The sequence below is a fragment of the Peromyscus californicus genome, unplaced genomic scaffold (genome assembly GCF_007827085.1).
Source record: "Peromyscus californicus insignis strain IS unplaced genomic scaffold, ASM782708v3 Scaffold_7__1_contigs__length_154581171, whole genome shotgun sequence".
Classification (NCBI taxonomy): domain Eukaryota; kingdom Metazoa; phylum Chordata; class Mammalia; order Rodentia; family Cricetidae; genus Peromyscus; species Peromyscus californicus.
In genome coordinates, this window is record NW_026294595.1 from 132,714,998 (window position 1) to 132,775,945 (window position 60,948).

Genomic DNA, 60,948 nt, shown 5'->3' on the forward strand with positions numbered 1-60,948 from the left:
AGGCACGTGGGGCACACACGCACGTGTATGGCCAAACACTCAAACACATAAAGTATATAAATCTTAAAATTTTTGAAGAGGTGACATCTTCTGAAGAGAGAATCAAAGGAAACAAGAAAGCTATGTGCTCTGGGGGAACGGGCACCAAGCTTGGTGTGTGTGGGTGTAAGCATAAAAGCCCAAGGCAGGCATGCACTGTGTGTGTGTGTGTGTGTGTCTGTCTGTCTGTCTGTCTTGAGTTAGACATCCTCAGGATTGCATGCCACAGTGCATTCTTTGAGACTAAGGTTTCCTACATAGCCCAGGCTAGCCTCACAGTTGTGCTCCTCCTATCTCAATCTCTTAAAGTCCTGGAATTGTGGGCATGTGTCATCATGTCCAAGGAGATTCTATACATGTGTGAGTGTGTGTGTGTGTGTGTGTGTGTGTGTGTGTGTGTGTGAGAGAGAGAGAGAGAGAGAGAGAGAGAGAGAGAGAGAGACAGAGACAGAGACACAGAGAGAGAGAGACCCAGAGAGAAACTCTAGCCCCCTTTGCCTCCCTCACATTCCCCTTCCTGACATCATCAAGATAAAGAGGGGGAAAATCACAGATGATTAGATGATTCTAAAGTGCAAGTAAAATAGCGCCTCAGTGAGCGCATTATGCAAATCAGTGAGCGCATTATGCAAACCTATGCAATTAACATCACAAATAAGGTGAGGCCTGGGGCCAAGCAGCTAACTTCTCCAGGGGCCTCAGACCCAATCTTGCTGGTCTCCCAGTGCTCGGGAGGGAAGGGACAGACGGGACTGGGCTTGGGTGTGACACAGACAGAGCTGTACATTTTTTTTCTATGGAGAAGGGTTGGACAAGGCTGCATTTCCTGAGCGAGGACGGAAGCATTGGTATGCCTGACCGTTTCGTGCACAGCTCTGGGTGGGACGCCCTCCCATGAAGTAGTCACGTTTTATTACTTAGGGTGGTTCAGTGAGCTCTGAGAGGTGCTTGGTCAGTCCTAAGTCAGGTGACTGGTCTTAAGGGCTCTGCTCTGCTACACGCTTATCCTGTGAAGGGCAGTTACTGTCACCTGTCTTTTACTAATTCTGTCTCCATGTTCTGTCAGCTGGGGCCACTTGAGGGGTGACGTGGTCACTGGACACAGGAGCCTCATCACTCTCGGGTCTGGCGGATGCTGACTGTCAGCTGGGAGCTTGGCCGTGGATCACGGGCCGGAGCACTTCCCTGTGGCTCTCAGGACGGCCTCTCTGTGTGGGGATTAGGTCAAGCTTCCTTATAGCTTGGTGGCCGGGCTCCAAGACAGCCAAGACAAAAATGCATTTTTATGGCCTCGCTTTGAAGTCACCCAGTGTCAAACTGCTGCCACACTCTTCTCAAAGCAGTCACAAAGGGAAGGGACACAGACCTCCACCTGAGCAGCCAGGGAGTCAATGTCAAAAGGCTGTGTGGAATGAGAGGTGCCCATTGCCACGGGCAGCTTCGGGCAATGTCATCCACTGTACCTAGAGTATGAGGGCCCTGAAGTGGGGTCTGAGTCAGGGTCTTGCTTCTGAGACTCCAGGCCACATTAGCTCTGTCAGAGGTTGCTCCTCACAGGCCTATGAGACCCTTTCCTGGGCCAACCCTGTCCAGCACAGCCTGGACTTTCTTGCAAAGAGAACTCAGAGATGTGCAGCAGCCCGGCCTTGGCCACTGGCCTTGCAAACAATGGAGTAAAAGCCCCCACCTACACAACTTCCTATGACCTAGCTGCAGGCACAGCCTTGACCAAGGAGATGAGGAAACAGTGAGACAACCAGCTGGGGAAGCCTCCCTGGCCAGAGGGTGTGACTATGATGAGGGCTGAAGGGTGGGTGGAGCAGGGACCCTTGGAGTACAACAAGGAAACAAGGCTTTTGGGAGATGCTGGGGTACACGGGTCAGTGCTGAGTCCTGAGATTCCAGCTGTTGGACCTCCAGGGAGATTTGAACCCCTGCCTGGGCCTGTGGTAAGTGGACTGGCGTTCCCTGTCGCAGCTCATTGCAGAGCTCTGGCTACAGATGGCTTGCCAGGGCCTGGTGATCTGAATGACCCTTGCCTGGGGGTGGGGGGTGGTGTGCTGGTGGGTGGATGGGGAGGGTGGTGTTGCTGGCCTGGGGGACCCAGCTGGCCTGGGGGAGTGGTGCTGGCCTGGTGGGTAGGGCTGACCCTGTGGGCGGGGCTGGCAGGAGGTGCTGGCCCGGTGGGGTTTGCCTTGGTTCTCACAGTAAGCAGGTGGTTGAGCAGGACATAAACCCACTGCACTAGTTCAGCAGAGGGTAGGGTTCCAAATCCTTTGGAAAGGGTTCTGTCGTGCTTCCTGCCTCTCCGAGCATCCTCCAAGTTGCCTTATCCAAGTCCAAGGCCATGATTTATAAGTCTCTTTTTTTCAGTGGAAGAAGTGTGACTTACAGAGAACACGGAAGGTTGAGCTGGATGGGAATCCCAAAGCTTGGCTGTCCCACTCAGGGGCATGTTTGTGGGAGGACCTCCCTCAGGGGTGCTGGAGTGCTGGGACGTTCCCAAACTTTGTTCAGCATGTTGGAGTTTCCAGGCCACTGAAAACTAGTGCTCCCAAGAGACCTGCCTGGATGTGGCTTTCTCGGCACTGAGTTGTGCTGGCACCACCCCCAGCCATCCTGGTCTGCCTAAATGCTCCTTTTAACAGATGGGTAAACTGAGGCTGAGAGGAAATCAGTTCCCCCTTAAGGGGGGGGGGGGGAGCTGCAGCTGGGATGTGTTGACTTCCTGCCCACAGCTCCTTCTCCGTAGTGGCTAGATGCGTGGGAACCTCAGAAAGCCAGGCCAGCCAGCAGCTGCTCTGAGGTCCCCGTGACTCATCTCACATCCCAGCGGCCCTATCCTCACCTCCCTATCCAGCCTTGTTCCTCAGGAATCAGAATGGCATCAGGCCTGTCCCCCTACTTCTCCCAAGAACCCAGGAAGATACTGTTCTCAGTACACACACCAGATGAGATGGGCATTTGCTGGCCAAACTGGAACACTTTCGGGAGTCACTGATAATTACACAGGGATTGTGCATGGCAAACAGTGTCTGCCGCTCTGCCAGGTAGTCATTGCTTAAGTCACATGTCAGAACTCAGGCCTCAGCCACAGAATAGAGCCGAGGAGCACAGGGGCAGAAGAGGGCTTGAGAATTCCTCACCCTGAGGGGAATCCAAGTCTGTAAGAGACTGTGGAGGACTGTGTGAGGTGAACCTGGGTTCACATCCTGCCTCTGCCACTTGTGGACTGTGTGAGCTCAAGAATGTTACTTAACCTCTCTGATCCTCGGTTTTCCCATTCATAATACTACCACAGGACAGTAATAGCCACTGTGAGATGGGATAACACAAATAAATTGACCACAGTAGCATGTACTTAGTAAATTAGAGGCCATTGTTATTTTGTGAGAATTTAAGATTATTGACTTTGGTGTGTGCTAAGAAAATGGAACATTAATATCTCAGCTACAGCCCTGCCCTGACTTATACACAGAATCATGGGAATGAAGGCCAGCTGAAGGAAGTTGGAGAGCTGGGCATGAAGGACAGAGGCTTACACACTATGATGTCCAGAGTGGACTTTCCCGTGGGGAAGGACATCAGGGTGGGATTCCAGAAGGAGGCAGCCTCTGGGCAGGAACACAGCCAGGCCTCTTTGGAATATTAAGCCACACGTCAAGAGGGACATCCATGTCATAATCCACAGAAGGAAAGCCCAATGCGTTCTTGTTGAAATGGAGTCTTGCTCTGCGACCCAGGCTGGCTTTGAACTCATGAGCCTCCAGAGTGCTTGGATTACAGGTAAGCACTGCCATGCTCTGGTGAAGTTCTGCTTTTTATCTCTATGGAAAACTTCAGTGCTGTGTCTGAAGATACGGCTCAGCCCATTAAGAGTACTTAGCGCTTGGGTTGGAGAGATGGCTCAGAGGTTAAGAGCACTGGCTCCTCTTCCAGAGGTCCTGAGTTCAATTTCCAGCAATCACATGGTGGCTCACAACCATCTATAGTGGGATCTAATGCCCTCTTCTGGCATAAGGTCATACATGCAGATAGAGCACTTATATACATAAAATAAATTAAAAATTCTTTTTAAAAAAGTCTTATTTAAAAAAAGAAAAAAGAGTACTTGGTGCTCTTGCAGAGGACCAGGGTTCCCAGAACCCACACGAAGGCTCACAACTGCCTGTAATTCCAGTTCCAGGGGTTGTGACGCCCTCTTCTGGTCTCTGTGGGCACTGCACGCGCATGGTGCCCAAATCCCAGTTGCACTGGCCTCTGCTTCTATCTGGCTTCCTTCCTCGGGAATGAGAATGGCACATGGCACTGGGCCATGCTGGCAAAACACTCACAATAAAATAAAAATCAATAAATCTTAACAGAAGACCACGGTGTTCTTTTTAAGATGTCAAATGCCAGTCTTTCCCCCCATTGGTTTTTCTTGGGGTCCTTGGGACCATATTCCTCCTGCACCTTGTTTAGTCCAGGTGTGAGAAGAATAGAAGGAGTTCAGATCGGGGTGGGGAATGGTGGAGCCTGGCAGGGATGGGGGGAGGTCTGCTTCCAGGCCTCTTAATCTTCCTCTGAGTCTGTTTCAGTCTCTCCTCAGTGAAGCCTGTTCTGCTGTCCATGAACACTAGGCCCTCTGGTCACATGCTTGGTTCAGAAATCACCCAATATCTTTGACCCCCCCCCCATCCCAATTAAAATCCTGTGATAGGAGTCTTTCTGGCTGCTTCAGCCCACCCCCGCCTCTCTCTCTCCAAGCATCAGTCTATGATGAAGAAGTCGAGGTACAGGCTAAGCAGAAGGCTAACTACAAATAGAGTTCAGTAAGAAAGAAGTCTGTGATAGATTAATGATGTCTGGCACAGGTGCTGGCTGGGTATAGGTAATACATGTGTTCCAAAGTTGAGAACATAGAACTGGATAGGGCCATGCTGAATGTACCCAGGGGTAGATACTGTTGTGACTCGAGACAGAGGAGGCTTCTAAGGGGCACAGCCTGGGCAGAGGCTTGGAAGTGGGAATCAATCGGGTCTCAGTGTGCAGAACTCTGGGTGGATCGGCTGGTATCAACTCTCCTCTGGCTGCTTGAAGGGCAGCTCCCCCAGTCACATCCCTGTCCCTGATGTCACAGCCCCAGCCAGGGGGAAGTCACAAGTGAGTCTGCTGCTGAGCTCAAGCTCAAACCCTATTTCCTTTTCCAGCCCAGCCTCTATGCTGTGGCAGAGGAGGGAGTAGGGGCAGAGAGCGAGGAGAATGAAATCAAGAAATAACAGGCTTCACAGGAGCAGTAATGACATTTTAACTTGAAAATTGCAAGAAGACGGGGCTGTGGAGGCATATGCAAATTTCACATAAACGAGATGCAAATGAACCTGTCTCTGCCTGCCTCTTGCACCTGGATGTGGCTCAATGACAAATCCTAATGGGCACAGCGTGGCTGTGTGATTGATTATCAAGGCCAGCTGGGATGACAACTGTGATCTTTTTCTGGGAGCCTGGGGCGCGGGGGGGGGGGGGGGGGAGGATGTAACTGTTCCTAGGTGGCCCTGAACACTCTCTGGAAGGGGACCCCAAGGCACAGCCTTATCAAGCCCAAGGTTAGCGAACTTAGGGTACATCTACTACCTATACTCCTGCCAGCACTTGTGACAGACATCATTAATCAATCATAGAGTTCTTACTGAGCTCTGGGCAGCCATTACTAATAGAAAAGAGTTGCTGTTAATATTCATTCATGTACCTGACCGCCATGAATTCCAAAGGACATAGAACAGGCAGGCTCAGTTCTTGCTTACACAAAACAGTTTAGGACAGGACATGAGTATTAATAAAATACTGCAAAATGACAATTTAGATCCATGATATCAGAGGAAAGTAGAGGTTTATGTAAGGGATATATGTGTGTAAATATGTACATATTGGCTGGGCGGCGGTGGCGCACACCTTTAATCCCAGCACTCGGGAGGCAGAGCCAGGTGGATCTCTGCAAGTTCGAGGCCAGCCTGGTCTATAGAGCGAGATCCAGGATAGGCACCAAAACTACACAGAGAAACCCTGTCTTGAAAAAAACCAACCAAAAAACCAACCAACCAATCAACCAAACAAAAAACAAAAACAAAAAACAAAACAAAACAACAACAAAACAAAACAAAAACCCAAAAAACAAAAAAACAAATATGTATATATTGTATTAGGGATCAAATCCAGGGATTTCCTCTACCATTGAACTACACCCCCTTCCTAAAAGGGGTTTTACACCTTCAAGGTGGCCAGGAAAAACTGATTCTGTCAATCAGAAGGCTAAGGAAGTCTTAAGAGGTAAAAGGAGGCGGAAAGAATTCTCTAAGTCCTGGAAAAAGAAAGCCTGGGTCAGATACTATCAGTATTTATCTAGATTCCCATGGTCACTTTTTTTTGCTTTTGGGTTTTTGTTGTTGTTACTCTTTGTTCATTTGTTTGTTTCTGTCCTCTCCTGTTTTGGCTTTTGTCTGTCTGTGTTTTGTGTGTATGTTTTAAGTAGCTTTAGAGAGATAAGGCTCATACCACAAAACCCGCCTACTTAAAGCATACAACACAATGTTTTTTTAAATATATTCACAGGCATATCCTGCCATTACCCCAGTTAATTTTAGAATGCTTTCATCTTAAGAAGGAGGAGGAGGAGGAGGAGGAGGGAGGAGGAGGGGGAGGAGGAGGAGGAGGAGGAGGAGGAGGAGGAGGAGGGGGGGGAGGAGGAGGAGGAGGAGGAGGAGGAGGGGGGGAGGAGGAGGAGGAGGAGGAGGAGGAGGAGGAGGAGGAGGAGGAGGAGATGGTGATATCTGGGCTGGAGAGATTGCTCAGCAGTTAGGAGCATTTGCTCTTGCTAAGGACCCAGGTTTGATTCCCAGCACCTCTATGGGGGTTCACAGGCATCCATAACTATAGTTCCAGGGGATCTGATGCCCCTTTCTGACCTCCACAGGCACCAAGCATGCACGTGGTGCACAGACATACATGCAGGCAAAATCCTCACTCATAAAATAAAATGAATGAATACAACAAGAGATCCACTGGGAAGGGGGTGTGGGGGGGGGGTTGGGGGGGGGTAAACGCTGTGTTCTGTAGACATCACCGCTAGACCTGATGCTTCCTTCTGCAGTCTCGGGCATCACCAAGTCTTCATTGTGTCCTGCATAAATGCCGTCACTGTAACCGCAGCCTCCCACGACTAATTTCTTTCACATAACATGAAGTCTGTAAGGCCATCTATGTTGCCACATGAACCACAATTTCTCTCCAAAAATTTTCACTGTGGGAAAATCTGCACAGTGTAACTTGGGCCATTTTAATTGCTTTCAGGTGCACACTTCGCTGGTCATCTCTGAAATGTGTGGGCACCAGCGCTGGCTGTTTCCAAACATTTTTCATACGTCCAAACAAAAATTCCCCACCCACTAACAATTCCCATCTCTGCACTTCCCAGCCCCACCTAACTTTTCACGTCTCCGTGAACCTCTGACCATTTCGCATGACGGAACCAGAAACGGTTCCTTCCGTGTCCGGGTTCATTCACTTAGCATAAGGTTTGCCCCGAGCTGCAGCCTGCACCAGAACTTGGCTCCCGTCTAAGTGGAATGCAGCTCAGTAGGGAGGGTGCTCACCTAGCATGCCCTGAAGAAGTTCTGGGTGTGGGGATGCATGCCTGTAATTCCAGGGAGGCAGGGGATCAGAGATGCTTGGCTACATATTAAGTTCAAGGCTAGCCTGGGATACTTGAGACCCAGTTTCAAAACAAACAAGGACATAATTCCTTTCACTATATGTGGATGTGTGTGTGTGTGTGTGTGTGTGTGTGTGTGTGTGTGTGTGTGTGTGTGTGTGTGTAATTTGTCCATTTATATTTTCTGGACATTTGTGTCTTTTTTGCCTTTAGCTTTTGTGAACAATGCTGCAGAGTTTGCCTAAAATATTTTTTTGTTTCTGTTTGTTTTTAGTTCCCGAGGTTTGCATCCAGGAGTGGTTTCATTGGGTTAACGTAAGCCATGGCGGCTGCACCATTATGTGTAGAAGAGTTCTGCTTCATGACCTCCCCGCAGGTGGTGTCTCTTGCATTGTTACTGTCGGGGTGAGAGGCAGCTCATGGTGTTTTTCATCTGGATTCCTTCATGGCAAAGGATGCATCTTTCCATGTGCTTCTTGGCCGTTCATGCATCCTCTCTAAAGATGCCTATTCTCGTTCTTTACCACTGTGTTAACTGGGCTGTTGGTCTTCTGTTGAGTCATTTCAGTCCTTGATGTAAAAGAACTGGCTTAAAAAAAAAGACACGTGTATGTGTGTGTGTGTGTGTGTGTGTGTGTGTGTGATGACACGGATGAGTAGACGTCAGAGTACAGCTTTGTAGAGTTGGTTCTCTCCTTCTGCCTTTACATGAGTTCCAGGAATCGAACTTAGGCTGCCAGGCTTGGGCACTAGGTGCTTTATCTCCAAGTGGGCCCCAGCTAAACGACTTATCAATGTGCTATCTCCAAATATTGTATCCTGTTCTACAGGCTGTCTTCTCACTTTCCTTTTTTGTTTGTTAGATTTTTTTTTAATGTGTGTGTGTTTTGTGGGCATACATGTATGTGTGTGTCTGGTGCTCATGGAGGTCAGAAATGGACATCAAATAGAGTTACTGAGAGTAGTGAACCACCACGTGGGAGCTAGGAACCAACCTGGGTCCTCTGCAAGAGCAACAGGTGATCTTATCCTCCCAGCCATCTGTCCACTCCCCCTTCTCACTTTCTGAATAAGGTCCTTTGATGCACAAAAGTTTTAAATTGGGGAGAACGTGTAGGCTTGCACGTCTAAGCCTCTTACCTTCACTTTCTGAAAGTTCGAATTAGAGGTGTGTGTCACCACACCAGCCTACCAGTTTTTAATTTTGATGAAGTCTAATTTATGTATTTTTACTTTTTTTTTTTTTTTTTGCTTGTGATTTAGGAGTCTGAGAATCCACTGTCAAATCCAAGCTCAGGCTTTCTTCTAAGCATTTCTTAGGTTTATTTAGGTCTGTGATCCATACACTCCAGAATATGGGATGAAGTAGGGGTCCGGCTTCATTCTTTGCATGTGGAAATCAGGCAGTCTCAGAGCCATTTGCTGAAGAGACAATACTATTTTTAAATTTTTGCTTTTTTTAGTATTGCTGTGTGTATATGATGTATGTGCTTGTGTGCCATAACAAGCACGTGGAGGTCAGAGGACAACTTTACAGCCTGGGATAGAATTCAGGTCACTGGACTCAGGCAGCAAGCACCTTTACCCATTGAGCCGTCTTGCTGGCCCTGAAGAGACAACTCTCTTCACTGATAGACTTGGCATCGTGGTCAAGTCAACTGGTCACAGACAGGTGATTTTCCTTCTGCCTCTCCACTCTGTTCCACTTGTCTACATATCTATCCTTCTGGCAATACAGCACTGTTTGGGTTTTTATAGTAAGCCTTTATATTTATAGTAAGATTTATAGTAAGCCTTTAAACTGGCAACTTGGAGTTCACAGCTTTTTTTTTTTCTTTTCCTCCAGGTTGTTTGGCTGGCTGCGGCTTTTTGAGGTTTGATGTAAACTTGAAGATTGGCTTCATTATTTGTGCAGGAGCGCCTGCAGGAATTGTGTGAGGCTTACCCTGAGTTTGCAGATTGCTTCTGCAAGACCTTTGCTCTTAGCAGTGTAGAGTCCTCTGCTATCGGAGTTTTCAGGCTCAAACTTGGGCCCCGGCAGCTCTAACAAGCTAGACTTGGCCACCTACCCTCAAGGGACCAATTGAAGAGACACGTGAGAAGCTGAGAAGGGAGATTTGTTCAGTGCAGCCACACTGGGAAGAAGAACAAAGGTCCAGTGCCACCCAAGTTTATTTGGGGGGTTCTGACATGAGGTTTAGGTTTAAATGGAGGGAGAGAGGTATGCATAACTAAGTGGTCCTGGTCCAGGTGTGGTTCTGCCTTTCAGTAATCCATCATTGTCTCTGTTCCAGTCTGTCCGGGGGAATTATCTGAAGTGTGTAGAATCTCTTCCCGGGAGATCATCTCATCTCTGACTGCACCAGGCACCAGCCCTTCCCTCCCTGAAGCATGGGGCTGCTGGGGAAACTTTAATTCTTTGGGGCTTATAACTTCAATATCTGACACTTTGCAAGTGCCCTTTAGGATACTGTCTCTCCTGCCAGGACTAATACAACCCCCTTATCTTTGCTTTCAGATTTCAGTCTGGAGGGACTTAAAGTAATTAATATGCTGGACTTGATGTGAACATTCCTGAAATATGCCTGTGTCTGGAACAAACATCATAAACAGAATACGAACAGCCACCTAGGCTAGAAGACATTCAGTTAGCGTCAGCTCATCATGAGTGAAAACTGTTCTCTCTTCTCTGCTCTAGAACTAGGAATAGCAGGAAGTTTCTTTTTACTGCTGGTTTGAGACAAGGTCTTGCTATGTAGCCTAGGCTAGCTATGTAGCCCAGTCTGGCCTCTAGCTCATGATTCTTCTGCTCCCATGTTAGGGAGCAGTGGTGAATGTCAGGTGTCAAGGAGTTGGTGTAAATAAACCCTTTCTGACAAGTTTTAAGCAAGTAAAGGGGTGTAGAAGGAGTAACTCTTAGATCAGGCCTAACTGGAATCTGTTCTTACATTTATTTTAATTTTTTGATAAATTCATTGTAGTTGGAGTTTTCTCCAGTCCTGCCCAGCCTCGTGGATGCCACAACCTCACTCAGAAGCTCATATTAATTAAACTGCTCGGCCATTAGCTCAGGCCTACCACTATCTAGCTCTTACACTTAAACTCAACCCTTTCTATTTATCTATACCTTGCCACGTGGCTCGTGGCTTACCAGTAATGTACATCTTGCTACTCATCGAGGTGGCAGGCAGCATCTCCTGACTCAGCCTTCTTCCACCCAGCATTCTCCTCTCTCTTTGTCCCGCCTACACTATCCTTCCTGCCTGGCTACTGGCCAATCAGTGTTTTATTTATCAACCAATCATAGCAACATATATTCACAGCATACAGGACATCCCACAGCACTTCATACATGAGTACACTGTATTTCCATCATTTCTATCCCTTCTGCTTCCCCATCAGCTCCTTTCATGTCCCTCCCACCCCCTTCTCTTCCATCCATGTTGCCACATCAGCTGGTACGGTCTTACACAGGCAGCCATATTGTTCAGAGTCCATGAGTGTGGCTTTCCTGTCATTCCCAGCAGACACCTTCTTGCAGTGATTATCTCCATCCTCTGGCTTTAACATTTCCGCCCTCTCTTTTGCAGTTCCCCAAGCCTTAGGTGTAGAGGTAATGTTGTAGATGTTCCGTTTGGGTCTAGGCACCCCACAATCACTTGTTCTATGCATTGTGGCCAATTGTGGAACTCTGCAATGGCTTCCATCTGCTGCAGAAAGCAGCTTCTTTGATGAGGGGGTGACAGCTGCGTTTACCTACAGGCGTAAGGATAAGTATTTAGAAGGCAGTTGGGAACCATATTATTTTAGCAAAATGGCAGTTGTAGATCTTAGGGCCTATGACCTCTCCAGCTGTAGGTTCTTGGCTTCGTTTCCAGTCCCAGGCATGAGTTCCCTCCTGTTGAGCAGGCTTTGAAGTCCAATCAGACAGCTGTTGGTTGTCCCCAGGATATCCATGCCACTATTTCACCACTGAGGCTGTCTTGGTGGGCCAGTTGTTGTAGTGGTTCACAGCCTTCACAGCTGGATAAACACGTTGATGAGCGTTCTCTCTTGGCAGTTTGCACAGCTCCTTCTGTCACTATGAGAGCCGGACCTCAGGGGTGAGGCTGCCAGATCAGTACCCTCCTGAGTTCTGCAAGTCCCATTACCAAAGTGTGCGGTGTCTTCAGTGATACGGTCTTCTGTCGAGTTCTGGCAGGCAACCGAGAGAATTAATTTTGTCTATTCTGTAGATGATGTCTTAGCATCGAGAGAGAGAGAGAGAGAGAGAGAGAGAGAGAGAGAGAGAGAGAGAGAGAGAGCAAACAAAAACCCAAATACTGCTTATGTAGTAAAAACTGCAGCTGTAATTCTGCAGACTGTTACCAGACAACAGTTACACAGTTTTACAAAAACATAACCAACAGGAGCAAATATTTAAGGAAAACTAGCTTGCAGATCAACTGCTTGTTGACAGAAGTATTCCCTAAGTGACCAGTGTCTAATACCTCTTAATTGCTGGGAAACAGCGCTTGGATTGCATAATGCCAGGGCCTGTCTAATTATCTTTGCTTCAAGAGAACAGTCATGATACAATTAGGGACACATGAGGAAAGGCCTGGGAAAGGTAAGCATGCTCACAATTCTCGTTTGGAGCACAGCAGCTTGGTAAAGTGTTCTCTCAGGCTTTGCCTCGCAGAAGGCTGAGACGACAAAAGAGGAGCAGACCTCCACTGAGCAGGTAGAGGAGCTAGCCACAGTTAATGTCACTGCACAGACAAACACCCAAACATTAGACCTCTTACAAGTGCAAGGGGCAGCACTAGTGACGACACACAGACCTGTCTTCTGCTGTGCAAGTGTACCCCATGGACACATTAGCAGAAGACGTTTAGTCCGGAGACATGGACCAGGGTTTAAATAGCAGGCCTGCCCACGTGGTGAGCTTGCCATCTGAACAGCACTGATTTAATGATGGCAGAAACACCACGAGGATTTTCTTGGCCATTTTACGTGTTAAAAACCCAGATATAAAACATACCATATAAAAGAGGGCACTTACTGGCCATTTTGCGCACATCAGATTTACATGCTTTCAGCTCTGTGAGCTTTTGTGTAATATATAGATAAAGGGCTGCCGACAGGGCTCAGAAAATAAAGGTACTTGCCGCCCAGCCTGATGACCCGAGTTTGATTCCTGGAGCCCACGTGGTGTAAGGAGAGAAGTGACTCCTGTAAGTTGTCCTCTGAGGTCCATACACGGGCTGTGACGTGCTCACATGCACAAGACCACGTGTGTGCACAAACACACACGATAAATAAATGTCATAAATTCAGACACAGCATTCCTTACATTTCTAACCACAAGTTATCTGAGGTTAAACGCACTAAAATCACCTTTAAATAGTTGTGTATGAAGCAGTAATTCAAAAGACTTTAACACAAATACATAGTTACATGAACCTTGACTTTATTGAGACTCAGTTTCCCAAGTAGTGAAAAACCTGGCAAAATCAGCAGAAAACATAAGCAACCCTAACAAAACATGACATCTTGATGGTTTACAGTGCGCACACACACCAAGTTAGATATCAAAATATCTGGTTTCATAACACTACTTATAGGAAAATATATCATCTACTCACAACCAATTAATGCTGAGCAGCGACTTTATTATTCCAACTGCAAAATTAGCCCATATTTCAACACTGACAAAATATATGTCAGTTCCATATGGAACAAAACCCAGAAACCTTGTAGAAATGATCTCTAAATATGGGTCAATATAAAAATTCACCTTTTAAATTTACATTTTTAACTTTACCTGACAAAATCCAGCATAGAGAACCTGGAGCACTTAACAAAAGCACACTCTAGCACTTGAGTTACCCTCAAAGGCAAGACTTTAGCTCTCTTTTTGGTAGGACTTAATAATAAGCTCCTTTCCCGTTACATTTAGGGTAAGCTTACCGAGTCTTGAAAGCTACTATTTGTAGGGACTGAATTCTCCTGGAAATTCCATTATGAAAAGATTTAACATAAAAATATACATATATATTTCCATATATAATAGCCTTAATAAAAACTTACACTGGATTTCTAGAGAACTTACATTTATCAATCGCATATTAAGAATATCTGGCCAATGCCCCCGCCGCCTTGTCTGCCATGTGGTGATGAGGGCGAGGGAAAGATGCCCTCTCCCCCGACCCCTGCCACCTGTGGCAGGTGAGGGAGCTGAGCCTCCCCCTTACCAGCTGCAGCACTTGGGAACAGAGCCCTGCTCCTCACCTGAGGGAGCAGCACAGGAGAGCTGACCCTGTTGACGGGGCGCAGGTGAACAAGCAGGGCAGTTGGGAGAGCTGGCCCCCGGGGTCATAAGAGCAGGAGAGCTGTCCCTGCCCCTCACCAGCTGCAGCACTCAGGAGACTGCCCCCTGCACCTCTCCTGGGCAACACAGTAGAACTGGTCCTGGTGCTGCAGGTGTGGCTGAGCCGGCCCTGAGGGCATGAAAGCAGGAGAATGGGCCCACCCCTCGCTCCTTGCTGCACTGAGTGAACTAGCTGGGGCAATGCTGGAGAGCTCACCCTGGTGGTGAGGACGGGGAAGAGCTGGCAGACTGACCAACCCTGCAACTACCCAGGCCCAAGAACCAGGGTTAGGAGTTGGCCCACCCCAACATCCACCCAATCTATGATCTGCTGGAGCATGTGAAGGGGCTGGTCCTGCAGACCCAAAGCTGCAGGATCTCCACAACACAGGACCACAACAGGATGTCCAAGAGGAATTCCAGAGAAGGCCCAGCATCGATAGTGTAGCAGAAACCAGAGGTCTCGAACCAGACCAATGACTCTTTGCAATGAACACTTGCAAGTAAAGATATAGAGACTAACAGGTAAACTGTGTGACCCACTGTGTCACACTATAGCTTCCATGATGAGATTTTTCTTTTTTTTTTTTTTAATTTTCTCTTAAATTTTATTTTATTTTATTTTGAGGGGGAGGGTGCAAGGGCAGAGGGCCGATATGAAGGTACAGGGAGATGAATAGAATCGGGATGCATGTGAAAGATACAAAGAATAAACCAAAAGAAAATATATATATATCTGGCCAGCAAGACGGCTCAGTGGGTAAAAGCACTCGCTCCACAAGTCTGACAACTGAGTTCCATCCCGGGAACCCTCAGTGGAAGGAGACAAACAGCTTCCAAAACTTGTCTTCTGACCTCCCCCTGGGCACGTGTGCACCCCCGCAACACACATCATACACACACATACAATAATAGTAAATTATTCCTAAAAAAAATAAAGAATATTCCTGGAAACCCATACAGTAATGAAAGAAAAAAGGTTTCTTTTTCCAATTAATGAATTCAGAATTAACATTTGAAAAGTATATAGACCCAAACCATTCTACAAGTTAACACCATAGGGCAATGGTTCTCAACCTTCCTAATGCTGTGACCCTTCAATATAGTTCCTCATGTTGTAGTTACCCCCTAACCATAAAATTATTTTCATTGCTACTTCATAACTGTAATTTTGCTACTATTATGGATCATAATGTAAATATCTGATATACAGGATATCTGATATGAACTCCTGAGAGGGTCATGACCCACAGGTTGAGAACCTCTGCCTTAAGGCATCAGACACAAGCTATTTTACAGGTAAATTCAAAATTAAGCTTTCATTTAGTAACATTGTGGTTAGGTCTGAGATCATATCTTTGTATAACCAGATTTCCTAAAGTCTGGAACTAGCCAGTGAACTGATGAATCCATGTGTTTTAGCTATTTGGGAGATGTGTGTTTGGATGGCTCTCAGTGGGAATTTCAGAGAAAGCAACTGTGTGACTTATTTCAAAGCTGTGGGGGAGCTTCTGTTGGGGTTGAGAACAGGGTCAGGGTCTTGTGACTGGCAGAAGACGAAGAAAAGACTATGTGCAGAGCACAGTGACATCCAGCACAAGGGGACTTCCTGTAGCAGCAAGGGATGGTCAGCTTTCATTGCCCCTGGACACAATCTAGAGTTCCCTGAGAAGGGGCTCCCAATGAGGGCTGTGCAGTTGGCTCTGGGGGGATGTCTAGGGGGAGGGATTGTCTTAAGTGGATTAACTGAGGTGGAAGACCCACCCTGAAGGTGGAAGGCACAAGATCCTGGGCTGGGTTTTGGACTGAGTGGAGAAGGGAGAGGGAGCCGAGCACTGAAAAAACTTATGTATATTTATCCTCTCTCTGCCCTCAGCTGAGGATGTGACCAGCCGCTCTCACTCCTCACAACAGTGGGCTGCAACCTGAAGTGGGGAGCTAAAATAAGCCTTCCTCCCCAAGTTGCTTTTGTCAGGGTATCATATCGCAGAGACAATCAAACTAACGCATGGTATGCCGCTGAAATGTTCCCACAGGCTAGTTGTTTGATGGTTGCTTCCCCAGTGGACGGTGCTGTTCTAGAAGGTTCTGGAAAATTTGGAAGCAGATCTCGCTGGAGGAAGAAAGTCAGTGGGGTTGCATGCTTGGGGGTATATTATCCCCAGCCATTTTCACTCTTGTGCTTCTGTTTGCCGGCCTGTGATGCCGACTGCTTTGCTCCAACACGCCTTCCCTGCCATGACAGACGGAACCCTCAGAAACCCCTAGCCAAGACAACTCCATCTCCCTTGTATGTTGTTCCACCCGGTGTTTTACACGGTGATGCCTGTGTGGCTAATGCCGGGCTGAGGACGGGGCTCCGCTGGGAGAGTGCTTGCCCAGCACACACAGAGCCCTGGATTTGACCCCCAGCACTACAGGAAACTGGGCATGGCGGTGTGTGCCTGTCGTCACGGCACTTAGGATGTGGAGGCAGTTGGATCGGAAGGGTTAGAGGCTGGGCCACATGAGACCATGTCTAACAACAACAACAACAACAACAACAATCAAAATGATTAGTGTGTGCACCCCCTGATATGCACCTGGGTCTCTGGACACGGTGCAATGACCTGTCCCTGTGGCCTGCAGTCAGAAGCAGCCAGAGTGCCACACTGCAGCAACTGGGCTTGTGCCTAAGTCCTGCTCCTCTGCGGGTTGGTGCCATTTTTAAAAGGCTCTTTTGATGCTGTTTCTTTGTAAGTTTTCCTTTCATTTTTACAGCGCGTTTAGAGTTCTGGAGAGGTTCGAGGACATGTTGTTTCTCTCCTTGGTGCCAGGATGGGCTATTAGTGTGTGGAGAGGGAGGCAGGATGGGGAGGGCAGACAGGAGCTTCAGATGACAAACGCCCAGCTGCCATCCTGCTTCCACTCCCGAAGATCAGTCCCTCACCACAGGCCACTAGTAAGATCGCTCTCCAAAGCTGAAGTGGTAGGATTCTGCCACCAACCACCAGCTCTCTGACGGACCCTGGGTGGGCATCCTTCATTTCAGGTCAGGGGGGCACTGCCTCCTTGGGGCCAGAATCAGATGGCACAGGCCACCATCTTGGGCCTACAAGACTGTTCTCTGCTTTGGATGCCTATCACATGCCTTGAGCTGTCATCTGTGTTTCTGAACAAACAGCTGTAAGTCAGGAGTCCCACGCCCTGCCCCCTTGGGCTCCGTCAATTTGTCGAGACAGATCGCAGAACTTGGGAGCACACTCACACATATAGAACCACTACAAAGGTAAAGAAGAATGGCCTGACGGGACCTATGGCAGAGCAAGACAAGTGCAAAGGGGCTAAGAGCCTTGTGCCCCAGCTGGGCTCTCCACCCTCCTCAACTCCCCAGTGTCCAGCCTGTGGCAACCCCCTGACCTAGGCCTTGGGCTTTTTATAGAGCTCTTAGAAGGCAGCCATGGCTGCTGAGTCACAGGCCGTAGGTAGTCAGTGTGATTTTTGGCCCCTCAGTCCTCCTTGGGCCCATAGATGGGATGTTGAGGCTTGGTGATCAGCCCTATCCCTTGTTTACACTCTGAACACCCCCTCACCCCTCTGGAGACTTGTTGAGGTTCAGAAGCTGTAGTCCAGGGGCCAGGTTCTGAGTCTATCACAGCACCACACCCCCATTTCGTGGATGGGGGCAGTGAGGACTGAGGAGGTCAGTGTTCACCCTCCTGAGCCACCCACACCCCAGGGGTGCTGCTGTCCTCAGAGTTCCTCCTCAGGGTCCTGCTGGCTCACATCTATAGCGCTATTTTTTAGCTGGGTGAGGGTGGGGTTCCGGGCTGGACAATTTGTCCTGGGCAGCAAGCCAGCTTACAGCCCCTGGGAACAGCGCAGCCCTGTTACTTGAGGGCAGACTGTGCTGTGACCCTGGCCAGCTGTCCCGTCTACATCTGGAGTGAGTGGCTAGTGGGCACAGAGTGTGCATTGCCTACTTAGGAGTGGAATGGCGCTCTCCGGTAGAGGCTCCGTGCCATCCCAGATGCCACACTGATCGGACAGGTCTAGATCAGAGCTTCCTCCTCTCCATCCCTCTCCCAGCTGTTCAGCCTTGGACAAGTCCCCATCTCCAGGCATCCCTCTACTTGTCTGGGAAATGGAAGTGTCTCAGAGGATGGCTGTGGCACCATCAGGGCTGAGGAAACAGCCAGATGGAGAGCACCATGCAATGCTTCTTCTACTCTCTCTGGGCTCAGTCCTGCCTCTGCCCCTACCTCTGCCCAGCTCACTCTAAAAGCTTTCCGCCTTCACAAGACTGACACCTACAGAAAGGGAAGGCCTGGTGCTGAGCTCAGGGATCCAGACATCAATTTCCTGACCCAGCAGACTTGTCAACCCATTTCATAGATGGGGGAAACTGAGGGTAACCATCTGCTCAGAGCACCAGGTTAGTGAGCCTGGGTTCAAAGCCAGGGCCTTGTGTTTCCAAGGTGGAAAGGATTTCCATCCACCCAGAGCACCCATTCTATAGATGAGGGAGTCTGAGCATCAGAGACAAGGAGCCACCTGCTGGGGTTCACCCCAACATCTCGGGCTGTGTTCCTTCACCTGTGCCCAGCCTCCCATTCCCTCAGGTCGGGGGGAGGGGTCCTGAGATAACTAGATAATTGGTCACATCACTGATCTACTTAGGGGTCCCTGTAAACTCTACTTTCCTTCCCCCACAGCGGGTTACAAACTTTTGCCTTACGTCCCGGGACACCACAGCTCCGCTCTCGCAGAGCAGTCTCTGGGGGCATGGCTTTGCTATTCGAAGCTGGAGTCACCCGGCTCCCATGCATGGCAGCTCCTCGACTTGTTCCCACCTTGCCAATAAATTAGGTCCCTGTGGCCTTCAAGAGACAACTGGGGAGTCATAAAACATGGAAAGCCTTGCGATTGGGAGTGACAGTGTTTGGGAGTCAGTAGGGGACTTTGCCAGGGCTCTGGAGAGATTTCTTCCTGGATATTCCTCATAACAAAAACAGGGGCTGGCGGGGCCGGTGCCAGAGCCTGAGTCTTGATGCCATTTAGTGAGCAGTTACTATGTTCCAGCACCTATCTGAGGAATTCCCACAGCCCAACTTAGGGAACGTTTACAAGCCTCTGAGGTCTTGTGGTTTTCACTCTCTAGGTAAGGAAACCAAGAGACAGAGAGGTACTTCATTTGGCCAAGGACACACAGATTGTGACTGATGCAGCCTGGCCAGTCAACTCCAGGTCCTCATCATTAACTGTCCTCTAAATCTGCTCATGTTCTACCAGAGGCCCTGGTGTAAGTGCCACCCAGAGAACCACATCAGCCCACCCATGGCCCCCAGGCACATGCCAGTGGCCAGGGACAGCGGAAATACAAAGGACACAAATCCACGATCACTGAGACCCAGCAATCCACCCCAGCTTGCCCGCAGGTGGCCAAGACCTCAGTGTCACATGCAAGGTCCACCTCAGTCGTTTGCTGGACAAGACATCCCAAGCCTCTGGAAGTCTTGAGTTCCTCCTTAGGAAAAGGATGGGAGGTTAAAACCAATTCCACGGGGCTGTTGGGATGCTCGTCAATGAGCCTTGCAGAGGTTTTTTTTTCTTTTTTCTTTTTTTTTTTTAGGATCTCAGCACTAAGCTGGATGGGACTGAAACACCAGCTGATTCCTCGTTTTTTTTCTTTGAGTTTTTGCATGCATGTGGACGTGCATTTGGGAGCCATCGCTGGTACAGGTGGAGGCCAGACAAGACAACAGCGGCTTTTCTCTCCACCTTGCTTTTTGGTACAGAATCTCTCACTGAACCTGGAGCTCATGGATTCAGCTAGGCTGGCTGGGTGAGCCTCAGGGATCTGCCTGCCTGTCTCAACCCCCTTGCTCCAGGGTATAGACACACACAGCCACACCAAGCTTTTTCATGCTTGGGGAATCCTCACTCAGGTCCCCACATTCAGGTCCCCACGCTCAGGTCCCCATGCTCAGGTCCCCACGCTCAGGTCCCCATGCTCGCTCAGTAAGCACTCCACACATCTTCCCAGCCCTTCCTCGTTTTTGAATGTGGTCATTCACCCGTATTCCACATCTGCACCTTTTCTCCCTTGGAGCTGCCAGGAGCAGGTCAATAGTTGGGGTACAGTTCTTTTTGGAAACAGGAGGACATGTAAGACCTTGGGGTCCCCTCCTACCCAAAGATCCTTGGCTCACTCATCCCTTCTCCCCCCAGTCATTCCCAGCAGTGGTTGTGGGTCTCCCTGAAGTCAGCTTTCCTTCTTGCTCCCCAGGTTTCCTGCTCCTTGCCTGTGGTCTCCACTGGCTGGATGCTGTTTCTATGGCAACAACAGCTTAAGAGCCTTCGGCCCCCCTCTGAGGTGACAGGCTTGGATGGAGATGGCTGATCAAATTCCTCAAGCATCCTCAGTCAGCCTTCTGGATGCAAGGCCTGGGAGAGGAATGCAAAGTCTGAGCTGCCTGGGACCTGGAGCCCCAAGAACTTCCCAAGGGAACCACCCTAGGTTTCAAGTGTCCTCTGAAATTCACGTGTTGGAAACTTGAGAGATGGAGGTAGAAAGGTCATACGGGTGCTCACTGTCCTCCTGTGAGATGAATGTGGGAGCGGCCCTCTTTGAAGGATGTTTACCCTTCCCTCCTCTTCCACACAAGCTCCATCTACAGGCCATGCTCGCACACAAGAAGGTCCTCACCAGAGGCAGCCCCTGGACTTTGGACTCCCAGACTCTAGAACTGTGAGTCCCCTAAGCTCTCATTGTAAGTCACACAGCCTGTGGCAATCTGTGATGTCAGCAGAATGGACAATGGCCTGGAACACCTGATCAGGTGGCCCCAGTGCGGCCTCCAGTCTCCCCCAGGCCCCGGGGCCTGGTTTTAGTGTGTGCTGTGGAGGGGCTGTCATTCCCTGAGCAGGCTTCCTTACAAATCACCTTCACTGGTGGCTCTGAAGCAGGCAGGCCTCAGGCTATGCTTGGAGAAATCCTGAATCTCAGAGAAGATTCTTGAAGCTGTTTGGGGCTGAGACATCTCCCGTGGCACCTCATCCTCCCAAGCCTGGTTCAGGCTTCCCTCTCCCCTGACACAGCCTCACTGGTGGGGGTGAGCAGGTATTTCACCCTCCTCTCAGGGCCTGAAAAACTCAGGCAGGGCTGCCAGCGGGCCATCTTGGTAGTCAAGACTGATCCAGAGCCCTGTGAATCCTTGCAACATGTCGGCGCTCAGAGGTGACACTAGGGGGCGCTACGCCAGCCCTGTAAAAAGCGTGGTGCTGTAGATCTAATAGTCCTCTTCCCATTGCACCCACCCCTACCTGCTTTCAAAGATTGCACCACTCCCCTCCTCTGTTGCCCCCCATGACACTGGGCGGTTGACACTGAATGTGGGGGACATGGGGGTGAAGTAACACCCCGTGGGAACTGGAGGTGTCTATGGAACGCAAGGACAAGATCCCAAGTGGTTGGTTCCTTGAGTCTGAGCTGGGGAGCCGGGTTCCTGGGGAGAGCTCTGTCAAGCAGTTTCTTCCTCTGCCATGTTCCTGCCCTTGTCCACTAGAGTCAGCTCCTGAGGTAGGCGGTGAGGGCTGCCTCCCCTCTAGATGGGCATCTATGAGGCCCACTGCTGCCCCCTGCTGTCCCCTGGCAGACCTCGGCAGGATGGAGCTTGCCTGACAAATGTCCTTTATTTCCCTCCCCCTCCTTCCCACCCTCTTCCCAGAGGCTCCTGGGGTCACCGCCAAATGCAGAGTCTCAGGGTCTGTTACCCTGGGGCTCAAGGCAAGAGGCCCCCCTCCCACTACTTTGTTACCCATGTGAACCCCAAGTGGCAGTCTGGGTAAGACTTTGCAAAGGTGGCCCCAGCCAGCCTTGCCATAGGAGACCCTGCAGTCATGGCCCAATGTGCTTTCATTAAGTCTGGGTTCTAACTCCCACGGACACTATTCTGTGTGGGTAACAATCCATCATCTTGGGGTTTTCTGGAGCCAGAAGGTGGTCCTCCTGACATCGCTCCACGGCCATGTCTGATAGGGTGGTATGGGCTCAGCAGACCCCTCCCATTGGTCCTATCCCAGTCCCCAGAGCTAACGTGATGGTTCAGATCCAGTTAGAGGGATGCAGGAGGGCTTGTGTGGGGTGAGTCCTCCAGGGATGTCTGTGAGTCTGTGCCCTCAGAGGAAAAGCTGCCTCCAGTTGGGTGAGAGGCCTTGCTCTGTCTGGGAAGGTGATGCCAGGAAAAGAGAGAGGCGAGGAGCCGCTCCAGGGTGGGCTCGGGCAGCTTGGGGGCACCTCGGCCTTCCTCGGTGTCGACAGTCTGGCCGGTTTCCTGGGGTGGTAGGCCTGCCCACAGGTTTCTGCTCTGTTCCCCTTGGGAGACATGGGGAGACCAGTGGGATCTTGACGCATCTGCAGCCAGACAGTCCTGTAGGGACCTGTCCCATTTGGAGGCCACCTCTCTAGGCAGACCCTGGCCCTTAGCTGCTGTCCCGCTTCGATCTGTGTGTGCTGGGTGGGCAGCAGTGGCCTCTGGGCATGGGCAGTAGGCCAGTGCCTTCCTCAGCAAGCTCTGGGTCTCCTGGTGTCGCTCCTGGGTCTCTTCCCACAGCTCCTGGCCCAGGCCAGCCCAGCTCAGGGAGGTCACCTGGAGCTTCATGGCCAGGAGCTTCTCCATCTGGAACTCAGACGCCAGGCGCTTCAGGTAACAGTGGAGGCGGAGGTGGAGCCGGTCCCCAGGGCTGGCCCTCGAAGTCTTCTTGCCCAGCCTGAGCTGGGTCAGCAGGTCCTGACAGTCCGTGTGGAACCGGCACACCTAAGGACAGAAAGGAGAAGGGAGGTGGGGGCTCCGTGAAGACAAGATGAGCCTGTGAGCAGGAGAATTTGAGACAATGTGGCTGACTGAACTGTTAGGTGCACAGCCTGGAGACTGTGATGACCATTGTTCCCTTTCTTCTCGGATGCATACCCCTGCCACCTGCAAAGAGCCTCTAGCACCCTTGGGCTCTTCGGGCCCCTTCTAGCAGACCCACAGGCCAGCGGGGCAGATGTAAAGCAGGAGCTGTAGAAACGACCAGGAAAGCCCCCTTCAGAACCGAGAATCCGGATGGGGAGAGGGAGGGCTCAGTGGGGGAAGTGCTTGGGGCACAAGCATGAGGACCTGGGTTCAGATCCCCAGAACTCCCGTGAAGCTTCACAGGGGAGCTTGCAACTGTAATCCCCGTGCTCCTGGTGTGGAATGAGAGGCTGAAATAAGACAATCTCCACAAGCTCTAGGGCTAGCTAGCACGGCATGCTCAGTGACAAATGACAAGAGACCGTTTCAAAAAAGGTGGAAGTGAGAACTGACACCTGAGGTTGCCCTTTGACCTCCACAGGCACACGCGTGCGCGTGGTACACATACACGCAAACTGAGTGTAGCTAGGCCTGTTGGTGTAAGCCTGTTCATTCTGGCCACTCCAAAGGTCAAGGCTGGAGAATGATACATTCAAAGCCTTCCTGGGCTACAGAGTGAGTTCAAATCTAGCCTGGGCAATTTAAGGAGACCCTGTTTCAAATAAAAAGTAAAAAGGCTAGGGATGTGACTCGGTGGTAGAGTGGTTGCCTACCAGGCTTGAGGCCTTAGTTTAATTCTCAGCCCGGGGTGGGGTGATGGGGTCGGGGGAGTTGAGACACTGAGGAAGGAGCGTTGCTAATACATTCCAGAGTGTCATCTGTTTATTTGGTTCCATGAGTGTCCCAGGTCACTACTGTGAGCTAGATTAGTAGCCCATTTCACAGAGGGAGAAACTGAGGCACAGAGCAATGAACTCACTTATTCCAAGTCACACAGTGCAGTAAGGGGGGAGCTGGGATCCCATCGTGGATCCAGCCTGCCTCCTTGCACCCAAAGGAAAGCTGGCTCAGACAGGGGAGGGCAATCAGTCCAGCAGGCCCCACAGCTCATACACCAGCTGGGCCTCTGCCCATCATGTGACTCTGCCTGTTCCCGACACCCCCCCCCCCCGCTCCGCTGCCCCCACTGTACGATACAGCAGCTGATGCAAAGGATAATCTCTCTCTCCATTAATTTAGGGCCAAGAGCAAGCCATTGGCCAGGGGACAGCAGAACCATTTGCTGCAAGGAGGCGTTTTTTCTGTGCATTAAGGGAGCTCGTCTTTAGATAAATGGCTTCATATTCACAGTAGCACTCAGAACTCATGGCGCCATAAATCTCCCTTAGCAGCCAATCGAGTTAGGATTATTTAGGGCAGAAGGCACAGCACTCGGGCGCCCCACCTGGGTAGAGCCCTGTCTGAGTCCCCATCTTCCCAGCCAAGCCTGGCAGTCATGCCCAGTGACTCAGACACCACCTCCAACTCCTCCTCACATAGAGGAATGGTCAGGGCAGCAGCGTCCAGCCTTGACCCGACTTTGCCAGAGGTGGACAGGGGGACGGATGGTCCAGCCTGCCCCCTCCCATGCTGCTCTTCCTGCTGAGGAGGAGGGCTGCCTTCTCCCAGGCCCAGCCTGCTCTCTTCTCTTTACCAGTCTCAGGCTAGGACACCAAGAGTGCCCTGCCACTTCAGGGAGCTCAACCCAGAGGTGTAGTGGTCAGGACAAGCCTCGGCTTTTCTGGCCAAGGAACGGCTTTCCAGGCAGTGGGAAAAGCCGGTGCAAAGGCTTCAGTGCTAGGAGTTGGGTTGATTCTGGGAAGGCAGCAGGGAGGAAGCGGGCAGCAGTCATTGGGCGAAGAGAAGCTTCCAGATGGCCTTGACGCTAGGCACATTGCTCTGAGGGGTTCCTCAAATTTAATCTGCTTTTCTCCCTTCAACATTTTTATTTTATTTTCCATGTGTGAGGGTTTTGCCCTCATGAATGTTCGTGCACCACATTTATGCCTGATGCCCCGGGAAGCCAGAAGTGCGTGTTGGATTCCCTGGAACAGGAGTTACGGCCTATGGTGAGCCATCGTGTGGGTGCTAGGAATCCAACCTGGGTCCTCTGGAAGAGCAGCTAGTGCTCATGACCTCTGAGCCATCTTTGCAGCCTGAATCTGCTTCTCCTACCACCTGGCTGGAAGTACATTCAAGCCAAAGATCTGGGTTTGAATTGCAGTGCCACCATCAGCCAGCTCTGTGACTTTGGGTGAGTCACTCAACCTCTCTGTTTTCAGCATAGGGTTGGTGTAACAGGGAAATGATCAGAACGGAGCCTGGCACTAGAGACCCCGTACTAGCACTAGCCAATCACATTATGAACAGGGGCTGAGGTTCGGAGAAGTGAGGACAGCTGTCGAGGTCACACAGCCCACATGGGCCGAATCCCGGACGCTGCCCTCCTGTGCTCTCCAGGGTGAGGAAGGGGCAGAGTGCCCCTTCACTGCCACTGCTGACAACTGCCTGCCTTGTCCCTGACCCAAGGAGACAGAGAAGCCCTGTCCTCCGGGTCCCCAGGCATTTTGAGCTGTCTGGGTCCCTCCCACTGCCCTCTGAAGCATCCCATGTTCCCAGCTGTCCCTTCATGCCCCGAGCCACCCAACAGCTGGTGGGTGGGGTCAAGCCCCTCCCATGCTCTGTCCCTTTTGGCAAGTTCAAGGGGCAGCTGAGGGCATAGGGTGGTCAGTCATGTGACTTCCTGTCCAGCTGGAACCCAGCTCTTTTTTTAGAACCTAGCCCTCTTTTTTGTCCATAGGCCTCAGTTTTTCCACTAGAAAATGGGGAGTGGGTGGGTTATGTGCATTTAGGAGTGAAACTTTGAAGTCAAATCCTACTCAATGATTGCCTAATCCTACCTGAGTAGCTTACTTCTTCTGGGCCCCAGTTTTCTCCTCTGTAAAATGGGCACAATGCAGGTGGCCCGGACTCACCCAGAAGCAGGCAAGTATGAAGTGCTCATTCACAGGGTCTGTGCTCAGGCAGGCTTCCCTTCTAGCTTAACCACCTCCACCTCATCTTCACCCTGCCTACTCGGATAAGGGATCCAGCTGCCACTCTGCCTCTCTTTGCAGAAGGACCCAGGCACATCCTCAGGCCAGGACACACTTGCCTCCACTCCAGCTTCCTCTCCCTGATTGCCACACGAGGCCCCTAGTGCTGTGTCCAGGCCACGGGAGGATGTGGGTTTGTTCTGATGGGCCATGAGGTTCACTCACCTTCTTTCTGAAGCGGTGGAGGTGGAGCAGGGTCTCCAGGTCAGTGCGCTGCCTCTCGGCCGCCATGTAGAAATGCGTCAGCCTGGCTTGGAAGGCCTGCTGGGTGGAGGCGAAGGCTGCCAGGTCTGGGAGCCCTGTCTCCCCTGCCCCTTCTTCAGCTCCCAACTGCGCAGCCTGCTTGGACAGTTCCAGGCCCTGGCGATACTGGGCCTGAGTGGGAAAAGGACATCCACTCAGCTCCCGCCTGAGGATCCACCCAGCAGTCAGGAGCCACTGTGGCCTTCTGAGCCTCAGTTTCCCCATCTACAAAACTCAGCCCACAGTCAAAGGTTGATGCATCCAACAGCCCAGGCCTTTGCCTTCACATTCTTCTGGAAGGTTCTGTGATTTTAAGCCTGGGTCAGAGGTTTGGATCCCCCACAGTCCTCTCTGCTGTGTCCAGACCAGTCCTATCCTCTACTGCCTGGGAGTCCCTTTAGGGCAGTGACAGGCCAAAGCATCCTGTGTCCATCACAAATGCAGCATCCCTGACTGTCTCTTCAAGCTGACCCAGGAGGTCAAGATCTGGGCCCTGGGTACCTGCATTTTAAGAAACCCTTGCAGGTTCTGACTCCTTTGGACTTGGTCTTGGAAGACTTCCTGGAGGAGGCAGAACCTAAGGTGATGCCTCTGTGGTCCAGGATGTCCCCTTGCTCTGTGGTCCAGGCTGTCCCCTCGCTGCCCCTGGAAGCTCCCTTGCACTTTCCCACCCCTGCATCTGAGATCAAAAGACCCCACCTCAATGACCTCTGGCATCTTGGGCCCTGGAACATACCGCAACCTGCAGGAAGAAATCCTCAAACTCGGCGTGGACTTTCTCCACTGTCTCTGCACATATATCCACAGGGGATAGAGCCTGCAGACACCGGCTTCCTTCCCGCTCCATCCAGTCATTGACCTGGGCGGAGGACAGTGGTTCAGTTGTGATGGGTGACCAAGGAGCCATCCTGGGCCAACTGTCTGCTTCCTTGTGTGTGTCTACATGCATGGACTTGTACAAGCATGCATATGTGTGTATGTGTGCAGGTGGGTGTATGTGAGTGCACTTGTGTGTGGGGACCAGAGGTCAACTTGGGAATTTCTCCTAAGGAGCTGCCCACTTTTTTTCTTTCTTTCTTTTTTCTTTTTCTTTCTGACTTTTTTTTTTTTGATCCAGGGTCTCTCACTGGCATTTGGGACTCACCAATCAGGCTAGGCCTGGCTGGCTAGTGAACCCCTGGGGTCCTCCCGACTATTTCCTCAGCGCTGAGATTACAAGTGTACACCACTCCACCCAGTGTTTTACGTAGGTTTTGTGGCTCAAACTCATCAGGTCCACGGTGTAAACACTGGATCTAAACTAAACCCCTCGACTTCTTGAGGGGCCAAAGCCTTCTTGTCCTCAGTCAGTTGCGGGCCTGGATGGATGGAAACCCTCCCAATGCAGGGCAGGAGAATCAAGGAGGGAAGCGTGTGGTTGCGTTCTGCAAATGTCAGAGGGCAATGGCCTCCCTCAGCTCAACCCAGAGGGGATGTGGTACTGTGAGTGCCCTGCACCAGGAGACCCTCTGTGTGTACGATCGTGGGATGAAGCCAAGGTGGCATGAGGTCACAGGGAGGCAAGGCTTAGGTCAGTCTGGCCACTGACTGTCACCTGGTCATAAAAGGTTGGTCTCTGGGGAATGAGCTCCCTGTCTCAGGGGTGTGTAACTGGGACTGGAGAAACACTGCCTGTGGCAGAGGGTCTACCAAGAACTCACTGTGCCACTGCCCGACCCTTGCTTCAGTGTATGGGTGGTAATGGATCGGCATTATGTGGCCCTGTGGTACAATGGATAATGGATAAGTACGAACAGCCGGAGAGGGACAGATGGTGGAAAGTGCCCTGAGCCTGTGGTGGTGTGAATGTAATCGGCCCCCATAATCTCACAGGGAGTGGCACTAGTAGGAAGTGTGGCTTTGTTGGAATAGGTGTGGCCTTGTTGGAGGAAGTGTGTCACTGTGGGGGTGGGCTTTGAGGTTTCCTATGCTCAGGATACCGCCCAGTGTGTTCATTTATTGTTGCCTGCAAGATGTAGGGCTCTCAGCTCCAGCACCATGTCTGCCTGTAGGCCGCCATGCTCCCCGCCATGATGGACAGAACCTCTGAAACTGTAAGCGAGCCACCCCAAGTAAATATTTTCTTTGTAAGAGTTGCTGTGGTCATGGTGTCTCTTCACAGCAATAGAAACCCTAACTAAGACACTCCCTGTGACAGTGCTAATTCTGAACTTGACAGAATGCAGGATCACCTAGGAGACTAGCCTCTGGGGCTTATCTCGATTTTATTAATTGCAGTGGGAGACCTGCCCACTGTGGGTGGTGCCATTCCCTGGCTGGGATCCTGGACTGTATATTCCTTATTGTGGATGCATCATGATCCTTCCACTTTGACCCCCCACTGTGATGGACTGTACTCCTTTTTTTTTTTTTTTTCCTTTGGTTTTTCGAGACAGGGTTTCTTATCACAGCAACAGGGAAAGAAAATACAGCATTGTTGCTCTGGGGATAATGGCAAAGACACTTTGTAAAACTCAAGGCTAGAGATGAGGACACAGAGGCTTGGGCAGTCAGGTGACCTGAGGGTCAAGAAAACGAAGTACCCAGCAGGGATGACCCAGCCCAGGGCAGACAGGGGTGTGTTGGCTTTAAGCACTGAAGCCAGGTGAAGGCGTACTAACAGCTCTAGTCTCAGACTCCAGATGTGCAACCACAGGAGGTGGTATCTGCCTGGCCTCAGTTTCCCCATCTGAGGTGGGGAATCCCAAAAGCTCCTCTGTCACTGGTAAGAGACCACACTGGAAGACAAGAATATTCACAATAGTCTAGTCCAGGCATGCACACAGTCGGCGCTCAATAAGTGCAGCCCTTGTGTTCATAATTTAATCCTTGAAGCTCTGATTGGATGGCATGTTTTCAGCCTTGACCCCAACACCAAGGGCTGCCAGCCTGATGTTTTAACTCCGGAACAAAGTGACCCTTGTAAAGCACCATGCCCCCCAGTAGCCTCCCCTTCACCTGGTGGATGGCAGCTTCCAGGTGGCCCAGTCGGACACGGAGCTCCAGCCTTCGGAGGAGGTGATTGGACGCAGTGACCAGGACGTGAAGCTGGTCATCCACAAGGTTGTACAGGGCTGCAGCTTCGGTCAGATGGCTCCTGGGAAGGAGAAGAGGGTAAGAAGACGCCCCTCCCTGTGTTCTCACCAGTCCTGGGCCTGCCCTCCTCATCTGTGGCCCCAGCTGGGCTGCCAGCCACTGACCTGCTGTGTGACCTGAAGTAGATCCCTAGCCCACTCTGGGCCTCAGCTATGAAACTGAGGAAGCAGCAGGAAATCGGCAGGGTAGGAAGCCAGCTGGGTAGATTTGAGTCTGAATCCCAGTCCCACCACCTGCTAGTGTAGGTCCTGGTGCAACATCACCACTTTGGGGGTCTCTGGTTGCCCGTTTGTAAAGTGGGAATGGTAACAGAACCCACTGCCCCGAGTGGCTGTGAGTAGACAGTGATCGAAGCAGAGGCTTCCACTCCAGACCGCTGCATGAGGCCCCAGCCGTGGAACTTTCTAGTGCTGCTTGGGGGTTCTGGGAAGCCAGGGGACCTTCCCTCCTTCATGAGAAACACTCAGTGGAGTGCCCGGAACTAGGCGCTGGCTGGCGCTCACACATTTGCACCACCCTGTCTTCCCAGCGTCCATTCTGCAGGACACAAGGGCAGGAGAGGGTGGCAACTGTAACCCATGACGGTCTTTTGTCTCTGATAGAGTCTCAGTGTCCCAAACTGGCTTCAATCTCCTATGTGACCAAGGGTGACCTTGAACCTAGGGCCCACCTGCCCTGCAAGGCATTTTTAAAGTGGCCAAAGCCCTAGAGGATCTAAAGCAGGTTTGTGAGGGAACTTTTCCCTCGGTGATGCTCGGCGAAGGGAGAAACCTGGAGCCTCCCCACAACTGCCCTGGGGAGCCTGTTTTCAGACAAAGATGATGGAAGGAAAGGCTGCCTATTCGAGGGATCCCCCGTCCCGGCTCCTACATCAGAAGAAAGCCCAAGATGCCTGAAGGAAGGGCGAGCCCAGAGGGCTGCAGGGACAGCATTGAACAGGGAAGGGCCGCGGCGAGCGTGGGCCCACAGCGCCCCCTGGTGGAGCTTCAACTCAAAGGTCTGGAGGGACCTCTGGTAGACCGGAGGGGTTGGGTGAGGCAGGTGAAGCGGGGAGCAGGGTGGGTAACAACACAGGGCAGTGTGAGGGGCGGGAGGTGGCCCGTTGTTTCGGCTCCACCTGCATGAACCTGCCCCCGGCGTCTAGGTGTGCATCTCAAGGTGATGTGTTCTGCCAGCCTTATCTACTTCCTGGCCCCCACCACATTCCAGATGTGTGACCCTAGGATACTCAGTCCACCTTTCTGAGTCTCAGGTTCCCCTACTGTAACAAAAGGAGACTCCTGGGCTCCACCTCAAAAGTGGGCATTAAATGAGTTAATATGTACAATTCTTTAGAACAATGCACACACACACACACACACACACACACACACACACACACACACACATCGAACGTTGGTTCAATGCACAAGCTGTTCTTAAGCGTGTGCATCAGCTTTGCATTTGGCTCTCAAATATACATACCTATGTCTTACTAGAGCAAATATTTCTAATTACTGACCAATTCAGTTACATGCTCAGCATCCCTTCTTTGGGCCCAGAAGCATATCAGATTGAGGAGTTTTTCCAGTTTTAGGGTATTTGAATATATATAATGAGGCATGTGGACAATGGGACTTCAGTCTAAACAAGAAGTCCATTTGCATTTCAGGTATGTCTTTACACACAGCCTGAAAATAATTCTGCACAATGGTTTCAATTGTTCTGTGGATGCAGCCAAGTTTCTCCAGGTGTAATTTCCCCAGAGTGTCTGAGTTTACAGCAGGCAGGACATCGATTTTCAGACTGAGGAGGTTTCACTTGCCAGCAGTCAGGGAAGCTGGTGCCGTCCAGTCAGGTCTGTCACCCACCTGTGGTTCCTGAGGTCCTTCCCCTAGGCTGAGCGTGGGAAAGGCAGGCCTGCAGGGTTAGCTACCTAGCTGTCTCAGCCCGGGCTCCTGTGGGCCTGACTACTATTTCCCAGTACTCAGTCTCATCTTCTTGCCAAATAAGAGTGGCGTGGGCAGCACCAAGTTCTTGCCAGGAACAAATGAGACGAGTCTTGAAAGGCTTGGACCAGAGTCTGGATTGGAAAAGGACAGTCTGTGTGTGGAGGGAGGAAACAGGAGAGCTGGTCCTCAAATGCCTGTTCCTGGCTGAAGACAGCCAGAGACAAAGGCGGGGATGGTGAGGTTATCCCCAAGACTCAGAGGGTAGGTGTGAGGCAGCTGTGTCCCTAGACCCACCCTATGCGTTCCCTTCACAGGGTAGCCCCACCTCTAAGCTCTGATGGGGAATGAAGGACGGGAAATTGTCTATACCTGACTTCAGGGTTGGTGCTCAGCCTGCTGGCCTCCTGCTGCAGCCTGGCCAGAGTAGCTCCACCTTCCCTCTGAAGAGCCAGCAGGCCCGGGTCCCTCAGCACAGCCTCCATCAGATCCTTGGACTTGCTCAGGCACCTGGTGGCCTCCTGCCAACATAGGAGGGTGTCCTGAGGTCCCAATCTCCACGCTCCCCTTAGCCTTCCAGGCTCCGCACACCAATAGAGCCTAACTTTCCCACTTGGGTATCCAAGCATCTCCAGGAATTCTGCCCTTTAATTTCCAGCATGTTTCTGAAGCTATGGCCCTCTTATCACCATGGTAACCTCACTGGTCCTGGCTCCATCCTCTCTTGGGACCACCCATCTCAGACTCTTGGTTGAGCTCTCTGATGCCCTCTGGCATCCCCTACAGCAAAAAAAGGACATCAAAGGGCATATCCTATGATGCCCTGCTTCAAACTCCCCAGGCCTTCACTGCCCAGTTCCTGGGCCAGCTCCTTCTTCTTTCCTCTGCTCCGCAAACCTCCAGCTGTATCCTGCCTCAGGGCCTTGGTACATACTCGCTCTCTGCCTGGAGCTCATTTCCCTCAAAGACATGTTCTTTCAGGCCGCAGTTAAACACCGTCTCTTCAATGACCACTCACCTTCCTCACTCTTACCACTTCTATGGCACTTGACACAATTCGTAACTATCTCCCCACCCCCCTTTTTTTCAACTCAGTGTGGTGATATTGTGTCCCCCAATATATTGTGCACCTTAATAAACTTATCTGGGGTCAGAGAACAGAACAGACGCTAGAAAGACATAGAGGCCAGAAAATGGTGGCACACACACCTTTAATCCTAGCATTCTGGAGGCAGAGATCCATCCAGATCCCTGTGAGTTCAAAGCCACACTGGAAACAGCCAGGCATGGTGACTCATGCCTTTAATCCCAGGAAGTGACGGCAGGAAGCAGAAAGGTATATAAGGCGTGAGGACCAGGACTAGAGCCTGGTTAAGCTTTTGGCTTTTGAGTATCAGTTCAGCTGAGATCCATTCAGATGAGGACTCAGAGGCTTCCAGTCTGAGGAAATTATTTCAGCTGAGGAATTGGTGAGGCGAGGTTAGCTGTGGCCTGTTCTGTTTCTCTGATCTTTCAGCATTCACCCCAATACCTAGCTCCGGGTTTGTTTTTTTATTAATAAGACCTTTTAAGATTCATGCTACAGCTCGGGGTCTCTTGCATCCCAGGCAAGTGTCCTACCACTGATCTACATCCCCAGTCCTTCACAACTACCTTGCAAATGGCCACTCTGCCACTGCATCATGACCCTCACCAGAGCAGAGGCAAGCCGGTTCCTCAGGCTGGGTCCCCAGTGCAGGGCACATGGTGGATGCCCAAGATCTACTATCTGAGTGACAAAGTGAAAAATAGAATGACCACCCTGGTGTCCCCTTCCCAGCGCTCTTGATACTTAGAGGTATGCTGGAGGCATAGAAGCTTACCTGCACCCCACCAGGGGGGTCACCCTTCTCAAACTCTTGAATGGAAGCCTGCAGCAGGGATGAGGCCTGGCGAAGGTCAGTGACAAACGGGTCCAGCTTCTGCAAGGACAGGCGCCAGAGCGCAGAACTCAGCCTGGGTGACCAAGAGGAGATGTGTCTTTCCCCAGGAGGACGTGGGAAGGCACCAGGCAGGGCTTCTAGAGCTTACACTACATCAGAACCGTCGGGAGAGCTGGTGAAAGTGAAGCTCTGGATGACCCCCCACCCCGTGCCCCGGCCTTTCTCCCACCTCTAGCCCGCCCCACCCCCACAGTTGAGCCAGTATCTGGGACAGAGTCTAAGAACGTCTACGAAGTCTCCAAGCCACGGTGCTGCTGCTGCTGCTGCTGCTGCAGGTTTGGGGGGCTTCTAGTGGGGGAACCAGAGCCAGAGGCGAGAGAAGAGCGTCTGAGCTGTTCGCAGACCCTGGGGGTCTTCACAGAAGGGGCAGGATGGGGGTGAGAGGGTGGGCTGGAGAAGCACATTTGGCCCAGCTCAGCCATCAGCTAGCTGTGAGACCACAGGTAAGTTACTTAACGTCTCTGGGCTTCCCTTTACTTCTGAGAGGTGGAAACCCTGGTAGAACGCGTTTTGCAGCAGGGTAAGGGTTTGCTGGACTGATTTGTGCACAGGATTTGGAGTGCAGCCTGGAACATGCCAGACTCACGATCACCACAAAGTTTACTCTCTGGATCACCCAGTAAAATTTCACTTAAAGGGACAGTCTGAAAGTTGAAGTTCAAAGGTCACTGGGTAAATGGGAGGCCTCTGGAGAAGGAAGCAGGAGGCTGGGAGCAGGACTTGTCACTGGAATGTGTGTACACACTATCCCTCCACATCTTCAAGTGAGCAATTCTAAGATTACCGCGCCCGCCCCCCCGGCCCACTCCCCCCTCCCCGGACACCAAGACCAGGATGCCCAACCCTTTATGCTAAGTGTCCTGTAGAACCATGTGCACCTGCTGGGGACTAGAAACTGGCTGAAAATGACTCGGACAATGATGCCGGGTGGACACTGCCTCCAAAGCTGTACTGGTTGTTTCCAGACAAGCAAGTCCATAGGCAGTCCGGTGACATGCAACGCCTCCCTGCCTCCTTCCCTTCCCCTCCCCTCTCTCTCTCCTTCCCCCTCCCCTGTTATTATTATTATTATTATTTGTTTTTTCTGAGACAGGGTTTCTCTGTATAACCCTGGTTGTCCTGGATCTCACTCTGTAGACCAAGCTGACCTTGAACTCAAACAGATATGCCTGCCTCTGCCTCCTGAGTGCAGGGAGTACCCTGGCTGGAAGCTGTCATACTTTGTCGGGGGAGGCAGGGGGCTGCTGGTCACACCATAGTGGAAAAGGGAACCTTCAGGCCCTGGCTGAGAGGTCCTGACTGGGCAGCTGGGTGGAGGGGGCCTGGGTGGGCGGTCAGTGCCTTCAAAATAGACTATTCCATGTGCTGCGCCACCCCTTGTGGCCTCCTGAGTTAAACTGGGCACCGAATACCCGCTTGTGGGGTTGTGGGAGGAGAGGGTGGAGCTGGGGCAGTTCCCTTCCTTGCCCTAAAGGAGGCGATACATACTAACCCACCATGTGTGGCATATCCGTGGCTCCACGGAGCAGATGCCTGTCGATTTACTTTCAGTTGACAACAGCCAAAGCCTTTACCAACATGAACTCAGTCCTCATACAAATCCCACAGGAAGGCAGTTTCATTGCCCTCCCCATCCCCCACTTTGCTGATGAGAAAAGCAAGGCTCAGAGAAGAAGGTGGGTAACTTACCCAAAGTCACAGAGCAGAGCTGGACTGGAACCCAGAAGGCAGGCCCCAGAGCCTGAGGCCTTACTGGGGCTACTCTGTACCTTCATTGTAAATGTTTGTTGAATGACTGTCTGTTCTTGAACCCTGTTTTTGACGGGGTTGAGGGACCCATGGGGCAGGGCAGTGAAGGGAAGAGGAGAAGGAAGGGTTGGAGACTGGAGGCTATGAGGGTAGACACCTGGAAGAACTGCACCCACTCGCTGTGGTGGTAGGGGAAGGGGCCCTCCAGAGCCTCGGGCAGCTGGCTAGGGTCCACGTGGTTTCTGAGGGCCTTTAGCGAGGTCAGTACCTCCACCTGCAGATGAAAGGAGAGTCAGGAGGCATAGAGGACTCTCCCCAGAGATGATGTAGAAGGTCCTGATTAGATCTCTGTCCAGGCACCACATCTCTCACTGGGAAGGTCCAGAGTGGTGTTCTGAGCAGTGAGTCTTCTCTGGAAGCTTTGATCAATCATTTGAACCAGACCCTGATTATGGAATGGCACATACACAGCACACATACTGCTACTTCCAAGTCTGTGTTCAAGGCAGACATCATCAATCAACTGCAGAACTTATTTTTCCAGGGTTCGGCTCTTACTCAGTACTGCTGCCCAGACCTCTACTCACCTGGACAGGTAGTACAGGTAGTTGAAGGATGGATGCCTTCTCTCCCAGGAGGAGCACTTTGCTAATAGAGGCTGGAGCCAGGGCCTGTGAGGAGAGAACCTCTTCAGGGCTGCTTTGTCCCCTCTCTCCCTTGTCATCTCCCCCTCCTTCCTGAGGGACATGCATAGGCATGGTGTGGTCCCCTGGGTGGGGGCTTTGTGTGGCATGTTTAGAGTGAACCACTAGCATCAAGAGAGCAAACCCAACCTGTACTGCAAGCCTTCTGTGAGGTCTCAGTTTCCTTATCTATAAGACATGAGGTCAGATGGCCAGGCAGGCGTACATCAAGCCTTCACCTGTCCAGCTGTACATACTGACTAGTTAAGAGTCTTCTCTGTCAGGGGGTTTATGTGGCCCAAGGCTAAACCAATCAGAGCCCTGTATTCCCCCAGAACATGTCAGCCAATCAGCACTAATGATACCCCAAGAAACTTTGGCAGGAACCTCTCTCCTGTTTCCTACAGGAACCAAATGACTGTGTGACTTTCAAGCTGCTGGGAACCATACTGCCACCCAGTGGAAGTGAGGCCATGAAAAAAATGGTACTCTTGTAGGAGGGCCTGAACAGAAATAGAGACAATGGCACTCTCCGAGCCCTTGGATGGGTATGCATGCACAGCTAGATTCAACTCCTGGCTGTTAAAACATGGGCCAGCTCCTTTAAGACAGTGATCACTCTTATAAGGCCAGATCCTACAGACTAAAGAGACCAGGCCGCCCCTTCCTGCAGCTCTCTCGGGGACAGGGAGTGAAGAAGTAGTCAGTGACTAGATTTTCCTTTGTGGTGTCCCGCTCTTCCTTGCTCTCTGTCACATATAGTCTATTGAGATAAACCGTGTGATGTAAAAGTTCCGGCTACCCCCACAAACTTATAAAGGTCTGATGTTTCTCTTGTTTCTGGGGTTGCTAGAGGGATTCGCTCTGGGGGCTTTTCTGAGGAGACTCCTGCACCCATCCTAGCCTTCTCATGGTGGTTGGTTCTATCTCTCTCTCTTTCACACACTCTCTCTAATCCTCATTCTCTCTCTCTCTCTCTCTCTCTCTCTCTCTCTCTCTCTCTCTCTCTCTCTCTTGTTTTTGTTTTGTTTGTTTGTTTTTTTGTTTTTTGAGACAGGGTTTCTCTGTGTAGCCCTGGCTGTCTTGGAACTCACTTGGTAGACCAGGCTGGCCTCGAACTCACAGAGAACCTCCTGCCTCTGCCTCCCGAGTGCTGGGATTAAAGGCGCCACCTGACTCATCCACTCTTAATGAAGCTCTTCTCTGGGTTTTAAAGGGAAGCCCCTCTTCTCTTGAAGGCCCCTGCCGTATCTGTCTCTCCCATCATGCCCTGCACCCCTCTAGCCTAACACAATCCGTATTCTGAAGGGAGCCATTCATCAGCTTCTTCAGCACTCACCGCTGCTGCTGCTGCTTTTAAATCGATTTATTACACTGAGCCAGCCAACGCCCTTTGTCTAGGACCTGCTTGCAGGGTTTCCTTAGTTGCCACCAGAAGTCTCTGCCCAGGTTTTACGATGCCAACCTTAAGTCCACCAGGCTCTGGGCAGGCCACAGTCCCCTGGAGACTCCCAAGACCAGCTAGACTAAGGCTTCCTACCTGGCACTCACCTGTGTGCTCTGCAGGGCGCTGACCAGAGCAGGACTCGGGGGCCCTTTCCTGGCATCAATCACCACCAGCAGCCCCTTGGCTTTATCCTCCAGCCTGTGGGTAGAAGACAGAAATCAGGTTCTGTCAGGCAGCCTGGGGCTCAGGAGAACACGGTGGGAAGGTGAGGGAAGCGGGTTGGCAGGAGTCTTCGCTCCGCAAGACCAACGCCTCCTCCAGGAAGCACCCATGATTCCTCCTGTAGAACCCACAGCCTTCCATTCACAGCTCAGGCCCCAGGTGATTCATCGCTGTGGTCACTGTGTGACTGCGTCCACCACCCTTTGTGGTCAGGGATGTGGCTCAGAGGTTGTGTGTGAGCCTCCCTGGGTTCCGTTCCCAGAATTCCAAGCAAAAATAAATGAGATGAAACAGCCCCGTGCCTATTTCTTTGTGTAGGCGGGACCCCCAGTTTGTTCGGGATTTACCAGCCCCCACCTGTGGTTTTCTGATCTGTAGAGACCACACTAGTCACCCAACTTCCCTGGCCAATGACTGGGCTAGGAGGGGTCATGTGACCTATCTCTTCCCAATGAGATGAGAAACGCTAACTGAATGGCTTCGGAAAAATCTGTTTTCTGCTTTAAGGAGTTCTTCGAAGGACCAAGGGAGGTGTTGGGAAGAGGGGGACGAGCAGGCCAAAGGAGACTGAGAGAGGTTAACTAATCAAGGGACACAGAGCCGTCAGGAAATCCCCTACTTTGTATAATTACTATAACTCATACAGTGTTGCAGGGAAATGAAGAATTAATTCCCGCCTCAAGGCAACCAGAGGCTGTTCTCAACTTGAACTGAAGTCACTCGCATCCGGAACAGCCCCCTGCTCTTATCACCTGAGTGGGCAGGATGGATGGTGGCTGCTTCCCAGGTCCCAGGCTGGCCTAATTACAGACCTAGGCCAAATGGGAGTCTTCCCTCATCCCCACCCCCCACTCCGGGCCCCAACCCAGGGCCCTCAGACCTTGAGCAGCGGATACAGGTGGGGGGCTGGTGGGTGGGGCCCAGGGGGGCTGGTGGGCAGTAAGTGCCCTCAGCCAGTCTGCTGGTCAAGGGGGTCTGGAAGACTCCCCCAGCTGTCTTCAAACCTTACATCACCAGGTCACAAGCACAGCCCACATGGCCCCACGTTGTTTTGTGTCCCTGTCACTTGACAAGGTTCTGTGAGAACAGATGGGCTCAGCTGTGTCGCATGCCCACTGCCTGCCCAGAGCAAGAGGGGTATGAACGCTTTCTATGACTACCCCAGGCGGGGAAATTGACACAGAGCAGCCAGGCAGTAGACTGTGAGAGAAATTGACATTGTATATTCCCCTCATTCCAGGTGCTTGTGACCCTACCTGGGCTCCCTGGTCATTTGAGGGGGCAGGGTGAGTCACAGAGTAGGCAAATTACTGCCACAAGGTCACAGATCAAAGTGGGTGGGGAGATATTCCAGGGTTCTATCTACCACTGGGCCACTTCTCAGAGACACAGGCGGCCATTTTCCAGAAAATCTGGTGTCTGGTGGCCTGCAGGGGACAGGGGCCTCTGGGGAGGGGTGGCAAAGAAGATTCCAAGGAACTTCATGGCTCCCTAACCTCCCCCAGATGCTGCACCTCCAGTTGGCTGGGGTTCTGTACCTACAGGGCAGGGAAATGCCACCTCTGCATGTTCTCATGGGAGCCTGGGTCTCAGAAGCCAGATGGGCTTCTCCCCAACCATGAAGTCTGAACTGTGGGCTGAGGGGCTAGGAGTGGGAGAGACTGGGGGCTGGAGTCTGCCTGGACCGTGTACACCTGGGCTTGTTCTCGTGAGTTTATGTGTGTGCTTGTGTGCAGGTACTTACACAGAGGAGTGCCGAGGCCGGAGGACAACCTTGGGTACCATCCTCAGGAGCGCTCTATCTTTTTTGTTGAAACAGGGTCTCTCATTGGCTGGAATATGTTAGTTAGGCAAGGCTAGGCTGGCCTTCTGTATCTTCAAACATGCCCCACCATACACGCATGCCCTTTTGTATGTGGGTTCTGGAGTTAGAGCTCGGGTAACCTTGCTTACAAGGCAAACACTTTGCTGACAGAGCTATGGTCCCAAACCCTGGTTCTTTAATTCTCTCATTCATTCACTCACTCATTTGTTTGCCCTGTCTTTTATTTACTCAACGACGTTTATATCTAAGATGCCACCTCCCCAGAGAAACCTTCCCCGGCTTCCCGGCTGAAATCAACCCTCTCATCTTCTCTGCACCACAACAATGCTTCTCAAAGATTAGCCTCCGCTCCAGCCTCTGACATATCAGTGTCACCAGGAACCTGACTAGAAATGCAGATTCTCAGGCCTGCGGAGTGTGGAGCGCTGGGGATGAGCCGAGTGAACTGCTTCAACAGCTCATCCAGTCATTCTCCGACTCCAGCGCACCACCAGGTCACAGCTGTGAGTTCGCACTGCACACCTTCCCTCTCCCACCAGCCTGGGAGGGCCCCGCTGAAGGGACAGAGCCCATTGGCCACCCAACTCCTAGCCCGTGGCTGGCCGTGTGTACACACATGGACGGAAGGACCTGCAGCCTCCCCACTACACACTTGGCTAAGGGGTAAAGTATGACAGTGTCCCCTCACCTAGGAACACCGCATAAGTAGGACAGCAACTCCGTGACCTCCAAGGCAGTACACCAGGGTGCCTCCCAGGCCTCCTGCGTGGTCGACACCAGAAGCAGAGGCCGCCCCAGCCGGTCTCTACCACCTGAAGGAGAGAAGACACATGAGTAATGGCATTTCTGGGGGACCTCCATGGGAGCCTCCTCTTGGCTCTCCAGGCCTTTTCCTGCACTGGTCTTTCTGCCTGGAATGTCCTTTCTTCTCTTCCTTCTGTGACCTCCAAACTCCTCTTCATCCTCCAAAGGCCCAGCTTCAATGCCACTTCCTGAGAAAAGTCTCCCTGAGTTCTTCTTCAGCACAGAGTCAGTTCACTGGCCTTGGGACTGTCTCTGGGTAGGGCCCGCACCCCACTACAGTGTATGGACCCCAGGAAGCAAAGCTAGTGCAATGAGCTCTGTGGTCACAGAGACTAGTTCACATCCTGACGTGCTGTGTGTCCCTGGGTAAGTCTGTGTGTTTCTGAGCTTTAATAATTTCATCTATCTGACAAGGCAAATTCAGTTCTGGGCAGATGAGGTTTCTTTGGGGATTAACTGAGTTAGTTCCTGAGAGTGCTCAGCACTCAGCCAGGACCAGTGAATGCATCTGTGGTGACTGGGCACCATCCCTGTCACATCTCACACAGACCACAGCAGGCTGATCCTGTGATTTCTTCTCCAGTTGTGTATTGCGGACAGGCCATTTCCTCTTCTAGGGGAATGGGGGCTGTATGTCTCACTATCCCTGGGGACTCACAGCCCAGGAAGTCAGCCTAGCTGGCAGGGCCTTCCTTCACCCAGCTCTGCCTGTCTGGTGCGAACCCACCCTCCTGTCTCCAGCTCTTGAGATCCTCTCTGGTCCTTGGTCTGGCCAATGCTCCACTTCCACATTCCCCGGCCCGGGGCCCTTCAGGAAGTTGTCCCGACAACTCCACTGCCTCCTGGGACTGGCTCAGGACAGCATCAGAGCGTGGAGGTTAGAACAATGCAGTCCAACCCCTGTAAGTCTGGGAGCTTGCAGAATGCAGGTGGACCCAGTGGCCCAGCTTGCCTCCTCTCCCTGGCTCCCAAGCAGTACAGATGGAGTCAGTCCCTGGGCCCAAGTTCGAGTAGCCAAAGGGTCAGATGCTGGGTCCCCTGGGACACGGCAACCGTGTGGCCAGAGCTTGGCTCTGCCTGCCCACCAAATGCTGCCTGGATCAGGAACAGGGCAACAGGCAGCACCCCACACAAGAAGCATCATTGTCCAATCTGATTTGTTTTTCACTGGACCAAAGAGATCCCTGTGCCCCAACACTGCCCTTGCCTGGTGGGTGGTACCAGAAATACCATCTCTAGCCCCAGAAAACCCTTCTGCTATGGGCATGCCGGGTGACCAATGTCACGTGGAAATAGGAATGGCCGGGGCAGGAGGAGTACGGGAGGCTCCTATAGCCTCTGAAAAATTCAAAACAGCTTCAGCAGATGCCTGGGACACCAGCAGATGGCTCCTCTGGAATCTGCAGGGAGATGGAGACAGGGAAAGGTGGACGTCCAGGAGTAGCAAGGTGGCAGGACAGTTAGTCCCCAAAGGCACAGGGGTCCTTCGTGCTCCTGACCTTTACATGTGCTGTTCCCGGTTTCTGAAGCGCTCTTCCCAACATTTACATGGCTAGCTCCTAAGCTTTCCTGGCCTCTCCTGCTAGAAGCCTGGGCCAGGAGCACTATTTATTTTCCCAGTTCCTAGACATTTTCTTTATGTTGGATTGCAATGGCCTGTTGTAGTTTCTCTAACACTAGAATAAAACGTGTGTGGGTGCTGGGGCCACATAGACTCGTTTCCTAACAAATCCACAGTGCTGAGTCTAGGGCTCGGGGAAACAATGATTAAACAGCTACAAATCGGGAATAAAACACCCGAAGCTTGGAAGCTGTCAATACCTGGTCCAAAGCCCCTTAGTGGGCGGAGTACTTGCTTGTTCACCAGAGGCCGGAAGAACTATTACTAGAGGCTCATAGATGCTTCCTTCCCTGAAGAATTGCCCTTAGCTATATTAGCTTATTAGCTCGCCCTGCATCCCATTCCAGGATCAGCCTGTGGTTAATGATTGATATACCCAGAGTCAGCCTGCAGCTAATGTCTAACAGACCCAGAAGTTAAATACTGACCCTGCACCTTAGCCAGCCAGCTGGTATGACCCACATCTTGGAGCCTCCCTGGGTCTGTCATCACCTTGCTCGTCCCTTCCTCTGCCTGCCTTGTTTTGCTCGGTCCCATTCTCATGGGGGCCATTCCAAGAACCTTTGTCTCAAGTTCAGTTTCTAGGGAGCCGGGAACACACCTTGGCTTCCTCATGGAAGTCTGGATAAATGGATGGATAGATGGTTGGGTGGATGGACAGGTGGACAGATGGATTGATGGATACCTAGAAATGGCTTGCCTCTAATCCAAGCCTTTTGTTGGAAACTTTGCAGCCTCCCAGACCTTACCCCTCTTCACCCCCCAGCATCTGAGAATGCTCTGCTCCCTCCATTCCCCCTGAATCCCAGAACCTGGCAGGCAGGCTATCCTGGAGTGGAGAAGCTTGATTCCCAGAGTCTCAATCCTGGGCTCAGGCCTGGAACACTCCTCCAGGCTAAGTCTTCCTCCTGGGGGACCTGCAGAATCTTTCCGGAAGCCAGGCAGCTCCCCAGACAGTGGGGCTGAGCCAGATGTTCTGGGGAGAGCTGTCCCATCTGGGGAAGAACAAAGCAGGGCTGTCATACAGGAGACAGACTTTCCGAGGGACAGTGTTTTGCCTTCCACCCAAATGATAATACGGCTTATAGCATGATCTACTCTCTGCCAGTGATGCCAAGTCCCTTCCTTCTGGTATGTCTTTTAACCATCAGAGCAACTCTGTGTTGTAAAAGAGCCTCCCCACCTCCAAGCAGAGAAGGAGGTTTGAACTCAGAGAGGTTAAGTGTCTGACCAAGGTCACACAGCACGAGGTAAAACTGGAATGTGAACTCAAACAGACCTAATGAATAGCCTTGCTCAGTTCTATACTCCTGAGACTGGGACAGCCTTGTGACCCCTGTCTCTCACAGCCTCCTGCACCAGGGAAGCCTGGTTCTTGCCCTGATGAGTGTGTGCTCTTACCTTTCCCTGGGGCCTTGGCTCCACAAGACTGAAGAGAGTTGAGGGGGCTCAGGGCCTTCCCAACATGCTGGAGTAGGGCCTTCTCGGGGGGCATCAGGGGTGCCCTCTGTCCTTTCAAGAAGGAGAACTGGAGCCCAGGAGCCGGGGACCCACAGATGGAGATGTTCCTACTGAGAAAGGCCTCGGGCTTGGAAGGCCTGCCATATCCTGGTGTGGTCTCCTCTGTCTTTGTCTCGGAGGTTAGGGCTACAGGGGCAGCTGAGGACAAGAGAGGAGAGGGTGTTTGTCTTGGCCCAGGCCTGAGCTGGACCATGGCTGCTGGCATTCCCAAAGGCGTTTGCATCTTAGAGGCTGCTGGCTCTTCTTCAGTATCTTCCACCAGGCCAGAGGTACAGTACAGCGGCTTCTCCAGGACACCAACGTGGGGCTGCTGGGGCTGTCTCTCTGCAATGTGGTCAGATGCTTTGTGCCTGGCCTTTCTTCTTGAGCCTCCACTACAGGGCTTCTCTCCAGAGTCTGTTGGCTTCACACATGCCGGTCTTCCGACGGGAAGTCCCTCATCTGGCCCTGGGAGAGGTAGGATCCTTCCAAGCAGAGGTGCTCCCTTAGTTCCGGATGTCTCCTCCTGTGATCCTTGAGTGTTCGCACCGAGTGTAACTACCTCCCTGTCTGGAGACCCCCTTCTACACTCTTGGAGAAAGCCCAGGAGAGCCACATAGTCCCCCTCCAGGCCCTGGTTGGTCTCACTGTCCATCCTGAAGGCCATCTGCCCTGACCTTGCTGGCTCAACCTTGATGAGCCCAGGATATTTGTCTCTAGACAACTTCCCTTTATCCTTAGCCCAACTCTGGGCCACAGACCCCACGCTGCCCAAGGAGCTGGCCTGGCTTGGCTCCTGGGGACTGCTCAGATGGAGCACCTCTAGAGGACAAGTGTCCCCATCTGAGGAAGGGATGTTCACTACTGGGGGTCTGTCATCTATAAACTCTGGGCTGGTTATCCTGGTCCAAGGCACAGGCGTGATCCCATTTTCTGAAGCCACAAGACAGTTGTGTAAGGGGCTTCCCTCAAAGTCACTGTTGATGGCTTCCAGCCATTCTGGGGTGAAAATCAGAGAATAGGAAGTCTCAGGAATAGGCTTCTTGTCCACCTTGCGGAGGTCTGAGGAGAGACACTTGAGTGTCATGTGGACAGACTGCTCCTCCCAGGACTCCACTTGAAGGTAGAAGTCGCCCTGACGCAACAGGAGCGGGTTGAGTGGAGCCAGGTGGACCACGACCTCGTCCCGCAGACACAGCGGCCAGCCCTCATGCAGGAAGAGGCAGTGGGTGTAAAGGGCCTGCAGAGAGACGGGGGGCATCAGAGAGACAGGCTCCACAGCACCTGGGGTTTGGTCAACTTCCTTCCCTCTCCCACATGGGACCTTGAACAACCAGGGAATAGGCAAAGACAAGAGAGATGCCCAGAACCAGGCACTGAAGAGGCCTTTGCTGTCAGGGTACATGGGGTCACTTGCTCCTACCTACCCTTGGCATTGGCCTTGAAGATGTTTGCTAGCCTCCTGGGCTGATGGGAAGGCTGGTGGTCCAGGTACATTAGTTAATCGGCAAGTACTTTCCACGGCAACCCTACTTGGCTCATGACCCTCTCCTCCCCATCTACCCATAACTTCTCCCAACCCAGCTGGAGCCTTAGCAACCCTTCCCTTTAAAGCCAGGAAGTCATGGATCGGATGTCTAAGTGGGTTGTCATTCTGAGCTGCTCTGAGATCTGATTTCTTTTTCTTTCTTTCTTTTTTTCTTTCTTTCTTTCTTTCCTTCTTTCTTCCTTCCTTTCTTTCTTTCTTTCTTTCTTTCTTTCTTTCTTTCTTTCTTTTTTTTTCGAGACAGGGTTTCTCTGTGTAGTTTTGATGCTTGTCCTGGATCTCGCTCTTGTAGACCAGGCTGGCCTCAAACTCATGGAGATCCACCTGGCTCTGCCTCCCGAGTGCTGGGATTAAAGGCGTGCGCCGCTGCCGCCGCCGCTGCCACCACCACCCAGTGAGATCTGATTTCTTTATCTGCAAATTGGAGTTAAGTAAAGCACAGCAGTATTCTGGGCTGGTGTGAGATAGATTGAGTATGGATGCAGAGAAGTCAACGTGATGCCTGGGGAGTGTCCAGAGTACGTGAATTCACTCCCTTTCGAAAATACCTGCCCTTTGAAAGAGTTTGTGTGGATGTGTGTGCATATCGGGGAGCGTCCATATGGAGGTCAGAAAATAACTTAGTGGCCTGGGTTCTCTCCTTTCCTTTACGTGGGTTCCAGGCATTGAACTGGAGTCACCAGGCTTGTGTGGCAAGAACCTTTAACAACTGAGTCATCGCCCCAGCCCCAAGCTGAACAGTTAAAATAACAGGAGCAGTTTTGAATGGGAGGTCAGGAGACTTGACCCTGCCACTGTCTTGGCAGACGAACTTGAAAAGGCCACCATCATTTTACATTCTGACACTGTAGTGTCTCTCTCTTCCCCACGGCAGTTGGGGTGGGGACGCCGAGTCCCAAAGAGGGAACATGGATCCCCCATGTTCCCAGTGATGGAGTCTTGATTTGAAACAGAGAACCTGACCTCAAAGGACCTGCTGTGAATCCCTCTTTGCTCCTGTCCATTCTGAGGTGACATGAATTTATCCATGACAGCCAAATCAAATGTGCCTGTATTTAAAAATAAAGGCTGTGAATTTGCCATGGAGAAAGGAGGGAACAGGGCAAGTGGTTTTGAACTTTTTTTTTTTTCCTTTTCTTTTAAGACAGGGTCTCATGTAGCCCAGGCCGGCTTAAATCTCACCATGTAGCTGAGGATGACCTTGAACATCTGATCATCCTGCTTCTACCTGCTGAGGGCTGGTATCACAGGCAAGCATCATCATGCCATTTATGTGAATGGATCCAAACCCAGAGTTTTGTGTATGTCAAGCAAGCATTCTACCAACTGGGCTACATTTCCAGCCCTGCAAATGTGTTTTGAATAGCCAAAAAGTGACAGTTGTGTGGCTTGTCAGGGAGAGGATAAAAGAGGTGGGGAGGAGATCTTCATGAAACAAGGTCAGGGGGTCATGGCCGGGCGACCAGCAAAGACTTCTGGGAGACACTGCATTCTATTCCTGTTCAGGAGCATTTGCCATGGGGGTTTTCCACCAGGTGCTGTGGGTCCCAAGCTTGCCTGTGTGGCTCTTGATGCTGGGTGGCAGTGGGCTCAGGGTAACTAACAATAGCTCAAGGACACTGGCAAGTCTCTGAGGGGGGAGGGCAGAGGAATCAGAACTTTGATTTCTTGGTGATCTCACCACTATTTTCCTAAAACAACAGTCTCCTTCGAGAGCGTGCAGGGGTAGGGTGGGGTGGGGAGTGTCCATCTTAATACCCCATTCCTCTGGTCAACAGTGATTGGTCCAGTCATGGACACATGACCACAGTCTGGCCAATCAAGATCCTTCCTGAGAGCTGCTGTGGAGGCTGGCTAACTGGGAGAGGCCAAGGCAGGAAGCCCGATGTATCTTCGAGTGGGTTGACTGGGGTAAACTCTCGACTTGAGTGGGAAGTAAGTCGTTTTCTGCTATGGCCTAAAACACTGTCTCTCCACCTCGACCCAGGAGTCACCTCCCTGAAATCTCAGGAGGTTTCCAGGGATAAAAGTGGGAGTGCCTTTAGGAGAGCTCTGGAACATTCTCTGTTGCCTCTGTGGAACCAGGGCCAGGGCCAGATGGTATCACTTACGGTTCCTAGCACCCAGGCAGGTCCCCCAGGGTCAGGGGAGGTTCTTGGACATCTGGATTTCCTCCCAGGTGGTGGAATGTAAATGTCGTTGGCCCCTAGTGTCCGAGGGCCATGAGTCAAGTAACCCCCTTTCTCTACTGGCAGGTGGCGGTTCCCTTTGGATGAGCAGTGGTTCTTGGGAACCCTCTTCCCCTCAGCCACCACATTTCTTGTTGGGGAGACACACCGTGCCCACCTCCCTCCCTCCTCAATTCCAGCCCTCTGGCCTTTCTGGGAGAGCTTGTTATGGCCGCCACACGGTGTCCCCAACTTACGCAGGCTGCTTCTCGCACTTGCTCACACAGGCGCTTGGCAGGGATGAGGAAATCCAGGAGGAAGCTCAGTCCATCTCCCCGGAAGTCAGAGTCCAGCAGCCTGAACACTTGACCCAGGACAGTAGGGGCAGTGGCTTCAAAAGGTGGGTAGAGCCCTGCCAGGGCGTGCTGGATGGCCATGTCAAGGGCTGAAGAGTCCTGCTGAGGACAACAGGGAGGGAGAACAGTTACAGTTACAGAGGGAGAACAGAGCAGGAACAGTGACCACTCCTGTGACCTTCAGGACCCCTGTGCGGGAGACCTTGCTGATTCCAATGGTCAGGGCCGGTCTCTCACTTCACTTCAGCCTAACTCAGGAACTTCTCAAGCCTGTACCTCCCTGCCTCTGCCCAGTGATAGCCCCACAGCCCAGCCAGGCTCCATGGTGGCATGCCTTCCGAAGCTGCCTTCCTGATGCCCTGCCCCCATCATCCCTCAGGCATGTCCCATTCAATGACTTCTCCCTCTCCAGCTCACCCACCTATGACTCCTCCCCTGCCTAGCTCTGCCACCAATTTCATGCAATGGCTTCTCTGCCTCAGCAGCCTTTAGTCTTCGGAACTCCAGACATCTTCCATCAGGACCCTAGAGCAGCCTTACTGAGATGTCACACCCCTGCCCAACTTCCCTCAAGAGCTCCCATTGCCTCAGGAGGCACCAGCAGCCTAGGTCTAACTGCTGGGCTTAATGCCAACCTCCCTCAGCCCCGCTGCTGCTCTGTCTCTCCCATGGCAAGGTGAATCTCACCTCCAACCTTTGCCAGTGTTGCCCTTTCCTCCCGAACACCTGCCTGCCTCGTTCTCTCCCACCTCACCTGGCAGCTCCTTTCTTTAACCTCACGTCTCAGGCCAGCCCTTGCCTGTTCTGGAAGGTACTCTATGACTTCATACCTGCCTCCATCCTGTGAGGTCAGATGTCCCCTCCTCTGGCACCTTATCAGAGAAGTTCCCACACTGACTTCTGTCCCCCAAAGGGCAAGTGGGGCAGGAAGGACAGCCCCCAAAGGTGCCCACATCCAAATCTCCACGGTCTACAAATACAGGCAAAGAGGAATGGAAGGCAATAAAGCGGGGACTCTGGGGCAGGGGAGAAGGCATGGCTTGTACTCCACCGGATTCCAAAGCCAGGGGTGTGAGACAGAGACCGCGGTCTTTCCCATCTGTAGTCTACCCAGAGCAGGCCACCCCCTATGTTAGCAGAATAAGTGAATGAGTGAAAGAATTCACACCTACAGATGCACTCTGAAGGAGAGTGGGTCAGATGGCATGCTGCTGAGCTGTGGGAATGGGAAGGTCACTCCCTAGAGCTGGTGGAGGAATCCCTGGTGTGGTAGAGCAGGAAGGGGTTTACTGCTGGCCTTGCTAGTGCCTCCAGCCTCACCCACCAGCCAACCCCTGTTCCCACTGCCATAGTCTGAATGAGAGTGGTCCCACAGGCTCATATATTGGAACACTTGGTCCCCAGTTGGTGGAACTGTTTGGGAAGGATTAGGAGTTGTGGTCTTGTTGGAGGAAGTGTGTCAATGGGGATGGAATTTGAGGTTTCCACAGCTAAAGCCATTCCCAGTTAGGACTCCCTGTCTTGTATTTGTAGATAAGATGCAAACTCTCAGCTGCTGGCCCAGCACCGAGCTTTCCTGCCTAATGCCTTGCTCCCCGCCATATCGACTCTAATCTCTGGAAATGTAAGTCTCAAATAAACCCTTTCTTCTATAAGCTGCCTTCATCATGGTGTTTTTACAGCAATAGAAAAGTGGTTAAGACACTCACCAACCTGGGGACAGTGAGAGAAAGAGATCACAAATGCCATTCAATACAGCCTGCTGGGCCTGCATCCCTTCATACCACGTGCCCCACTCCACCCTGTCCATGCTGGGCACCAGCACACCTGGCTTCTGCCTCCTTTTGTGGCCTTGACTAGGGTCTTACTCTCTCTGGGCCTCATCGCTAGCTGTGCTGTTTGCTTCGTTTTTGGAAACGTAATTACTCATGATATTCAGCATCTGTACTATGAAAACTGTTGTGTTTGTTTGCTTGTTTTCACATACACCCATTCTGCAGAAAGGCACTGTCTTAGTTTGGGTTTCTATTGCTGTGAAGAGACACCATGACCACGGCAACTCTTATAAAGGAAAACATTTAACTGTTCAGAGGTTTTAGTCTATCGTCATCATGGTGGGACATAGTGGTAATGTAGGCAGACATGATGCTGGAGTAGTAGCTGAGAGTTCTACATCTTGGTCCACAAGCAAGAGGGAGAGACTGCCACACTGGGTGTGGCTTAAGCATATATAAGACCTCAAAGCCCACCTCTATAGTGACACTTCCTCCAACCAGGCCGTACCTACTCCAACAAGGCCACACCTCCTAATAGTGCCACTTCCTATGGACCAAACATTTCAAACACATGAGTCTCTGGGGGCCATACTTATTCAAACCACCACAGGTACATAATTGTGTTCCTATCTCAAAACGGGGGGGGGGACCCTACACTCACAGTCTCTTACTCAGTGTCACATACAATGATGCTACTGCTAAGCCTGGGCACTCTATCTTGCTGGTAAAGAGTCAAAGCCAACCTTGCCCAGGGATTTAGGGAGAAAGAGAAAGACAGTGTGGGAATCCAACCCAGACCCAAGGCAGTGAAGACAGCTGGCTTCCCCCACCTCTGGCTGCCTGTTTAGTGTGGGATCTATTCCTTTCAGGGTGGTCTGTCCTGGATTCTAGTGGTGCCTAAAGAAACCACAAGAAGGAAGTCAAGGCTTGCCCGCTGAGCCAACCTTGGCTTACACAGGGTGCCTCCACTTGCCACACATTTTAGCCACCTTCAGAAGTGGTTGGACAGTGGAAAATTTTGACAGTGGGCTGGCTGCACTCGGTGGATCACTCGCTATCAGAGGCTTGACTCCTGGAACTCGGAACTGTCCAAGAATTCAGGAAGAACGTGGTGGAAAGGCCCCAGAGGCTGCAAGGAGGAAGGCTGGCCCCTTGCCATCACAAATGAACTGAGCAGCCCAGCCCTGGACCACAGGAGTCCAAGGTCTGCTGCCAGACTCTAAATGATGGCCGTGAAACTTGATAGACGCGTTTCCATTCCTTCCCAGTAAGGCAGCCCAGCCAGCAGCCCATGGCTCCTCACAGGGCCAGGCGTAGGTGGGTGCTTAAAAGGAAGGAGGCAGGACCAGCTCCCTTTGCAACAAGGCCAGAGAAAGAGTCCAGTACACCAGCCAGGGATGGACATATGAGAAGGAGCCCTAATTTTCTTTTTGAAGAGCTGGGCTGGAATCCACAGTTTGTGTGTGTGTGTGTGTGTGTGTGTGTGTGTGTGTGTGTGTGTGTGTGTGTGTGTCGAGAGTTACAACTGCAGCCCCTGACCTTCACCACTGAGCTGTGCCTCCAGCCCTTGGTCTTTTGAGATAGGTTCTCACCAGAAGCTAAGGCTAACCTCAAACTCATTATGTAGCCCAGGCTGGCCTCCACTTCTTACCTCTGCCTCTTAAGTGCAGAGATTCCAGGTAGGCACCACTGGTCTGGGCTGTACACATCTATCTGAGCATCTTTACAGTGAGCCACTGGCATCCTAAATGGGAATTCTATCAAGAAAAATCAGCAAACACAAAGTACACAGATGAATATATTCTTACCTATGTTCTGATCCTTTGAAACCATTAACCAGCTCAATATACAAGAGTTCTGTCACTCCCACAATGAGGCTGTCTCCTAGCCAACTGTTCCCCTTCTAAAACTAAGCTTCTATTGCAAATGTTTTTAAAGAAAATTTTCCGTACTGTATAGTCCACAGAATGAGTAGGTCCAGACAGAGCCCAAGAGGGCATTAAGAAAAGTTGCCCTGAGGGCAGTGAGGGGCAGGGGCCTCACGAGGCGGCTTTTTAATTTTCTTCTGAGCTTGCCACATTTTCCAAACATTCTGGAAACAGTGAGTGTAGCTTTTATAACCAGGGGGAAAACATAAAAGTGTGATCGTGTGCTTTTAAGGCTGGCTCCTTTTTTAAATGGTCTCGCCAGATGTTGTTAGCTGGGCCTTCTGAGATGTGGGCTGGACTGCCTTAAAGGTCCAGATCTTTCCACTGACTCCACAGGGCCAAGATTCTAGTCTCATTTGGCGGGGCTGCTTCCTCCCCCTCCCCCTCTTCCCCCTCCTCCTCCCCTTCCTCCTCCTCCCCCTCCTCTTCCTCCTCCCTCTCCTTCTCTTTCCTCCTCCTCCCCCTCCTCCTCCTGGGCAGGGAGAGGAGTAGGAAGAAGGCTGGTGTGGGCAGGGTCCTAGAGCTGCCTCAGCTTCCCTCTGCTCTGTGGGAGGGCTGAGCTGCAGCTTAGGGGTGGAGAGCACTTGCCTACTGTGGACAGGCCTGGGTTCCATCCCCCACCACAAATGGAGAAGAAGGAAAAAGCGAAGAAAGGAGAGACACTGACTACTACGCCATGCCAGGTGACTTTGGCCACAGTTTCTCCACCTGTAAAAGGGAGGCGCCCGAGTGCTGGGACCTCCTCAGGAATTTTCTTCATGCAGTTGACTACGGTTAAGGCAGAAATTCACAATTGCTTAAAGTGCACAGGACAAGTATGGTGTTCTCGGCCACAAATGGACGTCTACATCACACCTTCTCCCCCAAGGCTCGGACCATCATGGGAGATGAGGCAGAAAGATTTTAAGAGCCAGAGGTCCGAGCTGACCTTTAGAGTCTTAGCCTAGACAAGTTCCAGAGGCGCATCCTCAGAACCGCTGGGGAGGACAGTGTTTCCTGGACACGACAGGACCACTGCACTCATGAATGCGCAGCAGCCATGGCTGCCTGCATGAGAACTACACAAGATCAAGCCAATCAACATTCCGGCATGGAGGGGGGAGAGGCCCATGAGCCTTCCCTCCCCCTGCTGAGGGGGAGCTGTTGACAGCTGATGGCTTCTGCAGGAGCTCGAGTCCATTTTCTTTGAGGAGGCAGCCCCTGGTAGAGGGACCAATATCCAGTGAACGGCCCCACACCCGTGAGTATATGAGCAGCACAAATGGGACTCCATGAGTTATAAATAAACAAAAACAAAAACAAAACAGACCACAGAGTTGGGAGAGAATGGGAAGTGGAGGGTGGGTCTGGGGAGAGCTGGGGGAAAAGTGAAGGCGAATATATATGATCAAAATACATTGTACACTTGCATGAAATTCTCAAAGAATTAATAAAAGTATTATGTTTGTTAAAAAGCACTGGGCATATCTATTCTAGGGCTCTTCTAGAATTCTCCATATAATTTTGTTCCGGAAGATGTGGGGTTAGGATGTGGTTTCTAAGTGAACTAATTGTCAATTGTTGAAGTTTCAAACGCCCGGCCTCATCCCATGTCCCTGCTCCTGCCGGTGATATGAAAAACAGAAGCAGATGAATGTGAGAAAGCACACCTACAGACCTCGCTGAGGACCCCCAACCATCCACCTCAGGGGAGCAACAGGCCTGGGACACAGAGTGCAGTGTCATGGAGGCCCCGCCTTGCCTGATCTTCTGAGAATTCAGTGAACCTCCCAGTGTTTTGAAGGTTGGCCAAAGCAAGCACAGCTGGGAGCCAGCTGCTGCCCAGCAGGTGTCAGGCTGCGACCTCCAGTTCCTGGGACTCTCCTCCTGAACTTGTCTAGGCTGAGGTCCCAAAGTCAGCTTCCTGGCTGCTGGGAAGTTCCTGTTCACATCCAACTCAAATTGCTTGCGCTCTTTGTCTGTGTGGGGGTGGATGCAGGCTGGAGTGAGTGGCTCTTTATAAGCCAGACTCCAGACCAGCTCTTTATAAACAAACTTTCAAAACTGGAGGAACGACCCACATACAGTGAACCAGGACGGGTGTGGGTGTCAAAAGAGCTACATTCAAGTCCAGCTTAGTCATGTGGCGTCCAGTAAACCATTTCTGCTTCTCTGAGCCTTCCCTAGTCTCATGTTTGTCCCTGTCTCTCTCCTGTGCCTCTGTCCTGGGGCACAACTTCTCACTCAAGCCTTAGATGACAAAGTTGGTCCCTAGGGCTGCCTCTGAGTTGCCCTGAGCAAGCCTTTGAGGTGTGGCCTGTGCTGAGTCCATTCCATGCATTTCATGTGATTGTCCTGATATTCCGTGGACTGGGTATCATATCCCCATTTCACAGGTTAATAAACAGAGGCTCATGCTGCCCTTCTAGTTAGTGAGCAGGAACACCTCCTGAGGCTCTGTGTAGACTGTACACAGAGCTCCAGTTGTGGCCCTCAATAACAACAGCTTCAGGATCAGGTCGGTCAGTCTAGTTCTTAGGGCTCCCATTCTCCCTGCCCTGCTTTCTAAACAGACTGGCCTAGCCAGGGCTCCCCTTCATCCACCTGCCCCATATGCAAGATTTTCTTGCCAGGTTGACGTACCTGGATTTGTTATTTGCTTAATATTTACTCTTCATTATTTAATGTTTGATTTTTCTTCCCATCCATTTTCAGAGTAAACTTACTTTATCTATTGTCATGTGTTTGTGCCATTTCAATCATTTCCATAAAAATTTCCTCTAAGTGCTGCCTCATTTGGACTATGGCATCCCCTCCTGGGCACCTACTGTCTCTGCTCACACTGCACCCTCTCTGCTCACACTGCACCCTCTCTGTTCACACTGTATGTACCCTCTCTGCTCACACTGCACCCTCTCTGCTCACACTGTATGTACCCTCTCTGCTTACACTGTACCCTCTCTGTTCACACTGTATGTACCCTCTCTGCTCACACTGCACCCTCTCTGCTCACACTGTATCCTCTCTGCTCACACTGTATCCTCTCTGCTCACACTGTATCCTCTCTGCTCACACTGCACCCTCTCTGCTCACACTGTATCCTCTCTGCTCACACTGTACCCTCTCTGCTCACACTGTACCCTCTCTGCTCACACTGCACCCTCTCTGCTCACACTGTATGTACCCTCTCTGCTCACACTGCACCCTCTCTGCTCACATTGTATGTACCCTCTCTGCTCACACTGCACCCTCTCTGCTCACACTGTATCCTCTCTGCTCACACTGTACCCTCTCTGCTCACACTGTATGTACCCTCTCTGCTCACACTGTACCCTCTCTGCTCACACTGTACCCTCTCTGCTCACACTGCACCCTCTCTGCTCACACTGTACCCTCTCTGCTCACACTGCACCCTCTCTGCTCACACTGTATCCTCTCTGCTCACACTGCACCCTCTCTGCTCACACTGCACCCTCTCTGCTCACACTGAACCCTCTCTGCTCATACTGCACCCTCTCTGCTCACACTGCAGCCTCTCTGCTCACATTGTACCCTCTCTGCTCACACTGTACCCTCTCTGCTCACACTGCAGCCTCTCTGCTCACACTGTATGCACCCTCTCTGTTCACACTATATGTCCCCTCTCTGCTCACACTGTATGTCCCCTCTCTGCTCACACTGTATGCACCCTCTCTGCTCACACTGAACCCTCTCTGCTCACACTGCACCCTCTCTGCTCACATTGTACCCTCTCTGCTCACACTGTACCCTCTCTGCTCACACTGCAGCCTCTCTGCTCACACTGTATGCACCCTCTCTGTTCACACTATATGTCCCCTCTCTGCTCACACTGTATGTCCCCTCTCTGCTCACACTGTATGCACCCTCTCTGCTCACATTGTACCCTCTCTGCTCACACTGCACCCTCTCTGCTCACACTGTATGCACCCTCTCTGCTCACACTGTATGTACCCTCTCTGCTCACACTGTATGTCCCCTCTCTGCTCACTCTGTACTGCTTTTACCCAGAGTCCTGCCAGAGAAGCATCTCTTTTCCAGGTTTCCATGGCACCTGTGCTTACCGACAATAAATATAGACTCCACTTGGGCTCACCTACCTACTCTCTAAGTATGAAAAAGAGTTGCAGGTTGAAGGCCAGCCTGGGCAACTCAGTGAGATCCTGTCTCAAAATAAAATAAGCAAAAAGAGAGCTGGAGATGCGGCTCAGGGATAGGGCAATTGCTTAACATGCGTGAAGCCCAAGGTTCAATCACCTTTAAAAATCACAACACCAAATCTCCTCCAGAGCCAGCAAAATGGCTCAGCAAGTCAAGGCACTTGCCACCAAGCCTGATGATGAGTTTGATCCCCAGAACCCACACAGTAGGAGAGAACCCATTCCCACAAGTTTTCCTCTGACCTCCACATGCATCCACGTGCATACATATACATGCACACACAATAAATAAATACAAATGCAATGATTTTTAAAGCCATTTCCTGCAGGGACTGGGAGATGGCTCAGACACAAGTGCTTGCTGAATGAGTACTCAGTAAAGATCTGGGAGGCTGACTTCAGATCCTCAGCACCCATGTAGAAAGCCATGTGAGGCTCCTCCACTGTTGGTGGGAATGCAAACTTGTACAACCACTGTGGAAATCAGTATGGCGGTTTCTCAGAAAATTGGGAATCGATCTACCTTAAGACCCAGCCATACCACTCTTGGGCATATACTCAAGGAATGCTCAATCATACCACAAAGATACATGCTCAACTATGTTCATAGAAGAACTATTTGTAATAGCCAGAACCTGGAAACAACCTAGATGCCTGTCAACCCTAAGAATGGATTAAGAAAATGTGGTACATATACACAATGGAGTACTACTCAGCAGAGAAAAAACAATGACAGTATGAAATTTGCAGGCAAATGGATGGAACTAGAAAACATCATCCTGAATGAGGTAACCCAAACCCAGAAGGACAAACATGGTATGTACTCACTCATAAGGGGATACTAGATATAAAGCAAAGAACAATCAGACTACAACCCACAGAACCAGGGAGGCTACATAGCAGGGGAGACCCTAGGATGACTGTGGCTTATAAAAAGTTTTGGTTTTGCTCAATCACTGGGCAAGCCTCAGTGAAACATTTCACTATTAGGATAAGAATTTGTACTGTATCAAGCTGATAATAGAAAATAAATAAATAAATAAAAATAAAAAAAATCAGTAACATTGAATGAAAAAAGAAAGAAAGAAAGCCACGTGAGGTGGTGTGGGCCTGTCCTCTAGAGAGTGCCTCTGGAGATCCATGGAGCTAGCCTTGCCAAAGCAGGCTCAGTGAGAGATCCATCTCAAAAAAAAGGGGCGGGGGGAGGCAGAGGGTGGTAGACAAAGACATCCAGCATCAGCTTCTGCCTCCATATGCATGTACACACACATAAACTCACTTGCATACGCACATGTATATACACATGAACATTTACACGCACAACACACACACACACACACACACACACACACACACACACACACACTTCCTTCAGTTCTCTCCCCCTCCTGGTGACACCGAGGAGAAATCCCTAGACTGGGCTCAGTCACCCTAGAGACAGAGCAGTCCTGAATGAGGCGCTGCACGGCTAGCCCCCTCTAGCCAGAACTCACTAACCTGCCTTACAGAGAACTTGAGTGCCTTTCTTTATATGGTAACAGATACTGACTGATCACAGTTAGGATATAAAACCTCACACTCAAATGCATTTTATCTACACAGTAAGTTCACTTCTTAAAAAACACTGTACAAATAAGCTCACCTTGTTTTCTTATAATATGTTCTCTAGTAAGTGGATATGTCAAAGTTGTATTTGAGGGGAATGGGGTGGATAGCCATGAACCCCTTTGCTATAAGATTCCTGGGAAAGCCATTCTTCAAACTGTCCTTCCAAAAAAGACATCTGAGATTGGTGCCATGACGAAGGCATGCCTGAGTGGCATGCTCTGACGAGAGTGGCACAGGGCGTGAGAGAATATACCAGGACAAAGAGGAATTTCCCAGCAGAGACAGCACATGTAAAGGTCCTGGGGCAGGAGGGAACATGAACCCTAAGGGATTCTGAAACAAGGCTAGAGTGCTCAGGGCACAATGGTGAGATCAGAGAAGTGTGTGTGTGTGGGGGGGTGACAGCATTAGCTATTTAAAGAGAGAGGAGTGGACTAGATCCCGGCGCCCACATAACAACCTGGCTGTGGTCTCACACATGCCTTTAACCCCAGCACTGACAGACAAGGGAGGATCCCTGGGCCTTGATGCCTTCCAGCCTAGCCAATAAAATGCAAGATCCAGGTTCAGGGAGAGACCCTGACTCTAAGGAATAGGTAAAAAGTGACAGAAGAGGACTGCCACCCCAGGCCCTCCTCAGGCTTCTGTGTGCGATGCAGGCACCTGTACACATACGTGTGATATATCATGCACACCTCTCACGTACACACGTACATACACATACATTCCTTCACACCATATCACAAGATACACACAAAGACAGGAAAACGTGCCCATCCTACCCACTCAGGAAATGCTTTCTCAGCCATTCTGAGGAGCACCCCAGGTCTGATCCTTGACCTGAGAGTCTGAGGTTCATTGGAGAGTGGGGGAGGCTCAAATTAAAAATGAACAAATGGTTCCATCAAAACCAGACTTTTGACAGATAGCCGTGGCACTACGGTGGCTGTGTGGGGTTAGAAATCTGGCTGTCCTTCTTTGCACTTCCTGGAAGGGTGACTTTGTCAGTCACCTAGGCTCCTGGGGCTTCAAGTTCCCATCTGTGCAGTGAGAGGCCACAGTCTACAGTTACAGTTGCTGGGAGTGGCATGTCCCCCACACATAGAGTACCCAGCACAGAGACTTGCTAAAGAGGCTGACAACCCCTGGCTTAGGATGTACTTTAAACTGCTCCAAGAGCAGTGTGTACACATGCTTCTGGTGTCTGAATTCAGGAGCCTGGTTTTGTACTGTCTGTGTGCACAGGAGTTTGTTCATGTTTCAGTATGAGCAGGCAGGTACACAAGGCCTGTGTGTCTGTGTTCAGTGTAGGGAAAGGGATGTGTGTGCACATGCATGGTGTGAACACATCTCTCTGTAGAATTCTGGGTGTGGACCTGCACAGGAAGGGAAACCCACCCAAGCCAGCCCAGTGAATCAAGGGGTGGATGCCCTGGCCTGTCTCCCAGCTCTGTCCAAATCCCCCGAGATTTGCAAAATCACTCCTGTGAATCCTGCCGGATCCTGAATCTGTCTGGAGCTGTGCTAGGAGTCTCTGGAACAGGCTTCATTTCGAGTCCATCTTCCCAGATACTGGTACAAAGGCACACACAACTCTCCTTGAGGTCCCTTTCCCAGGGTGCAGGTCCAGGAAGCCCAGGCACAGAGGTACTGCATCCCCCATGCCAGCCTTCCCCCCAGTTGCCTCTACATCTCATGCCTACGGGAGCACCTCATGGTCCAACATGTGCACATTTAACTTGCCAAATCCAGGCGTCTAAAATTGCAAGCACACCCAAGAGTTGGTGAGCAATTCCCTCTTATGCACGCTGCTGCCCTCAAGGTCCGCCCTTTCCCAGCACTAGTGTGCTGTGCTGGGAGGGGACTTCGATTCCCACCTCATTCCAAACCCCCTACAGGACACGCACTGTCAATCAGTGTAAAGTTTAAAGTACTAAAAACACCCCAGTTTTCTGCATGGCCCAAGGTCCAGAATTCCAGTTCAGATTTGCATTCTGGTTTGGAGTGAGATGAAAGTGTGCATCTCTGCAGAGAGGCCCAGACAGGACGCGGCCCAGGGGTGGATCTGCGCCCCCCTCTTGTCCTAACCCTGCTGGGGCTGTGCAATTAAGCACTGAACCAGATTAGGAACTTGAGGGTCGCTGGGTGCACCCACACCCACCCGGGGCTGTGCCGGGAGAAAACCCAGCAGAATGCGGTGGTCCAGGCCCAGGAGGGCGTTACCATGGTGATGCTCCTTGGGTCCCGCGTCTGTCCGCAGTCTCTGTCCCGCGGTGGCGAGGTGTAGCTCTGGCTCTCTTCTAGCCCTGGAGCTAGTGAAGCGAGTGGGCAGGGGACTCTCAACCCGGCCTCATCCCGAGGGGCAGCCTGCCCTGGACAGGGAAGAAGGAGAGGGGACCCAGACTGAGTAGGCGAGAGAGGGAATGGTGGGGAGAGGCGGGCCACCGGCGGGGGGCGGGGCGGCGACGGGACAGCGGCCCTTTGTGCGACGCCTCGCCCTGCGCCCGCCCCGCAGCCGCCGCGGGTGATGGGAGGGCAGCCTTCCGCCCACCCCGCACCCCCTGCAGAGGCCACTTGAGCCGTCTGGGGGTGCTTGGCACTGCCCCGCTCCCCCTCCAGAGTCTCCACTCAAGACTGCCGAGTCAGAACTGGCTTCTTGTCCCTATCTGCAAGTCATTTTGTCACCTGAGCCTCAGTTTCTTGACCTGTAAAATGGGGAGGTGGTGGAGACGACGCTGGTGAGGACAGCATCCTGGAATTGGGGAGCAGAGGTCAATATTGGTCCTGACAGTCCAATCTCAGGCTTAGGGTGGTGGCTAACACAGCCGTCAAGAACTTGAAGCTCCCATGACAGAGACCCGATTGCTGTGAGGCAGAGCACAGGGCGTCCCAGACACCCACCCTGCCGGTGCCTTCACCTAGCAGCCCCCGGTCTCTGGAACCAAGCATGAAGGGAGAAGGTGTGTTGTTTAAAAGCCCCGACCCAACGTGCTCTGTACTCGGTTTTCTGTGGGATGGCTCTGGAGTTAACCGTTTATTATCAAACACTGTGCCAAGTGCTGAGCCGGAACAACAGCGACAACCTGTCCTGGGGGCTGGGGGTGTCTTCTACCGGGAATGGACAAGAAACAGAGGAACACGATGATAATAATAATAATAATAATAATAATAATAATAATAATAATAATAATAAAAGAGTTAACTGCTGAGAAGGAATGGAATTGATCAGAAATCCAACGAAGAGGAGATTTGACTGCTCTTCTAGAGGACCCTGGTTTGATTCCCAGCACCCACAGGGCAGTTCACAACCATCTTTGACTATTAGTCCTAGGGGTCCAACGCCCTCTTTTGGCCTCAAAGGGCCCCAGAAACACACATGGTGCCCAGATACACACACAGACAAAACACTCACACATGTTATAAAACAAGAGTGGCCAGACTGAGTGGATGTGGGGGGGGGGGGCAGCAGTAAGATGGAGTTATAGACCGTGAGAACAGCACATGTAAAGCCTCCAAGGCAGTGCTGAGCTTAAACAATGGGGACAAGTGAGCAGAGAACAGAGTGGATGAGTGTGGTGACAAGGTTTTCACCATGTCCCACATGGCCCACAGCCATGTCCCACCCCACTCTGGTGACTCTTGAAAGCACCTGAGTTAGGAACCATCCCATCTTGTTTCATACTTTTGACAAACCCCTCCATGCCCCTCAGGCCTCTCTTTATTGCTGTTGGACTAGTAACCCTCCAGTAGCTTCACTATGCTGTGGAGTTCTAAGTGTCCCCTTGGGGACGTTGCTTAAACACCAGATAACCCCTCCCTAAGTGGCAAGAGGCAGACTAGATGGGTGATTTTGTTGTTGTTGTTTTGTTTTGTTTTTTTGAGACAGGGTCTTGTGTCTCCCAGACTGGTCTAGAATTCTGTATGTAGCTGAGGATGACCTTGAACTTGTGGTCCTTCTGCCTCTAACCTCCCAGGTTCTGGGATTACAGGCCTGCAGCACCACATTGTGTTTTATGTGGTTCTGGGGCTTTATACATGCTAGGCAAGGACTCTACCAGTAGCCCTAACCTAGGAATGCATTTGTTTGGGAGAAAATGGCCTTTGGTTTAGGAGGCAGAATTCATCTAGGCGGTGGGGGTTGTGAGTTCTGCACAGCAATGAGACAGAATGAACACGATGGTCAGTTTTCCAGGATCACAGGAAGCAGAAAGGACTCTGAATTATTTAAGCAGAGAAA

The 60,948-nt window shown here is 51.4% G+C and overlaps 1 protein-coding gene across 2 annotated transcripts; it reads right to left on the reverse strand.

Annotated features, from left to right (window-relative positions):
• Positions 1 to 19,763: 19,763 nt before the first annotated feature.
• Kiaa1755 (KIAA1755 ortholog) lies at positions 19,764 to 59,285 on the reverse strand. 2 transcript variants are annotated; one of them, XM_052724680.1, is made up of 14 exons: positions 58,935 to 59,285; positions 47,145 to 47,342; positions 43,075 to 44,413; positions 42,486 to 42,668; positions 39,937 to 40,060; positions 37,306 to 37,399; positions 35,659 to 35,742; positions 35,229 to 35,345; positions 33,203 to 33,301; positions 31,713 to 31,861; positions 29,275 to 29,413; positions 27,014 to 27,136; positions 26,200 to 26,409; positions 19,764 to 22,879 (listed from the first exon to the last, which is right to left on the reverse strand). In XM_052724680.1, the coding sequence occupies exons 1-14, from the start codon at positions 58,935 to 58,937 to the stop codon at positions 22,178 to 22,180; spliced, it is 3,564 nt and encodes a 1,187-aa protein (XP_052580640.1). In that variant the 5' UTR covers positions 58,938 to 59,285; the 3' UTR covers positions 19,764 to 22,177. The 2 variants fall into 2 exon arrangements, with proteins under 2 accessions (XP_052580640.1, XP_052580639.1); XM_052724679.1 differs by having other exon boundaries at positions 47,145 to 47,345.
• Positions 59,286 to 60,948: the final 1,663 nt, after the last annotated feature.

Bases quoted from the DNA above. Each gene is read 5' to 3' on its own strand.
- Kiaa1755 (XM_052724679.1), bottom strand. The intron at 33,302-35,228 runs GTGTCTACCCTC...CTGTCCTTGCAG, and splicing joins AGTGGGTGCAGTTCTTCCAG to AAGCTGGACCCGTTTGTCAC. The intron at 26,410-27,013 runs GTATGTTCCAGG...TTTCCCACTCAG, and splicing joins ATTTCTTCCTGCAGGTTGCG to GCCCAGTATCGCCAGGGCCT.